Genomic DNA, 72,089 nt, shown 5'->3' on the forward strand with positions numbered 1-72,089 from the left:
AATTTGTTTATCTGGGGAATTAACTGGGCACAGCTCGTATTTTATAGTAAATTAGATGGAAACTTTTTCTTTTGTCACACTTCCACTTTATACATGTATGTAAGTGACACTTATCAACCTATAGATGGAATAATATACAATTAGTCAAATATACAAGTAGTAGATTTTATTTTCTAGTAAGAATAACTTTACTTGTAATAGCTATTTAGGGTGACTCTTGAAAATGAGAAGAGGGGAAATAACGCCGAGAAGTTCCCCCATCACCATTGCGTTGGAACTAACATGAACAAAATTTTGATCTAAGATTTTAAGGTGAATTCCTTCCGATTATTCCAAATACTACTTGGTTTATATATCCACGTACGAGTAGTAGTTAACAATTTCAAGATAATGTAAGGAATCTTAGGTTATACCAATTCATCCAAAAGGGCCAAAACCGATCTCTACGTGATTAATGTAATCATAAAAATTCATATCTTACACCCTACCAGCACAACCACTTAATCTATACTTGTGGTCTTGTGGAGTAGGTTTAACAACATTATCATCTTAATTACACTACTGTAATTAACTAGATTTAATATAATTTTTGTCTAAGGAACTTCCACTAATTTTATAAATTGCTTATTGGTGAAAGAAAAGCCTCGATTGACAGCACAAGCAAGGGGATGATGTGCATATATCAAATAATGGAAAGGTATATGTAACTATAGTGATATTCTTTGAGGATCGAGATGCACAAATTCTTTATTGGTTTATATTTTTTTAGTGAATAGTTGCATATTATTTACTCCATACCTTGCAATTTGTATGATATGAAGTCATTACAATATGCTCTCAAATTTTTATTTTTTATTTTCTTTGAAAAAAAAAAAGAAAGAAAGAAAAAGAAAGTCACTACAATATTTAGTTTATTTAATTTGATTGTTTCCTTACTTTGGTCATCACTTTGTTAGTATTCATTCTTTTCACACTATGAATTTATAAGAATATACCCAAATTCATCCAAATTATTAAAACTAGCTAGTTCTTAGTTGTAAATCCAATTTGGCAACCCTTATCAATAATAATTACTAATTTAAAAAAGACTAATACCATTGATAGTGTTTATAAACCGATTTTGAGTTTTAACCATCAGTTTAAACTTTTGGTTGAATTGATCTATTAATATGCTATCAAGAGTCAACGTGACACAAAGGTCATGGGTTCGAATCTCATCCACCTTTCCTTTCAAAGTGGAATTTAAGCATTAGGTATGAAGAGGGTTAACCCCAAAGGGCTTTCATCTGAGTGAGTGTGATAGAGTACATAAACCGATCTTGGGTTTCAACTATCAGCTTAATAAACAATTGGATGAGTTGATCGAACTATGTATATTAAAAACAATAAAAAATAGAGATAGATGAATGATGAGTCTAAGCTAGGAAACAATGAGTATGATGCAAAGCCAACCATATAATGAAATAAGGAGCTTTACGTTCTAACCACTAGCACACATAGCATGAGGAGCACGACATATTTTTTTGCTTATCAAAGCTACATTATTATTATTATTATGCATTCTAACTTAGAAGCCAACTATTATTCCAACTCTCTCACTCATGCATGGGACCATCAAATAATGCCTTAGCTAGGTTAGTAAAAAGGACTTGTTATACTTTGCGAATCAATAAGCCATCATCATGGACATCTATATATACTTCGTGTTTGATACGTTTATAGGTTAGGGAGGCGAGGTCAGTCTTCTCTCAAGAATAAACTCAGTCTATTATTTGATTCATTTTTATCTGTGTGAAATGGGTTGATTATATAAAGAATTTTATAACTTTTCATTTTTTTTTTGGTTGGCTTTCCAGTGCTTTTTTTTAATGATTTTTGAATAGTCTAAGGGTTAATTTTTTTTCTTTTCTTGGACGGCATCAATTGAGATTTTGGAATATAATGTGACATGAACAAGTATGGTAGCTAGATTTTGATTCTTGAGATGCCTCTATCAACTTATCAAGAGGACCATTGGATGTTAGTAGAAACTAGGCGTGTATTTTTGGTAATTCTTTTTCTGATCTTTTTCCATTAGACTCAATTGAATAAATGTCCTATCAATTGAAACTTAATTTTGCCGTTCAATTCTTATTTCGTGTAAAGAGAGAGGCAGAGGGCATGTCGTAATCTAGCTTCAAGTTCCTTTATTCTAAAAGTTATTTTATTCAGGGGCGTAGCCAGGATTTTTAAGCTAGGGGGGCCGACGGTTGAATCAATATATAAATACTGTATATATAAACCTGCAGGGGCCAGTTTAGAGAATTAAGGGCCGTGGGTTTGGGCTACAGGGGCCGGGCCTCTGCCAGCCCCCCCTGTAGCTCCGCCCCTGATTTTATTCATACATTTTTCCTAAAATAAAAATAGTCATATATACATACATAATCTATGTTCCATGGAGGATATACAACTATACAAATGCAAGTGGTGAGATGATGATATAAACATCTAACAATGGTTGACTTACTAGCAAAAGTTTGGTCTTATGACTTGGTTGAAGGTCACGAAATCAAATCTTTACTAGAAACTTCTGGTGTGGTGATGTCAAAATCTCTTATCGATTTCTCCTCATCCTCAATGAAGCTAACTTCTCCATACCCTACGAAAAAAATGTGCAATGATGCATACAAGATTCAATCTCAACTAAACTAGTTGTCATTTACAAAGTATACCTAACTAATTAACTATAATGTATTTCGGTGAATAAAGTAATGTGATCTTTGTAACTAAATAGTAAGGGCTTGTTCTCATTGACTGATTTGAGCTGAACTGAACTGAATATTTTATGAGAGAAGGAAATTAGGAGCTGAACTGAACTGAACTGAACTTATTAAAGCTGAACTGAAGTGAATTAAATTGAAAATAATCTGATGAGAACAAGGCCTAAGTATTCATGTTCTGAGATATATAAGCTAGAACTTAGCTAGATATTGGACATATGATCGATTGATTGGGCCAGTGTAACGGATAGTACATATGATTATATGTCCAACTATATTCTTTGGCATCATTAGGTGGGCTTGGCACAGTGGCCCGAGAGATTGACAATCACTGATTAAAAAAAAAAATTACTACGTAGTATTTCGCAAATTCCTCCATTTCTTTATGCTGTTTTGGATTGAGATAGATCTATATATTACGAAGTACACTACAAATAACCTTCGTAGTACTTTGCACCCAACTAACTCAAATTTAATTTTGCTTTTTATTTGATGATCAAAATGAAAAACAATTATTATTAAAATGAGAATAAAATGGTTATGGGTGTACTTAACATCCGGGTGCACATAACAATCTCTCGTATGTACTGCTTCTTTGATATGTTGATGTTCCAACCATAAACAAATCTCATTGACTCAACATCATTAATGCCTAATGTTATTGAGAATTAGAATCTGACCTTCATTTTGATGTTCAGGTTAATCAGCCAACCGTATATACGAAATATGTGATTGTTTTATGTAGTATTGTGATAGAGTATATAGATCGATCCTTAGTGTTTTAACATGGTATCGGAGCCAACGTGACACAAAGGTCATATGATTAAATCTCATCAACCCCTACTTTTAAAGTGGAAAATTAAGCGTTGGGTATGATGAGATCCATGTTGCATCCACACTTTAATCCTAATGGGCTCTTATTGTGATATAGTATATAGACCGATCCTATACTTCAAGCATAAAGCTTTGGTTGAGTTGGTCTTCTAACATATTGTGTACTCGTACCATTTTAACAATTTTACAAGATGAATTTGTACTGTCCAAGTTTGCTGAAGTTGAGATATACATATAATAAAATATGCGACATAACTCAATTATTGAGAGCATACATGGCATAATAAGTATTATAACAATAAGATAATAATCTTAACAATTCTAGAAATGAATTTGTAACAACTTTGATGAAAGTTGTAACGCATGAAGTACCATAACTTATGAAGTTATGAGACATAATTTAAGTCGATGATTGAAAGCATGTAGCATAGATTAATGGTGATGAAAATTGAAAGCCACTACTATTTGTTTGTCAAAATTAAATGAAATCATTGTAGTACTATATAGTAGGACATTAATAATATTAGGTCAAGTCACTAGCTCACTAGCATTCATATATATAGCGTGACAACACAAACAAAATGGTTGGTTCAAGTCATTTTCTTGTAAATAAGAGCTCATTCATAGATTTAAAAGGCCAACATTTTGAGCTACTAAAAATAGGTTACCTTTTTTTTTTAGGGCATCTTTATTTAAACAGGAAGGAACAGAAAGGATTGAGTGATAAAATTGTTAAAAAATTTTAGAATTAAAAAATAATAACTAATAAAAAAGTTTATGGTATTTTATTTGGCAAAGTGGAATAAATCCAAGAGTTATAATTTGTTATTTTGGTACCATCTATCTATCCTTATTAAGCATCTATTATTCCCCCCACTAAGGGTTGATATCTTTTTATCGTACTCAATTTTTATCATAGGAATATGGAATATTGTCGTGCTTTACGTTTTTCTTTGTGTTATATGACTTATATCTATAATTTACCAAAAAAAAAAGTAATAAAACAATATTAATGTAAATATTTAGCATTACATCGATTCATTTTGTTAATAATAAAGCGGACATATAATTATTCAATTAACATAAACTTATAAAAAATAAATTAATAAATAATAATAATAATAATAATAATAATAATATTTCTTTTGTGGATTATTGTACACGACGACTATTTTAATGTATGAGTTGTGGATTGTAGTGGGAGAATAAGGTCTAGCCGTCTACTAAAAAGAATTGACAACTTTTTTTTCACCTGCATGGCTGCATTCAATAGTTTATTAAACCAATTCAAACCTTTTTTTTTTTTTTTTTTTTTTTAAGCAATTCGAACCATTTTAATTATACATTCATCTAGTCATGAATTGAAATCATTCAATTTTAAAATCACATTCATTTTAGTCTTATAGACCTTGCAAACACGATTTTTGGTCAATTCATGTATTAACCAAAAATAACTCTCTTCACAACAAAATGAATTACCAACAAATATTTAACCATGCAAAGACCATTCTCAAATCTCAACACAAAATAAGCTTTCCCGCTTAATAACTCCTCCCATTCTCCCAATATATGTATGTATCAATGTATGTATATATATTGTATATGCATGCCTAGACGACATATCCTGAGCGACACAATAAACGTCAATTAATCATGCATGTTGTGATCAATACTAACCTAATTTAGAGCTACCAAAGAGATAACAACAGTTTAAAGCACATTTTTAATTTCATGCATTGATACGTTGTCATAAACTTGTATGTGTTGGTTGTGAGTTAATCAACTAAGGAATTTGTATTAGCTATTTACAACAATTTGATGTTTGATGAAATCAACTCTCGGTTGTTAATTAGGTGTTCATTCGCATGCAACAAACAGCCAACTATTCATTAAATGAAATTACTTTCAACAAACATATATACTTCCTCCGTTCTTTTTTTATTGCACTGTGAGTTATTTCACGCTTAGCTTGTCAGTGCATTACTTTGCCTATTAATATCTTTAATTACACTTTTGTAAAAATTATAAAAATTTGATATTTATTTCAAATGTAGATTTCAAGACGAATCTAACTAGATCCCACATAACTATGTTTTTCCTTACGGATAAATCACAAATGATGGTCAAAGAACATTATGTGAATTGTATAAAAGTATTTATGGTGCAATAAAAGAAAAATGGAGGAATTATATTTTTTTTACAAGTGCTTAGCTACATGAATAAGCTAAAAGTAAGAATTCAATCACAACTTCACAAGTAACACCAGCTAAAAATCATTTACCAATTAAGCAGCGAATTGAAGGAAAGAACTATTAACAATCTACCAAATGTAAGATAATGTCATTAAAGTATATATTTTTGCTTAAAGAGTTTTCTTAAAAAAAGAAAACCCATTGTATTACAATCTCTTGGTAGTTGATCAATTAGAATTCTAGACCATATTAAAATAAATAAATAAATAAATACTGGTAATAAAAATAAATTAAAAAAAAATATTGAGCTTTTAGATGCTGTCGAGTCAGTTGAGAATACAGAAGTGGTCGGTTATCTGTTGCGTTGCAATTCGAAATGTTCCAAACCAAAGCAACAAAATGTAAGATGCAAATAAAGCTAAATAAAGACATATCAATGGCATGCAATATAATGTCAACTAGTGGATCATGACTTATGGAATTTCATTAGTTGCAGTTAAGATTGAAAAAGAGATTACCTAAACTAGACATTAAGTATAACATACCATTATGAGATGAAAAAATTCGCATTTTTTTGGGTTGGTTTGAAAAATAAAATACTTCTATAGTCCTTAATTATTTGTCTGAGAGTCATTTTAACATATATGGGCATTGGCTGCTGTTCTAGCTGAAGTAAGCGCTGCCTTAGTTTTGGAAAGGTTTCTCAAAGAAAAATGAAGCTGGCTCTCGAGCAACTCAATATCTACTAAGAGAAGTTTGTCATCTAGTCTTCTGACCTCCTTTATCAGATTTGAGAGGAGAGACAATGCTTCAGTATACTCCTTGGTCTCCATCAACAGAGCAGCAAGTCTGGCCTCAACCCGCTGATGAAGAAAAGATCATTTCTCAGCATGGGTCCACTGTACCATTTCTCTGCAAAGAGAGATCTGGAGTTCAGTTGTACCAGGTACTTTAGCCACTGCATCAATAATTCCACGTACTATTTTTGCAGTTTCAGCTTTAGGGATCAAAGTGAAGTAGGGCCTCAATTTGTTCAGAAGGGTCCAAAGGTTCTCAGCCTCGTTTTCTTGCGTCAGAAATTCAGCGAGCTTTGTAATTGCCTGTTCCTTTATGCGCAAGTTATCAGACGAAGAAGCAGGATCCTCAAGCACTCTCTGTAGGATTGAAATAGACTCTTTTACACTCTTTGCTTCCAAAGCCAGCACAAGGGAGTCAGCAGTAGCAGGTAGATAAGTGATCATTGTAGCTAAGCACAGCCAAAATAATCCTGTGACTCCAATAAAGAAGCAATTAGTATGACCTTGTTTCACATTCCTTCATACTTTGTATATTATGTCAATAAAAAGCTGCCCCATCCCCCCAAGGAATATAATGGCAGAAGGGTGCTCGAGCTAAAAGCTCAGTATATAGTAGAGCTTCTATTGGGCAAATAAGTTAGACTACTGTCATCCACATACAGATCCATAGCATGAAGCTAAGCAGCACAGCAATGGCTAACCTAATGTACTTTAGCCTGCCTCGATAGATAAATAATAATAACAGCACAGAAATGACAATGTCCCAAAAACTAGGTGGCAGGCAGAACAATGTCTTACAAATAACATAATGCCAATTTATCAACTAAACATTGCTGGACTTGCAGCAAGCATATAACAAAACTAATTTAATAAATACCAAAGTATGAACTGGAAATCAAATCAACCATTAAAAAAAAAAACACAGCGACAGACTATCAGCGCAATTAAAAGTTTGATTTGCAGATATGTCAAAGCAGCGACAAATGATTTATCTGGAGAACTGAGAGTATATTTAGTTATTTTACTATGGCAGTGATGGATCCAAGATTTTATAATTGGCATACCCAAATGCATACCATATTAACATTCAATAAAAATTAAACTAGTAGAGTTTTCATCTTTTTACACATCATCACTAAAAACTAGTAGAAAGAACTACAACACATCATCACCGAAAACTACTAGAAAGAAGTTCTTTTCAATGAAAGTGAGGTCAATTCAATTGATACCCCATACCACTCCTACTTTGCAAGCGCATTTTTGACGTAGCTCGCACTGACAAGTAATAAACCATTTCCACACTTTCACAGCAGATTCTCAATCGAATCACCCCACCACAACATTCATAGCTCCAATGCGCACAACAATCACGATACTAATTCTACAACTAATCCTCAATTGAATCAACCACCCACAATATTCATAACTCCAATGTGCACAACAATCACGATACTAGTTCTACAACTATTGTTGGAATAAAGGAAGAAAATGAAATGTTGACCTTGGCACCGGGCGCCCGATCGGGCAAGATCCGCGACGCGAGAGTAAAGATGATTTTCATCGCCCTGCCGGGTGGGAGCTCGCCCTATCGGGCACGCCACCCGGAGACCGTTGAAATTTCCAAACTCTTTCTCTTTCCTTTCTTTTTGTAACTTTCTCTTAACTCCCAATTAATGGGAGGTTTAAGGGGTTGTTAAAATGCTTTTATTTCTGATTAAGAGCTTTGTCCCTTTGGATTCTTCAACTCTTGATTATCCCCTTCATTATATATTTTATGGTTGAAAAATCATAATACACTTGAACATAACCTTCAAACACAAGCTTAAACACATACTTTATATTGGGTATAAGTTACTTGGCTCCAACCTTCCACCCAAAAGTGTCTTTGTGTGGAAGTGGTGTGTTAACCTTAGGAAACGTATCGGCGAATACAATTGTGCGCCTCGATTGCGCTGCAATTTCGTTTTCAAGTTAGTGAATTTGCTTCACGACACGCCGTACTCTTTCCATTGTCATAAGATCAACTTTTCAATCTTATTGTTTATTTCTTATTGTAGCCTTGAAATACATCTTATTTTACAACAACTATCTGTCAAATTGTCAATTGCTATCACCCCAACACAACATTCACAACTCCAATTCGCCCAACAATCATAATACTAGTTCTACAACTAATTCTCAATTGAATCAACCAGCCACAACATTCATAACTCCAATTTGCACAACAATCATAATACTAGTTCCACAACAAATCATCAATCAACATAACATATGAACAAATAGTTCAAGAAAAAATTCACCAAATTGCCCCCAATACAACCAATCAAGTTACTAACAAAATAATTGAACAATTACACAAATCAAACCAAATTTAAAATACTAGTACTTCATTCAAACAATTACTCCTTAAAATAAAAATTCCATAGATCATCATTAACAAGAAATTACATCGAAATCGCACAGAAATTAAAAACATAACGTTAATAATTGCTTCTTTATTAGATTTTACGAAAATGTGAGGGAGATAGGTTAGCGTATTTACTCAATGGCTGAAGAGAGCGCCGGAAAGCCGCCGTCCGGGAGGAGTAAATGTACCGGCGTGAGTGAGGAGGAGAGAACGGATTTCTGTATGGAAAATGTTTAGGCCTCTGTATAAGAAGCTAAACCCAAACAAAGCTTGTCGTAGCGGGAAACTTTACATCGTACTCCGTACAATTTAGAGGTTGCAGATTAAACTCCAGTGGAGACACTCAGGGGTTTATCTTTTCAATGAAGTAATATTTTGCTCGTGGTGTAACTTTTTATTTTGTGCATCCTAATTAAGTCGGGTTTTACAATTAGCCACCTACGTTATTGTTGCTATGAGGTGAGAGAATTTCTGATAAACCTATAATATCAAGCGATACAACGGTCCTTACTAGGCCTGTTCACGGATCGGATATCCGATCCAAAATCACAATATTCAAATACTCGAATATCAGAAATTGTTATTCAAATCTGATCCAAAAATTTTGGATGTTCGATATTCGGATATCCAAAATTTTCGGATCGGATACTTCGGATATCCATTATCTAATATTAAGTAAAACTAGTTGTGATTACTTTCTAAATTTCACTAATTTTACTGCTTTTTTATCGCTAAGTTTAAATATTGTCATCAAATATATCAAGAATATTATAATAAGTTAATAATACGAGGTCAGTTTTATATGAACATTTTAAAAATTTTATATATATTTCACTATTTCAGTGTTTATATTTCGGATATCGGATATCCAAAAATTTGAAAATCAATATCCAAATCCGCATCCGATATCTGCTTTTTCGGATCGGTTGCGAATCGGATTATCAGATTTTTAAATTCTCGAATAGTTTTGTACAGGCCTAGTCCTTACACAAAAGGGGGAAAATAGAGGGGGTTTTTGAAATTTGTTGTTAAGAAATAAAAAATAATTTGCAGTTTTAATTGGTTGAAAGGGAGGGTATTATACCATATGGCATATACTACGGTTGTAGGTAATTTTTTTTCGTTGTCTCAAGGTAAGGTTCCATTTAAAATACCTAAAATGCTCTTAATCTTTACTTATTTCTTAAAATAATTGGTGCATATATATTTAGAAAATTTAAAACATGCATCACATATTCACGTGTATATAGGTTGTTAAAAAGACATGTCAAATATAATAAAATGAAGTACATTCTATATATGCTATTTTACAAAGTATCTTTTACATTAATACACAATGACTTGTTACATATTCAAGATTTCAAGTCAGGGCATTCTACGATTATGTCAAATTGGATATTCAAGTGGATCATATGATCATATCATCCATTCAGGCTACTCTGCTTTCTATTTGTCTCAAGTGAACAAGAATAGAGAGATAATAGAGAGAGAATTAAGAAAGAAGATGAATTTTGGGGATTCAATTGTACCTATTGATGAAATTACACTGCTGGCTGCTGCCCTCACAAATATGATATACTTTACTACTTTATCCTTAGATAAACATATTGTGTTTATCATACAAGGCTTAGGGACTTAGGGTTTGTCTCAAGTGAACAAAGAATACGGGAGCTCTACATGAATGAACCTTATGACAATAACTACACAATTAATTAGCCAAAACCGTCTCATAGAGCCTTTTTCCGAGGGATTGTTATAACCATATGAATTTAATTATTTAATCAATCATGCATCAAGTCAACAATATGAATTTAACCTAAACATGTGACATGGCATTCTATAAATTCCCATGCCCACACAAACTTATCAAACCGGTTGCAGATATCCCAACTCCTTAGCAAGTTTTACCAGTAAAGCGGAATTATTACAATTTATACTCTGGAAAATTATAACAAGATTACATCAACTGTTAGATAATTCACAACCCTCTAATGAGATAAGGAGAGTTCAAAAATTATAAATCTTCTATTTCTTCTAGGGATGAAAAACGAGAATCCATGCGATTCAAAGCATCTTGATCAATTTCAGTAGTTCTCACCAGCTTTAAAGAAACATCAGATTCTTGTGCTGAAGGCAATTTGTTATGGATGGTCTGGTCCTCCAATACCTCAGAATTCTCGGTTTTCTTTCCCGAGCTTAATTTTTTTTGACCTGTAATTTTGGACTTCAGCTGGATACAGTGCTTCAAATCCTCCTCATTTCGAGCTTTATCTAACTTGAAGTTCAATTCAGTCAAGGGCGAGGTCTTCCCAGACCACCAATTTTTAGCTACTTTTGGGGCTGGATCATCTTCATTGTCTAAGTTGCTAGGAACATCAATTGAATTACACGTCTGTAGCTTTTCTAATCCCTGATCTATTGTCTGCCGAATCCTCTTCCTGAACGCATCAATTCTAACAGGATTGGATCTAAGCATTACCTTGGTCTCTGAAATAATCTCCATTCTCTCACCAGAAGTTGTGGGAGGATTTGACACCATGGAGCCAATCTCATCTGGCCTCTCGGAATTAACATTGAATACCTCTTTTAGTAAACTGATATTCTGCATGTATCTATCAAAAGCTACATTTTCTGCTTCAATGTTTCCCTCTTTATATTCTTTTAACTTGGCAAATCTCCATTCATTTGTAATCAATGCCTCCTGAAATTTCCACATCAAAGCTTAGAATACACACATGTATGATACAATCACATTAACATGGATTAACATAAGACCTGCACCTTTCTAGTTGGTGGTTTCCTTGACCGGACTGGAATATGCACATTGTTGAATTGTGTGAAAGTGCTAGAAAGCTGTCGAAGTGAAGCTGCTTTCGACTGAGGCCTGGGATCAACCAAATTCAGATACGATAAATGCAAAGGAATAGAAGACACAGTCTCCTCCGAATTTAGATATGTTTCTCTTTTAAAAAAACAAAGTTGATGAGATCATGGAAAAAATTGAGAAATAATTGAAGGCAATTCAAAAATCAAGAAAAGTATTTGGGATGGTGCATGTAATTGCATCGTATTTCATAACCAACAACTAGGTCCTAGATCATATGTCAACAATTCCATCTCAAGCTGACACCTGAAATTTTGATCCATTTTGCAAAAATGTTCTATAAGCAAAAAAAAGGCGATACCCGGGAGCTGCTGCTTCATTAGGCTGCTGCTCAGGTACAGTAGAGTTTGGAGAAGCTCCTCCCCTATCTGCTAGTGTGGAATTTGGCTTCAAAACTGCAGAAAGAGCCCAGAATTAATTATAAAATCCACAATTTTCTGTGCATAAAGGTTTAAGAGGAATCTATAATCAATCTACTTGTTCTTCAAACTTATTCGTTACGAATTTAAAAAGCAACAAACTGAGCTCTGATCATGGAGTCCATTGAAATAAATCACTTGAGCAAAATGATTTTCCAGTCTCACAACTTTCTTTTCCAGAACACCTTCACATTGAAATAAGAATTGCAACTAATGAAATTAGAAAAATACCATGTATATGACAAGGATTCTGGGCTTTAGAACAGCAACTTTTACAAGACTGGTAAGGACACCTGTATTAGATAATAATAAATTAATACAACAGAAGACACGAATTCACAAAGCTATCCAAGCACATATCACAATCAAAGACTGGAAAGGACTGAATTTTACTGACAATATGCATCAGAAATTCAGAAAACCCTGTAAACACACACCTGTCTTCTAGCATAAAACAAGATGCATTTGCACAAGTATAATAAGTTTTTAAACTACAAAAAACTATGTAAAGGTCATGCAACTTCAAATTTTCAAAATATGACGGAAACCCTAAGACTGAAAGAACTATACCAGTATAATTCATTTATTGAGTTGCCTTAGCCCGTGATACACACTGAAAAAAGTATTCCTTACCCAAATAAATCAGTAGATTTTAGATGGGGCATTTGGTTCAATGATTTAGATTTCAGAGAAGGATTTGGAGCCTCATCCAAACCCATTTCTCATATATGGTTCAGAATTTAACAAATATCAAACCTGGAGGATTCATCCTCCAAACCCCCAAAGTAGCTCTCCTTTCCTCATCCACCACCATCATCATACTTACCAGCACTGCCCCTTACACCATGCACAATTATGAAACGACCTCAGCCATAACCAAAATCATCATCATGGCATCACCTGCTCCATGTATCCCTTCCCTGACCATTGCCGCTGCTAGAACTGCTGCTAATAGATTCAATCTACCCCTTAGACAGTCATATTTAGTTTACCGCTAAACTTCCAATTTCACAAGATCAGGGAGCAGGAAGGAACAAGAATTAATGTAGATATGTGGTAAAGGGGAGCTAGTTACATTGCAAGAACTTTGCACCAATTACATTCCAGATTTGGTACTTTGAATGCAGGACATGGTGGAGACATGAGACGGTAGGAATGAAGCAACAGATGGAGAGATAAAGTTGAAGTTGAAGAGAGGATGAGGAAGAGAACAAAAGTGGAAGGGAGGGCTTTGGAGAGGAAATCGAGGGTGATTATGCAACGAGAATTGGAATGTAGGGTTATTTCCAACCAAACATTTGGCTTTAAGTAATGTTTTTCAATCATTCAGGTATACTTTAGGTTTAAACCCATAGGCTATATCTATCCTCATAGGACCAGAAAGTTAACCAAATGTCCACTTAGGATGTCGATATCCAATTTTCAAACCCCACCTTATAAATGGAAAGAAAGTAATTAACTCGTAAGAAGATTTCTTATACTCCAGCACAAGTTACATTCTTAGCCTCCTACAGGAGCATTTGGAGTTATCCCCATCACTGATATCACAGTAATCTGGAGTAACTGGTAATTAGTCATTAATATATTCAAATGGGTTATCCTTTTAAGATTGCACACTCAATCCCTATTAAAGCAATAAAAAAAAAAATCAAACATAGTGAAATGGAGAAAGTAAGAAATCTAATCGCCTACAGAAATTTGCAATAGCCATTGGCCTTACCAATCAATCACACCTAAGCCTAGAAGCGATTATCACAGATGAGAATGCAGAGTTGGATGTGCAATCACATCGATAATGAATGGTGTGAATAAGGATTGAGGTTAGAGTAACATTATATTGATGGCTAGATGAAAGAAACAAGATATAAATGTTTATGTTAGAAGGTGGCATCTCGATGCATCATAGAGGATATGAGATGTCGTATTAAGGGCTGGCAGAAAGGATGACATAGACCCGGGGATACCTAGGAAAAAGTTACAAGGCTCTAGATTTCAGGACACTAGTACATAGACCTTCGAAGGAAATAATTTTGTGCCAAGATTTAGGTAGCTAACACCGGGCAAGATCTTCTCGAATATACATCAAACCTCTACCCCCATGCATGCAAGGCTTGTTGGGAAGCTATGATTCTATGATATGCTTGCTAATTTAGCCCAAAGCTAAGTAGCAAGAACACTTACCTTCAAACAATCACACCCCTTTGAGTTGCCCCATTTACACATTGAGAAAAAATCACCCCAATCGGACAAATCGAAAACATGTCCAAGAACCATCTATCCAAACAACAACCAAAGCACTTGCAAACTGAAGTTGTATAATAAAAAATACAACCAATTATCCAACAAACGACAACTACATGTCATGTAAATGATGTAATACATCTAAATGATCAAATGCATCCAACATACAATTCACTTATACAATATCACCGCGGTATTTAATACGAATATAACATCATTACACTATTAAAAGACACTTGTATCATTGTAAAGTTATAGGCCATTTTACATCACCTACTCCGTATACATTATTAGACAAAATTACCACTTTACAATACTTGTGCAAATTTAACCAAATCTAACAAATTTTTAATGTGTAAAATTTGCTAAAAATTGCTTTGATTTATTTATGCTCAATAATTCAGCATCAATCAATAATTCATCAAAAACAAGAGCAATGCTACGAATAAATCACTTAAAAACAAACAAACAAACAAATTCAGCAATTTCAAAGTAAACATCTTAAAGAGAGAGAAACTCACCTAGACCTAGCGACATTACCACACTTAATACACTTAGGTTTATTGAGACCCCGAAGATTCTTGGGCGGGTCGGGTCTTTGCAGCGTAATCGTCGGAAGTCCGGGACTTTTCACGGCGGCCGGCGGCGTCGCTGACGGCGGCGGAGGAGTAGAGATGCCGTTATTACCACTCGTTTCAGAGCCATTATTGCTGAGAACTGGCGATGAAGTAGCTGCCGCCATTGTTGATGCTGAGATTTCCAAAGTAGATGGAATAATTTCAAAAAAAATCGAAAAAATTAAGGGAAAATTGCAGAAAATTGAGAAGAAGAGAGAGAATTAGAAACCCTAGCGAATTGAAGGCATGAAATCTGAAGAAATTGGGGGTGATTGATAGTCGTTGAGTGTTGAAAGTTTGGAGGGAAATTGATTGAAATTTGCTTCTCCCTCTGATTTTTTTTACACAAGTTCAAATTCTCAGCGCCTCTTCTTCCTCTTTCGTCTTCTTTTTTTTTTTTTTTTCTTTTTTTTTCTTTTTTCTGAGTTAGTAATATTTCCATTCACCTGGTACTAGTATTGAGGTGTTAACGTATTGTTATTGTATACAAATTTGAAAAGGACAATAATACCCTCGTGTTGAAATTTTTTTATGGACAATGGTCAAAATTGCACACTTTTTGTTGGTTCGTACTTCGAATTATCACTCGTATAGTCGTATGTGTTTAAGTGAGGAAGCTCTTTGTAAAACTTGTATCTTGCAAGATGGAGATTGGAAGTGTGAAGTCATGTTCGGTAATTAGCGGATTTTTGGTTGTTAAAGTTAGTTTATATAGAAAAGAATTTAGTTGGTTAAGTTAGTTGGTTTGACTATCGGATTGTATCAAATATTTAAGTCACATTTAGAAAATTAATTGATAGTTTGACTTAGTTGACATAAGTTACAATACACACATATCAACGCATAAATTATACTCCGTACAAAGTACCATGAGTATTTGGATGTAGAGTATAAGTCATGTTTGATAATTGGTGGGTTATTGTTCATAGTTGGTTGCGTGGATTGGTTTGACCAACGGATTTCATTAATAGGTTTAACTAATGAATTTTGCGATAGATGTTTTAATGGTCTAGTTATATTATTTGTTAGAATTTTGTTTTATAAAATTAGTTGATAATTTGACATAATTTGACCACACACATGTCAACGCATAAATTAAATCATGAATGTTTAAAAATATACCTTAGTAAAAAGAATTTAAAGTTAATAATAATACAAAGTACTAATTTAGCGATATTTTACTTTATAACAATTGAAAATTTTATATTAGTATAAGAATATAATACAGTCAAAGTTAATAGATAAATAGAGTAAAAAGTTGTAAGTTATTTGACCTTGTATTGTTCTTGTACAATGTCCATTAGTGGGATAGGGTAATCAATTAATCATTATAGTGGTATAAACGTTTAGCTTTATGACACTATTGCGTTGTCATTTGGTTAATTTTTACATCTAGCTAACTTAAAAAGCTCTTTTTTTCAACTTTATAGATTAAAGGATACAGCACAACCAACCCATAGAACACAACCTTTCAAACAATTATAATAATGGATTAATAAAGTCAATTGGTTGAATGACCCTTTTTTTTTTTTTTTTTTTTTTTTTTTTTTTTTTTTTTTTTTTTTGCAAAGCTCTCTTTGTCAAACAAAGACACAACCAAAGTTAATTTTTGTTTTGCTCATGTGCTCACATGGTAAAAAGCATATGGTTAACAAAAAAATACAAAATTAATTGTAGGATTTTTTGTGTACTATTTACAACCTAAAAAAACCCAGTTTTTTATTTAACCACCTAAATTAATTGTTATTTTAAATTACGATCTAATTTTATTTTTTTTTAAAATTTTTTTTTATGATTTCACACGTCTTAAAAAAAAATAATAAAATAAAATAAAATTGGTTTTGTTGATTGATATTGGATTAACATATTGAATCAAATATTAATGATTACAAAAATTCGTGGATCTTCACAGTCTTCCTGTCTGAAATTTTGCCCTCCTCATACCTAGCACTTAATATTTCACACCCGTGACCTTTGTGTCACGCTGGCTCCAATACCATGTTAGAGGACCAACTCAACCAAAAGTTTAAGCTAATGGGTGAGGTCTAGGAATATGTTTTTATACTCTATCATTAACTATGTACAAATTTTTACGTCCTTCCCTCCCAAATTAGTTTGATACTCACATTGACACAAATTTTTGATGTTAAATTCTTGTGTTGGTATGGTGCAAAACTCAAACATGTTACAATGTGTATGTAAATGTATAGAAATAATATTGAAACTTTTCCTAACAAATAAATTGAGCAAGCCCCATACACCAACCCCAATCAACCATTTCCGGCCGCCATTTTTTTCGGCGAAGCCACTAGACACCCTAACAGCAAATTATGTGAATAAGGCCCATACTAACCCGTTAGGGAAAGGTATTTGTTAACCATCGGGTAGTTGGAGCATGTTGTGGGGTTGGAGCGACGGAGCAGCGGTAGTCGTGTAGGGGGGAGTGTTGATGGTGGTGGTCTAGTGGAGTATAATTAGAGGAGATAGAAAGAGGGAGGAGGGAAAAAATCATAAAATTACACTATTATCCCTAATTTATTAGCTGAAAATACAACCTTAACCCCTTCAGAAACATCTAAGGTTTCTCAATTGATTGAGAAACTTATATTTAGCCATTTAAAATTGAGATTGGTGTATACCAAATATTTACTTGTTCCATGTCTAACTTTTAAATAAGTAATGTTGGAGTTTTTTTTTCTTTTTTTTTTTTTCTCAAATGACATATTTCATGAAGCATTCGTATAATATATTGAAATCTCCAACTCTTAGACCCCTCATGGAGCAAAATTTATAATAGTTGTTTTGAATTAAAGACAAATGTGAATTTTTTTGTTTCTTAATTAAAGTGCTATTAGGAAATAAATCATGTTGTAGCATGGATTGGTAAGCAAATAAGGTGGTGGATTGACATTATCATTTTAGGTTAGTTTTTTTTTTTTTTTTTTTTTTTTTTTTTTTTTTTACCAATAAATCACAAATGATGATTAAAATATATTAGTGTGAGCAATATAGAAGTCCAAATGACACAACATAAAATAAAAGTAAAGTTTATTATACAAGTATCAATTACGATTCCATGTAGTAATATTATTGGGAAAATGATGAGGGCATCCCTATTACTAGAAAACTATGAAGGAAATATGAAAAATTATATTAAGTATATATAAATAACACCTGATCAACAAAAAGTTTTGTAATAACTATCAAACTTATACACCTTTCATCTCCAAATTTCAAAATAAACGTGTCAATTTGATTATAATTCTCTTCTCATATACCACTTTGACCATGCTGTGTTTTATGCTTTGTATATAAGAGTAAACATAATAATCTTGCACATAATTGTTGGAAACATCTTACCGTATATGTCCTGAACATCAATCTAATTAATCTCTTATACTCATTGATATTCCGTAATTAAAAGTATACTAATCAAAATGGACATTTATTTTAAAACAGTAACCACATTATCTCATAAAACGTATTTAATGGTGACATACAACTCTCACACATATATCGTATAATAGTAGTTTGTAAGAAATTAACTATTACTCTCTCTTTTTTTTTTGTGCATTAATCCATAAAATAGTAGTTGTAGATCAACATTTAGTAGTATATAATGATATCAAAAGTATATGGTTTGATTATCATTTATCCTCTACATCTTAATGCAAAAAAAGTTATTCTTACAATCAAACCAACTTATAAAACAAATAAAAATAACTTACTTAAGCTATTACAGTGACAAACAAGGCCAAAGTATAGTTTGATTAAACAAATTCATAATGATCCGGGGCATCGCTCGGACCAATAACTAGTTTATTTTAAAACAATCAACATATTATCTTATAAAACATATTTAATAGTGACATACAACTCTCACATATGTATCATATATCATTCATCAACAACATTACTATTACTCCATTACTCGTATGATTTTGTTGGATAAAATTCACGATATGATATGATATGGGATGAAGAAATTAAAAAAAAAAAAAAAAAAAAACATGATAGGTGCAAAGATAGCAAACCCATATAACATTCAAGAAGTAAAAACTCAACAAACATAATTAATTCAATAAATTCAATATAAGAAATTCAACCATTAATATTCAATTAATTAATGGACCGACTTTATACTGCCAAATGGCCCAAATTATTGAGCAAAAATTTCAACAGATAATGCAAAAATTGAGTGCCAATTAATATTATAAAAATAAAAATAATAAAAAAAAATCATGAAAAGGATAGACCGATAAAAAAGGACAAAATACACGAGTTCGGTTGTTTGTTCTTCTTCATCATCTTCTTCTTCTTTCTTTCCCCTAAAACTGGAAACAAATACACATCACACCTCTTCTTCTGATCTCTCTCTCTTTCTCTCTCATCACTTTCTCTCTCTTACTCCATTATTCTGACCTTCGAGAAACCTTTAATGGCGGAACCAGTTGAGTTGCCTACTCGTTTAGGAATCCTCGCTTTCAGAAACAAAGTTTTGTTACCTGGTGCTATTATTCGTATTCGCTGCACTTCTCCTAGCAGGTATTTTTTTTTTAATCAATTTTTGTAAGATTTGAGATTGTTAGTTTGATTTTGTTTGATTGTGTTCTTAATTATGAAGTAATTTGTAGGTTTTTTGTGATTTTTTTTTTGGAAATTCGGGATTCTTGATTTTTTTTTTTTTTTTTTACTGTGTTTAGTTGTTGACTGTTGGAATGAGCTAGAATTCGAGCTGCTCAAAAAATAGTGTGTAGGATACTAGAATTTTTAGTGTAGTTATTGATGATGTTTTGTGTCGGCTATCAATCGATCATTTGATTGGAGGAGAATGCTTGATTTTGGAGGTCTTGTTATATTGATTATGATGATCATGAGTTTAATAGTGAAATATACAGTATTTGGATTTTGGTGACTTTTGAAAGGATTTTTTTTGTTAGTTTGGAGAATGGAATTTGGGTTTATAGGTATAGGCTATGAGGATTTGATTATCAAAATATAGAAAAATCCAATAAAGTGTACAGGTTTGCAGTATGTTGTTGACCTTAATGCTTGTGAAATATGAAAATGGTATGGAGTGATGAAGAGATAAGTATGATCAAAGGTTAATTGAGTGCGCGGGATATGAAGAGATGTTTCGGGGAAAATAAGAGAATGTGAGATGCAGGGAGCATATGAAAGGACATAGAATTTTGATGGTATTGTTAAGGTTTCGGCATATAAGTCAAAATTAGACCGGAGCTTGTTATTGGGAGCGGTTGACTTAGAAAAGACTTTATGGGGCATGAACATACTAATGTGATGCTTATTGTTACAGTGTTAAATTGGTGGAGCAAGAGTTATGGCAAAGGGAAGAGAAAGGGCTAATTGGCATTGTTCCTGTCCGTGATGCAGCGGAATCTGCATCAGTAGGACCTGTGTTGTATCCAGGTACTTATTGTGAAATATGTTTTAAATTCTTTGGTAATTTCTCCATTGTGTAATTATGTATGTTATATGATTTTTTTTTATAAAGGTGGAGGGACAGACTCCGGGGAACGCAATGTAAAAAGTCACTCTGGTTTGTCAGATTCTCGAAAGGCAAATGGGAAAAGTCAACAAGAGGCTGTTCATTGGCACAGCAGGTATCCCTTACATTATGCTTTTATCCCTATATAGCACCATGTTTGAATGATTCTGCTTGCTTCAGACCTTGGTGGCAAATGTGTGAATGTTTAACATTATCAATTATGTGAGTATTTAACATTAGCAAATATGTGATATCTCTAGGGGAGTGGCTGCTCGAGCCTTACACCTTTCAAGAGGGGTGGAGAAACCAAGTGGGAGAGTTACTTACACTGTAGTATTGGAAGGCTTGTGCCGCTTCAGTGTGCTGGAACTAAATAGCAGAGGGAATTATTATACTGCAAGAATTTCTCCACTTGACATCACAAAAGCAGGTAAATCATCTGCATATATATATTTCCTAAAGCAAGTTTATGTATTTGTCATGTCTTGGAAACTTTTTTAGTCTTATTGTAAGTGACCTTTGGAGGGATCTTTAGGAAGTTTAAAGGTTAAAATCCAACCTTTGAGCTCCCTTTGTTTCTCACACTGATATATGACCTTTAAAGCTTTTTTCTCTCTGGAGAAATAGTCTGCATTATGTGGCCTAACTTGTGCTAACTATGATGCAAACATAAACGGGAGGGATGAACATCAAAAGTTCTTTATGTTAATGGACAAGGAATTATACAATTTGTTTTGTATAGCAGCATGCTTAGCAAAGATGATAGCTGTCAAACTGCAGTTTAACTAATATCTGTGTGCGTTGTAGACAGAGTATACACTATTGTATTCTGTAGGCCAACAGGTAGGACTTCATTTAATGATCATTTGAAATAGGGGGATTTCAATCATCTCATTTGGAACCAAAGAAATCACATTGTTGGGCTTTCGATTAAATTATAGGGTTGTAGTTAGGTGCTATGTTACATGGACTCTGGAAAGGCACATGTCCAGGTGTCCAATCTGGCAAGTTCCAAAATTTTAGACACGGGGACTCTGTCTGTTATCTGGACACGGGTACGGAGACACGTCAATACGTCACTAAATTTATATAAATAAATTACATATTACAAAAGCTCTAAATTTTTCTTTATGTCCACCCCTATTTTTTTTATCTTAATTCTTTCGTCGGTAAATTCTCCCAATGAATGGCAGTCTTCTTCTCTCCATCTTCTTTATATCAATGGTGGTCTTCGAACAAGAAGTGTTTTTTTTTTCATGCTTTTCCTCGTTTTTCCTCTCCACTCTTAATGGAAGTGTCCGAGTGCACGGATCCCGTGTCCGTGTTTTAGCTGTGTCCGATTAACACAGATTAGGTGATTAAGGTTTTGCATCATCACTATTAGGGATGTCAATGGGGTGGGTCGGGCGGATGTTGGTCTTCCCATCCCCATCCCCATCCCCGCGACGGGTCCAAATTTAATCCCCATCCCCGCCCCGGCGGGTACAACTTCAAAACCATCCCCGCCCCACCCCCACCTAATCCCCACCAAAGACCCGCCTAATCCCCACCCAAGACCCACCTAATCTTCGCTTAACAAATACACAACTACATACATAATTGATACGGATTACAATTAAAAAAAAAAAAACATTCTTAATATTACACACATTTTTGTTTATAATATAAGTGTAGTAAAAAGTATTATAATTAATATTTTATCTCATGTAATTATTTTATAAAATAGTATAAAAATTTGTTTTTAAAGATATATAAATGTGGGTATGAGGTGGGGATAAGGCGGGTACGAAGTGGGGCGGGTACAACTTAAAATCCACCCCCGCCCCATCACCCATGGCGGGTATAGTTTTTATCCCCATCCCCACCCCACCACCCGCCAAACCGAGACCCATCCCTGCCAGTGGGGCGGGGATGGGGCGGGTCTCTTACTTGACCCGCCCCACTGACATCCCTAATCACTATGACTTGTTTGTTGTTGCTTGTGGGTTTTGGTTAATGGCAGTTTCTTATAATTAATATTTTGGGGGGCTATTCATATATTATGATTGGCCTGTGTTTTTTTCCCTTCCTTCATCCCAACTGCTAGATACAGTTTTATAGTACTCTGTTACAAAGTGTTTGGTAAGGTTTCAATAAGGCAAATTTTTTTAGGTACTGCAATTGTGGTTGAGATTATTTTTTTATTGTTTAGTTTTTCTTTGCTACTTATTTTTTCTCACAGGATAATCTGGATCAAAGAATGTGAAAAAAAGCAGTTGTATCCGTGCTTGAAATATTTATATCAAAACATGTATAGGGAAGATTTAAGAGGATACTTTTTTGTAGGGAGTGTTCTCATATGGAGTAGTACTTCTTTCTTGACTTATATTACAAGATTACTATTTATTTAATAATTTTTTATTAACTTAATTATGTTTTATATGTGTCTCGTCTTCTCTATACTTATCCAGTATTTAGAATTGCATATTGTTTTGGTAGTGTATAAGGATGAATAACTTATATTAATGTAAGACACCAAGAAACAAATAGAAGAACAAAAAACCTAAAGAGTAATTGTGATGTCTCCATATTAGGGGTTGTTACTGACTTCTTAACATGGTATTACACTTGTTTTTTCCCCCCCTACATAACATATGCGTTTGTTTGAGTCTAATACTCTAATTTAATTTTATATGTAAAGGTATAACTTTCAATCTTTTCATATCTTGTCTATGATGGATGTTAAATTATTTGTTTTCAATCTGGTTCAGATATGGACCAAGCAGAGCAGGACCCTGATTTTGTCTCATTAGCTCGACAGTTCAAAGTGACTGCCATGGAGCTCATCTCAGTTCTTGAGCAGGTGAAGTATATGGTTAATTGGCTATGGTATATTTTGGTCGTTCAAATTTAGAATATAAATCATCATAATATTATCTGAAAGTTTAGATAGATTGGTCCTTGGCTCTTCAATATTCAATATATATGGGATAAATGAGATCATGGAGAACTTTGCTGTCTTACTATATATATATATATTTTTTTTTTTTTTTTTTTTTGAAAATTTGAAAAATACCACCATGTATAGTAGTCAATTTTGACATTACCATCTGAACTTTTTTTTTTTTTTAATATTACCACCTAGTTTTTTCCAAAACATTTAAAACTCCCACCACTTTTGCAAGTGACGTCATCATGGGTCCCACTTTTTCATTTTCCCTCCTTTTCCCTCTCTCTTCCTTCGACCTCCCTCGATTTCCTCTGTCTTCCTTCTCCCTTATTTCGATCTCTTCGCTCAAATTTGATTTCAATTACACAAATTTCGCAAATTAGGTATTAATTTTTACAATCTAACCTTCAACGAATTGAATTGATTAGTGTAATTAGGGTTTGGGTAATCAATTTGGGGGTTTTGCTAAATTCGAAAAATTAGGGTTTATGAATTGAAAATTGAATGAATAGCCGGACAATTAAAACAAGTAGTTGGGGCGAAAACACAATTAAATCATGCAATTGGGGCGAAAACACTAACATTTTAGTGGTGATTACTCCTTTAGATGATCATGCATGTTCATATGCAAAAAAAAAACAAAAAATACACCACCACAGCCCAAAATACCAAGTGATAGTGCCCAAAATACCAAAGAAAGGAGAGAGATTGAAAGATGAGTGTTGAATGTTAGGGTTTCACAATGAAAGGAGAAGAGATAGAAAGAAGGAAGAAGCAAGACAGGAGAAATCGAGGGAAGAGAGAGGGAGAGAGAGGGAAAATGCAAAAGTGGGACCCATGATGACGTCACTTGTAAAAGTGGTGGGAGTTTTAAAGGTTTTGGAAAAAACTAGGTGGTAAGATTAAAAAAAAAAAACTTGAGGTGGTAATGTCAAAATTGGCTACTATACATGGTGGTATTTTTCAAATTTTCCTTTTTTTAATCTAAACTTACACTTTCATGATGACAGAAACAAAAGACTGGTGGGAGGACAAAAGTTCTTTTGGAGACTGTCCCTGTACACAAACTGGCTGATATATTTGTTGCAAGCTTTGAAATAAGCTTTGAGGAGCAGCTATGTATGTTGGATTCCATTGATCTTAAAGTTAGGCTATCAAAAGCCACTGAATTGGTTGACAGACATTTGCAGGTATGTCATATGGTGGTTTGTGTAATCAAATCATATATATCTTTTAATATTTCATGTGCTAATCACCTTATTCTTTCAATGGCATTGTCTTACTAGTCAATTCGTGTAGCTGAGAAGATCACACAAAAAGTTGAGGGACAATTGTCAAAATCACAGAGAGAATTCCTTCTGAGGCAACAGGTATATTCCATTCCTCTACTGAAGATTTAGTTGTGAGAATTAGATCTCAGGTGAATGCAATACATTTTTATTATCATTTTATCTATAATGCAAAAAGGGTAAAATCCCGTGCACATTGGATCCCCAAAAGTTGAAATGAAATATTTGCTGTAGCAAGAGCAAACTGCAAACTAAATTTATCTTGGCATTTTGCTCCCCTTTTGTTGTTGGATAAGGATTTTGACAAGAGCATTACACCTTTTTGCTTCAAATAAAAGGGAAAAAGCGTATTGGGACTCAGTTGACCACAGACATGTTTACGTTTATCTTCCCTGTATTTGTGAAAGATAGATTTCTATCCTTTATGTTCCACCTTCTAAATTTAATAGTAAGGTATTTGTGCACCTCTCCCTCTCTAAAGCTTACGTGAGGCAGGATCCATAATAAACTGTGCACCTGTAGCCTTTTGTTTTTCTTTGACCCTAGATTATGAGCTCACTGTTGCTAAACTCAAGTATTTCTGTCTGATTATCATTAATATGGTATCTGAAATTACATCTGGGCACCTGCTACAATTTTTCTGCCAATTTTTATGTGGTGAAATTTATGTATGTTGCTTTCTATGTTCTTGTGTAAATTATACTTAGATGAGAGCTATAAAAGAAGAGCTTGGAGACAATGATGATGATGAGGATGATGTTGCCGTTCTTGAACGGAAAATGCAAAGTGCTGGAATGCCAGCAAATATTTGGAAACATGCACAGAGGGAGTTGAGGTATGATAGATGTGCATTGAGTTGTGTGTAAATCTCTGAATTTTTTTATTTACCCATTTTTTGCTTAATTTTTGCATGCAAGTCCCTAAATCTTGTTCTCTTTTTATCAGCAGTAGTCAATTATCCCTATTGAAATCTTCTATTATCTCCGTTTACCTTAGTTCTACTCCATTACTGTACCAACAGAAACCAAGGATAATGCAAAAGGGAGACCACTCATGTGGTACTTTTGCTTTTAAGAAGAAAAAGAGAATTATTAAATATAATTGGGTCACAAAAAGAGGAATGGGAGATGGTAAAATATGAATAAAAGGTTGACATATGTAACAGTGACTAGAACTTAGTAAAGCGGATGAAAACGGAAAGTGAGTCGAACTTAGGTAAACGGAGGGAGTAGCTCTGTAGCTGTTCTAAGATGTTTATTAAATTTGATCACCTTATATTTCTTAAATCACTTTTTGTTATGAATGATTTTTATTCTTATTACTATGTTGCAGCCTCCTTAAAGTTAAATTTAATTTCTTAATTCAGGAGACTTAAAAAGATGCAGCCTCAGCAGCCTGGATATAATAGTTCTCGTGTCTACTTGGAGCTTCTTGCTGATCTCCCTTGGCAGAAGGCTACTGAAGAGCAGAAAATAGATCTTAGAGCTGCAAAAGAGCGTTTGGATAGTGACCATTATGGATTGGCCAAGATCAAGCAACGTATCATCGAATATTTGGCTGTTCGTAAGGTAGATTATCTTCCTTTTCTTTCTTTCATTGGTGATAATAGCAGTATAATAATAGGATTTGTGTGCATTGCAGCTTAAACCTGATGCAAAAGGTCCTGTTTTGTGCTTTGTTGGCCCACCTGGTGTTGGGAAAACATCCTTGGCTGCATCTATTGCTGCTGCTCTAGGCAGAAAATTCATACGAATATCTCTTGGAGGTGTAAAGGATGAAGCTGATATCAGAGGGCATAGAAGGACATACATTGGGAGTATGCCAGGTCGTCTTATTGATGGAATCAAGGTAGATACGTCTTATTTATTATATTTGTTTATTTGGACTTTGTAGAATACTCACGGCTATATTATTTCATTGGCAACAGCTGTTTTATTATTTCCCCTTACAAGTGTTTCAGGTGTATTCATCCTATTTTGTGTATTTATGTTGATATATGATGGCTTTCTGTACTAACTGGAATCATACCTGACGCTGTTAGACAGTCACCGAGTAAAGTATATCTCTGATAGATTAATTATAAAATGCTTCCTTCGTTTCTCAATCGATGCATCCTTTGTATATGGCACACAAAGTCACAAACTAATAAATGGGGGAGAGTGGAGTCAATCAATCAAAGCCTTAATCCCATAAGTGGGGCCAGCTACATGAACCAAAAATGATTATTCTGTATAGTCTTTCACAAAAATCTTCCTCCTCTATCCCTTATGATCAAGTACCTCATTCTCATGCAAATCCATATGGTTCATATCGTTCCAAACTTCTTCCAACCAAGTCATTTTCGGTCTCCCTCTACCTCGTTTAACCTCTCCATGATCCCACTCTTCCACTCTTCGTTCCTGTGCACCATAGGTGATTTTCCTTTAGTTTGTCTACAATGCCTGCCACACCCCCTTTCTTGTGAATAAGTGGGGGAGAGTGGAGTAATTGACAAAACTGCCCACGTAACCTTTAAGGGCTTTAAGTACAATATGTGGAGTTTTTTGCCCTCCTAAAGTTGAGGGTAAGTTAGTAATTTTGCACATAATTGGTTGAGATTTGGAGGAAATACTTTTTTGCTATATGGAGAGGGTGTTCCTTTGCTGCGTTTCTTATGCATTATTATGCTTGTTTTCTTATCTCGTCTAGAATATAACTACTTGTATAATTGTATCATCAAACAATTTGTATTAATACAAAATCAAATGCTTTCTGTTCCCTTGATGTTACTTCCATTTAGAATAGTGGTTGCTTCTTCTCTAGGAATCACATTTTCCATCTTTGAAAGTCACATCTGCATGCTGATTTCAATTGTTTATTGTTTTTGCTTGCTATTTAATGTCGTTATCACGTTCTTTTGTGGGTTTCTAGAGAGTGGGTGTCTCCAATCCTGTTATGCTGTTGGATGAGATTGACAAAACTGGTTCTGATGTCCGTGGGGATCCTGCTTCAGCATTGCTAGAAGTCCTTGATCCTGAACAGAACAAGAGTTTCAATGACCAGTATCCTTTATGACTTATTATATCCCCAGAAGTTTGTCTCTTGAAACAGTAACTTCTTGTGGTCGTTCCCAATCTTCTAATGTGGTAGATTTATATGGTTTATCTCATTGTATTGCCCATTGTTCATTCCTCGCAACCTCTTTGAAAGAAGGGAAACAAGAGGGGTTTAATGCTCCTTTTTAGTTTTTTTTTTTCCTTGCATAATTTTACTGTTTGGGGGTTGGGGGCTTTGGTTTCTCAGTGTCTCCAAATGTCATTGTTTAATTATTATTTTTTTGGGAAAATGTTTGATCCAATTAAATTTTATTATAAGTTTTGTTAGGGACCTAGGGGGTTGATGAAGAGTGGATGGGTCAATGATGGAGGGGGTACAGTGACAGATTGACTTTTATTATTATTATTATTATTATTATTATTATTGTTGTTGTTGTTGTTGTTGTTGTTGTTGTTGTTGTTGTTGTTGTTGTTGTTGTTGTTGTTGTTCACCCTTGCTCTTCTCTTTTCCATTCTATTGAACAGGAGCAAGACTTTATTCTTTCTTTCAAACTACAAGTCTTATCCCAGTAAATTTTTCAATCAAAAGTGACAAAGTGGAGGTACAAGCTTTGATTAGGGTTGGGAAGCCTTTGACCACAGGCTACTGCATCCTCTTGGATTACAAATGCTATGATATCATGAAGCAGCATTTGAAGTTGGATTTTTTGTATACATTAGCAAGTCACTCTAATCTCATGACTATAGATTTGAATTTGATGTCATCCCTAACCAAAGTTATACAGCTATTTGAATGTTCCATATGATCTATCCAAAGTTATTTTTGTGGCAACTGCGAATAAGTTGCAGCCTATCCCTCCTCCACTTTTGGATAGGATGGAAGTCATTGAGCTGCCTGGGTATACACCTGAAGAGAAGGCCAAAATTGCTATGCAGTATCTTATACCCAGAGTCATGGACCAACATGGATTGAGTTCTGAGTTCCTTCAGATTCCGGAGGTAGTTAGTTAACCTTACTGTTCTGATACTTCATTCTATATGTAGGCGCATGCATGCATGAAAGAATTTTAACTAATCATTTAACTGCTAAAATGAATCAGTAGCTGACAATTAAGTTTAAGGTGTATTTTGATACATCATATCTTAACTACCAACTGCCTATGAACATATGGGGTTTGGAGTGACCAAGGCTCTGTTCCACCATATATAGGCATGCTTGGATGGAAGATAATTCAAGAGGGCAATGGAATGAAAAATAAAGAAAATGGAGGTGGATGAAGGTGGTTGTAGAAGAAATGAGGTAGTGATTGTATGAGGAGAGAGGAATGAGGAAATTATTACCATCATTTTGAAGGCAATAGTTACCCGTCACCACACAAGGGTAATGGTTAATCAATATTTTTCCTCCCTTCTCATTCGGTTAACTACATAATTACTTATATCACCACCTAATCTACTCATCTCTTTTTATATATTACCCCTAATCCAAGCGTCCCCTAAAAAATAAGTTTCAGTTCAGTTCTGGGTTTGTAAAAATAAAATAATTTCTTTTCTGCTTCTGTGTTATGGTCATGTTTACCTGGGACTTAAGTCGATCATATTATGAATTTTACATACATGAGCTTTTATGATACGAGGGGTCTTAATTCTGGCAGGGTATGGTGAAACTCATCATCCAAAGATATACTAGAGAAGCTGGTGTACGAAGTTTGGAAAGGAACTTGTCTGCCTTAGCTCGTGCAGCAGCTGTAAAAGTTGCTGAGCAAGATAATTTTTCAGCTGTTAGTAAAGATTTCCATCAGTTTTCTTCGCCAGTAGAGGAAAGCAGACTTGCTGAAGGTGCTGAAGTTGAAATGGAGGTTATTCCAATGGGCGTTAACAATCGAGAAATTTCAAATGCGTTGCAGGTTATATCGCCTCTGATTGTTGATGAAACTATGCTTGAAAATGTTCTGGGAGTAAGTATCTAGGGTGCCTTTTGTCTTTCATTGCTACCTTTGATATGACAATGTTGATGAGCTTCTTCTGATGTACAGTCTCTTAGCTTCTGCTTAGTCAATTGGTTTCATCATGTGTTCACAGCAATGTATTTCTGTGATTTTTTTAAACAACTACTTTGTATTAGATTTTTAGAGGAAAATGGCAGTATTTTTTAAAATTGATTTCTCTTGCCAGGACTAGATTAAGAGAATTAAAAGGTTGGGTTAAAAAAATCAGGAATTTTCAGATTAGGTGGAACTGGGCATAATTTCTTGGTTGATTTTGTCACGGCAGCATGTCATCCTAGTGGGAAAGGGATTGTGGTTTTTTTTTTATTTTTTATTTTTTATTTCTATTTTTTTTTTTTTAAATCAGTTTTGGTTTTGGCTGAAGTTAAAAAGCATGAACGTCATTTCTATTTTCAAGAGTGTTGTGTTTTACATCAAGAATTAGTTTTAGATACTAAAAGCATCTTGCTTTGGTAACACATGATTTTCTTCGAATCACACTTATCTTTCGAAGGTTTCTCAGAAAGGTTTCCTTGTGATTGCAGCCACCAAAGTATGATGATAGAGAAACTGCAGAACGGGTTTCAAATCCCGGGGTCTCTGTTGGTCTGGTGTGGACAGCTTTTGGTGGTGAGGTTCAGTTTGTTGAGGCTACTACAATGGCGGGAAAAGGTGAACTGCGTTTGACAGGACAGCTTGGTGATGTTATTAAGGAGTCTGCACAAATAGCTCTTACCTGGGTAAATTTTCTCATTGTATAGCTAGCTGCTACTGTTAGATATGCGTAATACTATAGATTATAGAATGTTGAGAGTACTATATTACATTTCGTTGACTTCCAGGTTTTGTAAATCTATAGGTAAGAATGTTTTTTCTCTTTGAGTTCAAGATCCTTGAATCAATAATGGCACTTGACATAATTTTTACAATCTAAATGTAAAATAGGTGAGAGCGAGGGCCATGGAGCTGAGCTTAGTTGATACTGGTGAAGTCAGCTTAATGGAGGGAAGGGACATTCATATACACTTTCCTGCTGGGGCTGTTCCCAAGGATGGTCCGTCAGCTGGCGTAACATTGGTGACAGCACTAGTCTCCCTGTTAAGTCAAAAGAGAATGAGAGCAGATACGGCTATGACTGGGGAGATGACTTTGAGGGGCCTTGTGTTGCCTGTTGGTGGTATTAAGGATAAGGTTGGCTTGCAATGTTTTTTTTTCCCCCAATTTTCATGCTACTTCTTTTCAGCAGTTTTTTTTATTGGTCCATATATATGAATCATTGGGACTTGTTTGATCATTACAATCTTCTTCACGTGTCTTGGTTACTGGGTGCCTAAACTGCCAACTGTCAATATGTGAGAATTTGAGAGACCAATCCACATATGTGCCCTTGCTTTTGTATCACATGTGCTGGATTCTTCAATTTTTAACTTTGATATGTGCTCCCTTTGTTTGTATCAGCTCTTTACTTTGTTTTATGGGAGCTGCATTAGTCTAAAAAATTTGTGAAACTCTAATCATGAACAGTAGAATAACCAGAGTACTGCTACTCCACCAGTGCATATGTTCTAATGGTGATAATTAGATTGTATTAGTGGAATTTGAGTCTATGATTTAATTTCTGCTCAAATACCAAACTTCTATCTGTATGTCAAGTGAACTTGTTACATAACTATATCTAAGTGACACTCATTAAAAATCTTAGCATATTGTTTGGCATAAGGTCTTTGGTGTAGGAGTTGGGTTATCTAAATTGTTAGTTTTCTTTGTTTGCTATGTAACAGGTATTGGCGGCACATCGATATGGTATAAAGAGAATCATATTGCCTCAGAGGAATTCAAAAGATTTGGTTGAAGTGCCTTCAGCAGTTCTTTCTAATCTTGAAGTAATGTCTTTTTTTTTTTGAAGTTTTAAACTTATTGCCTAACACAAAATGTTTGAATTTTAAAAAAAAAAAAAAAAAAAAAAAAAAAAAAAAAAAAAAAAAAAAAACCACCTTGAAGTAAAATGTGGATGTCTGGTATAAAGGAGCCCATTAATTTTGTTCCCTAATGATTTCACTTCTCTCAACCAACAGATAATTTATGCCAAGCGAATGGAAGACGTATTAGAACAGGCTTTTGAAGGTGGATGCCCATGGAGACAACGCTCAAGGTTATGACAGAACCAAAAGATCTATTTATCTTGCAAACTGTGACCGGTCAGGCATTCGAGTTTAGCAGACGGTTGCAAGGCTTAAGTGTATTCATCTGTGGTTTTTGTGTATGAAGACGAGAACTTCGTGACAAATACCAGTGATTGCTAAATGTAGTAGAGATGATGAGTTAGATAATTCCTTTTGCTCTATATGACCTTTGAAAGCTATAATTATTAGTCTTGTAAATTGTACAGAAGCCCTGTACCATCTAATAATTACAGCTCTAAAGCTTTACCTTGTAAATTTTAGTATAAGCTATACTTGGCGGCTTTTGATAAATGAAGTTCATTCCACTATACGAAATATGTCTTTGATTTATGTTTAATTCGCACAAGTGACAAGTTCGCTACTGAAAATCACTTGTGTCTTTTTCCTTTTTTTTTTTTTTTTTTTTTTTTTGGTGCTTAGAGAACCACAAGGACAGGTGATGAGAATTGATCCCAATATAACCTCTCATATGTTGAGAACCTTTAAAGAAGCCTCAAAATTTTCAAAGTGTCTTTTGAAGTTGATATCGAGAACCTTTAAAGAAGCCTCAAAATTTTCAAAGTGTCTTTTGAAGTTGATAGGAGATTACTGTATAAGTTTTGAAAAAAAAGGAAAAATTCTTGGAACAAAAAAATGAATTGAACAAAAACATTCTTGGCGTTTGACAGGACAGCTTGGTGATGTACTGATGTTATTTGTTACAATAGAAAGATACTTTAGCATTCAAAGCTAATAACTCAACAATTTAGGATACATGTCAAATGATGCAACTTTTCTATTGACCTAAGATTGGCCATACAAACAAAAAAAATAGTCGGAGCATCAAAAACAACGTTTCTGTGAGTTTGCAACAAGTAAGGCAGGGGGCTCTTGTTTCACATAAAATTTATTAAGCTTTCCAGGCCAACACAGCGATATCCATAGAGAGCTGCACAGTATAATGATCCTAAACATTCAACATGCCTTTATAAGAGTTAATCAAAATGGAAGAAAAATCACATTCAGCTTAAATATCAGCCGGTGAGGGCAGCATTAAGAGCACTGTGGACATCCACTCCAACTTGGGCTTCAGCCTTTTCCAAATCAGTGGATGCAGAATTGAGCTTTTGAGTGAATTCTGCAAGGCCCTTCTGAACAGCAGCAGGGTCAATTTGTTCAACAGGTACAGCCTCAACAGCAATAATATCAGCATACGAATTTGCATGGACGAATGCAAACCCACTGCTTATGAAGTATTTTGACACATCATTCCCTTCATGAACTGACATGACCCCGGGCTTCAACTCAGCGATTGTCGCAACATGACCAGGAAGCACACCCATTTGACCAGTGGTTGCAGGTACTATGATCATATCAACCTGAAAGAAGACCAAATACAAAATGAAAGAGTGAGGAAACTAATTCAAGTGCAGGAAGAAAGAGGGGGGGGGGGGGGGGTAATAAATAGAAGTGTTGAGCAGCATGATTTGTGTTACTTGTCTTCCTACTTTCGCAATTTTTAGGAGAAACTTCTCCAATACAGGGAAAAGACAGATCAATTTTCCCACCTCAACCCCAAAGGAGAAAAATACATGTCAAAAGTGCAAAACACACTCCCACACAGTCACACTGGAGCCTCAACATAAATTAATTAAGTGATAATGTCAGGGCATAAACTACCAAGAAGGGAAAATGGGATAATGTCCAGCAGATTTCAGATGTAGTTGTCTATATATGTATAAGGCTAATGAAACCAAACACAAAATTTGATAATTTCTAACATGAAGGTTTGAAAGATCTAAGAGACTTAATCAGCTACCCATAATTTTTGCACTTTTGAATTCTATTTGAACTCAAAAATTATATGATTCACATCATCTGTATCTCAGAAAGTAATCACTAACTGTAAAGAATTTCACAAGGGTGCTTCTATGATATGTGATGTCCATTCAAAAGGAAAATTCACCACTATCAACATTACTTCCAATTTCTTAAAAGAAGATTCCACCCTGGGTAGGGTTAAGGAGCCTACAGCCACACTCCTGTTATAACACTAAGGTTGTTTCCAATTGAGCCTTCATCCAATATGCAACAACCGTCAATTACTTCATCACAATTAGTTAGAAGTACAGACACTTTAATGGGCCATTTCCATTTAGTTCATCATGAATAAATAAACCAAAGGTTCAAGTACAGTGAAGCTTCGGACACGATTACAATATTAGGTGAGTTCCTTTTGACAGCATTCAACAACATGCAAACGCTCACGCACGCATGCCCGCCGAACGCACGCACGCACATCGATTTTGTATGGATCTTTTTATAGGTAGTATTATAGATGTTGAATCATGAAATAGGCACAATCCAAAGTATATACTTTGTATAACCCTAAAATCCAAAATCAAACCAAAACTATAATTTCCATCATATTTGCATTCAATCAAACAAACAATAGAGACTTCAAGGAGACATTACAACCCTCGAGATCAAATATCAAAGTTACTACACACAACTTTGTATAAAAGATGATGGTTTAAGCACCAGAAAACATACACATGTGCATGCCAGAGACCACATACACATACAAGGAATCAAGAAAAGTCATACAAATAATGAGAAGTGGCAGAAGTTATGACATAAACCTCATAAAACAAGCATATGCAGCTTATAATGGTGCTCAATGAAACATATACCCTTTCCTGGCAGAAAATGCTAAAGAAAAAAGCTAAGAGACCCAATAGAGCCTAAAGTCTCTAGAACAAGGGATATCAACCAACAATGTTATCCTAATTTGGTGCTTCTCACTGGTGAAAGGCTAAGAGCACAATCATGACCAGCAAAGTAAGGCCTTCAGAAGCATATTGTTCATACAAAATAAGCGAGGACACAAGAAAGACAAACATTTTGGCCACTAAGACATGAAAGAAAAAATTAAGCTAAAATATATACATGATTAATCTCAAACATAATTGTAACAGATTCATTTACCATCTCATAAATATGCACATTTGTACAAAACTAACCAAATTCCACAAAGCCCCTTTTTCTATCTCCCCATCATGACTTACCTTTCATAAGCATTTAGGTCTCAATCTGATCTAAATATCATCAGTTCATCTATAGTGTACATTAGCACGAACTCACACACTGCATAGATGCAACCCGCTAAGAAAAAAGCAGTTTAATATTTTTCAACAGCGGCAACCATCTCTCATTTGTGACCCTCCTCAAGAGTCTATCACACTCTATGTACTTCTACCAGGAAAATTACTGCTACAAGATCACCACACACCAACCCTCTCGAACGACCTATTTCCTCCAAACAATCAAGAATCCCCTATAAATTACCATTAAAGAGAAGGCAGGAAAGCTGACCAATAACTGATAGGCACAGGGAACAAGTTCTTGCAGCAATAAGCGAGCTAAAGGTTATGGAAATTCATGTAAACTACTCAATGTACGCAAAAATAAAGGAAAATTATACAATTAGCCTTAATAATATTAAACCAGTTACCCATATCCTAATTAGAAGAATCCAATCAAATTGAATGTCAACTATCTCCTTCCACACAAAGCCAAGTTTGATACAGTTCACAATCCATTCCATATTAATTCATCAAAAATACAAATGCAACTTCCATCTACCAACAATTAGCAATCAAATCAACACAAACCCTAATTACATTGACCATATAAAAAAACCCAAATCCACCCAAAAAAAATCACCCCACAAAAATTACCATCCAATCCAAAAAAAAAAACCCAGATCGCAATAATCCCAATTTCATCAAAACACCATCAAACTAAAAAACAATCAAATCCAAAAACAGAGAAAACCAAAAAAAGCGAACCTCTTTAGTAGAAAGCGAGGTGGAGTAAGGAAGAGCGAGATTAATAGTGAGCTTAGAAGGGATAGTAGAAGGAGTAGGAGGACGAAGCTTCATGTAAGAAGAAGGGGTATTGGGAGGATCCATGTTTGGAACATTTTTCTTCCATTTTTCCAGAAATGTTGTCACACCTGCTGGTGTTTCCGCCGGAACTTCCGCCGACGTTGAAAAACCCTTTGATTTGGCGGATCGGAGGAGGCGGGCGGTGGCTTGACGGTACATTTTTTTTCTTGAAAAAGGTTGAAATTTGGAAATGGCGACTATATCAGAAATTTGTGTTTTCTGAGTGATGTAATTTTCTCTCTCTTCAAGGAGGAGGTGAGATGAGAAAGAGTAGTGTATTAGAAAGTGGGCTTTTTGTGTTTCAACACATTTGAGTGTGGGCAATCAAAATTAGGTTTTTAATTTCTTTTTATGTTAATGTTTTACAATAGGCCCAATTATAAATTGTAACATAGGGGTTAAAAAAAACATTTGAGGACAATTTTTTTAAAGGGAAGATGAAAGACCCTATTAAATCGATACTTTTTACAGGTTTATCCAGCCTAGTTGCGTAGGTCAAATTTGAGAGTAGAAGGGGAGGTAAGGGAATCCCCCTACTCTAAGCAAATTCTTACCAAGTGGCGGTTTGAATTCTTTGTAGACGACTTAAATACGCGACGGGGTATTATAAGTGGCAGAGTGACCTTGCTGACACGATCCACTGAGATTCAGCCCTATGTCACTTCGATTCGTCCCTCCCCCATCCTATTCCCTAAAAACACCTATATTTTGGAAAACGAGGTTAGCGATTCATCTTATATGCTAAAAAATGCTAAGTACGGGAATAAGACAAGTCACAAAGCCTAAGTGTTGGGATATTGTATGGTGCAAGGGGGCGTGTGACATGTGCACCCAAGGACAAGGCATAGTTGGATATTTTTTGCATTTGAGGGTATGTCGACTTTGCCTTAAGACATGATGATTAGAGATGAATGAGATGGTTCCGGGTACTATGTATGACTCCCAAGGCCCTTTTGAGAATCCATGGAAGTACTTGGATGCATAATCTCGCCGGGTGAAAAAATGATATACGGAAGCCAAATATGAAGACTAATACACAATACCGGAGCAATTCAAGAGACGTCAGGACCCGGTTTCGGAAATTCACGGAACACTACAGGATGCATCACAGGGTCATATAATATTGTTTCGACTCATATATGACCATTATTCGGCTACGTAAAGGCCTCGTGAAAGCTTAGCCAATACAAGAGGCGTGTACGAAAACGGGTAAATTGGATGCTTAAAGGCAAATTGAACGGTTCCACCCACCCAATTGGACTTTCAAAGGGTATTAGGGACCATGATAAACATGTTGGCAATTTTTATTTCCTGGCCAAAAAAAAGTAAAAAAATTTCAAAATCGAAGGTTATTTATCCACGCTTTTGAGCAATTTTGGTGGTTTCGAGACTCGGTGTCGAAAAGTCTTAAAGTAATAGGGGATACATCTTGGGATCATATAATGCCGTTTGGAATCATATATGATCATTATATATGTTATCATAAATGTCCGTGGTAGGCTTGAGTTTATGAAATCGGTGCAAGTTGTAAACGGGTAAATTGGATGCTTAAAGGCAAATTGGATGGTTCCACCCACCCAATTGGACTCCCGGAGGATATTAGGGTTCATGGTAAACATCTCGGCAATTTTTATTTCCAAGCCAAAAAAATCAAAAATTTCCAAAATTGAAGGCTGTAATCCAAGCTTTTTGAGCAATTTTGGAGGTTTCGAGACTCGGTGTCAAAATTTTTTGAGATAATAGGGGATACATCTTGGGGTCATATAATGCCGTTTGGAATCATATGTGACCATCATGTGTTGTCACAAATGTCAGTGGTAGGCTTGATTTTATGAAATCGGTACAAGTTGTAAACGGGTAAATTGACTGTTTAAAGGTATATTGGATGATTTTACCCACCCAAATGGACTCGCGGGGTGTGTTAGGGTCCATGGTAAGCATCTCGGCAATTTTTATTTCCGGGTAACAAAAAGTGGAATATTGTCCAAAATTGAAAGCAATACACGATTTCGGATCAATTTTTGACAATTTTTCAAAAAATGAATTGAAAGCGCGAGGTAACTACTGGGATCATTTAAGGTGTTTTGAAACCATAAGACACCGATGAAAATGTCTATAAAGTATCAAAAATGAGTTTTGACTCTATTTTGAAATTCATGAAATTTTGAAATATAATTATGTGTAACGGGTGTATCGTATATGGGTATATGTTCGAACGTGAAAATAACATTTTTTTTTGGTGATAGGTTTGCTATTAGGCTATTTTAATTGGCATAAATATCTGAAAAGGAGATGTAAATATGTGATAAGTTAACTGAAATTAATAATGAGTGTACTAGTAGAGTAGTAGTACCAGAATGATAAAGTGTTGAAACTTGAAATTATTAATATAATTAATTACATTAGTCCCCGAAGTTTCTTAAATAGTATTCCCTCCGTCTCTTTTGTTTGCTCCATTTACCATAAATGGATGTCCCTTATTGATGCCCCATTTCATTTTGGGCCATGGTTAATTGGTTATTACTCACAAATATTGACTTGGGACCATCCCACTATTTTCTCTTGCCGTTATAACTTAATAAAATTAATTTGTGGGCTGGAGTAAACAAAAGGGGACGGAGATAGTAAAGGATATTTGAGATATTTAATGGTTTAACCACCTTATATGACTTATTATTACTAATACGAAGTACTTGTATTTAGTTATTTACTAGGAAAAAAGAGTACGAACAATAATGGAGTGACTTTGGTTCAAAATTATACTTGTATGAAGTATGAGAAGTGTTTTCAAGTGCAATTTTCATGCCTTAGTAAAAGTGCTAAGTTATCAAATACTTAGAAGCATGCACAAATATAAATTATGAACATAGAAGGTATACTATATAAATAGTTCATTCAATCTTACCATCTTTCATCCATTATCCAAATTCAATCCAATCTCATCAAATATTTCGTATATATCAACTACTTTATATATAATTCCCAAGAACAAAAAAATCATCTAAAATGGTTTTTGGCTCCACAAATGACTTCGACTTCCCTCATTTCTCACCGCCACCACCCTTTCATCCACACCCTAATCCACCCCCGCCGCCCACCCCAATCATCCCACCACCACCCTCTCCGGACCCCCACCATCCAACAGTCATCATATTCGTCGTGATCATCTCATGCAGTTGTATCTTCTTACAAGGAGCCCTATTCGTAAGCATTTGGTGCTTCATCAAAAAGCAAAGGAATAGAAGGAAATGTGTTGATGAGAGGAAGGATATTGAAGTGGATGAGCATTTGAAAGTGCAGGAAATTATCGTGCCTGGCTGTTGCGGGCCGAAGAAGGTGTAGGTATCAGTGGAGGACGATGTACGTGTGCATGAAGATGTTCACATCAAGAGTGAGGTTAATATGGCGGGTAAAGGTGGTGGTGTGGTGTGGGGAGTAGTGGGCATCAACATCAAGAGTGTACTTGTTGTGGATTATTGCATGTGCGTTATACTTAAATGCAAAATACCGCAAAATATCTAATGCAACCGTTGTAAATTTAATTAATGTGGTCTTACTAAATCAATTCAATATCGACCAATAATAAAATGTTACATGTATTTTGAACTTTTTTCCAGGTTTCAACACCATATATATATATATATATATATATATATATATATATATATATATATATATATATATATATATATATATATATATATATATATATATATATATATATATATATATATATATATTCCGGTGAGAAGTGGTGTTATGGTGAGAAATGTGAGAAGATCAAATACTCCAAAAACACATTGTAGGTACATTGACTAAAAATTATAAATACATTAGGAATTCATTGCGGATACATTGACTATTTATTGAGAAAATTTGATAATTACCACCTACTATATTTCACGTTTTAGTAAATAGATTAAATACAAGTTATACAACTTATAACTATTTTTATTTAAATTTACCACCAACAATTTTCTAAAAAATAAAAAATTAGGCAAAGCCTCTTGTATGACATCACTTGAACCCCACCACTTACTTTTCCCTCTTCTTTTTCCTTCTCCTTACGATTTCCCTTCTTTATTCATCAAATTTGGGCAAAAATCTAAAATTGAAATATGAAACATAAAATTAGGGTTTCAAGGTCATTCTTCTTGCTTCAATACTCAAATGCTATCAAGGAAAAAAGTATGTTTTGTTGTTTTATATTTGCTTTCGAAAACTTAAATTAGGGGTTTTGAAATGAAATTAGGGTTTTGAAATCAAATTGGGGATTTGATTTAAGTGAGGCAATTGGAGAAATTAACTCAAATTTCGTGAATTTCACGTTATGATTAACAAAATTATGTTTGTCATTGATGTTAAATTTACCAAAAGCATTAAAAAAAAAAAAACCCAATTTACCTAATTTTTTGTCCAATATGCATGAGTTTGAAAGCAATAGATTTCCTAAGCTTGGTACCCCTCTATTTTTGTCTTTGTTGTTCATTTTTGGTCCCTTTGTGTTCTTTAATAGTGAAATTACAAATTGAATGATAATTTTGGAAAAAAAAAAATTACCCAAAAAAATTGGAGAGAGAGAGAGAGAGAGCGCAATGTGTACAGGGGCGTAGCCAGGAATATAAAGTTAAAGAGGCCAAGATTATTATTTTCGAGGGCCAAATATATCTTTCGTGTTAGTATTGACGGTTAAAATTTTCCTATACAAATTCAATGTTCATCATTTAACCTTAACATTATTAAAAATTACAAGATAAATACGAAATACTTCATGGTAAAAGTTACAAAACTACTCTAAATTACATCATTAATAATTAACAAAAATAAGGAGAAACACAAAATAGCAATATGCAACAATTTAATTGAGAAAGTTATGATATTTTTTGAATGTATGTCATAGCATCGTATTAAATAAAACTCTACTCTAGTTCATTAACAATTTACAATTTTAGAATATTATGTGTTTTTTTGAATATATGTCACGACATCATATAAAGAAAAACTCATGATGTTCATCAATAAATCAAATTGAATATAAGAGGGAAAAAATAAAAATAAAGAAGTGGGGTTATTAAAGGAAAAAATAAAGAGTTAGAGGAATCGAACTAGTGGCCATATGATGGAGTTGTAATAGCAAGACTATTTATGTGATACTAATTTCACAATAAAAATACCAATAAGCTGCAGGGGCCAAATTAAGAAAATATTGGGCCAAGGAATGTGCTACAAAGGCTGAGCCCCTGTCAGCCCCCCCTTGTAGCTCTGTCCATGAGTGTGTATCTAACTTATGAGGGGAAAATGGTGGGTTAGCATCATCAAAAGGGAATTAAAAAATAAAGAAGATGGAATTGTAATAATTGAGAAGGGGAAATTTAGAGGAAAAGAGAAAAAAGGAGAAAAATTGTAGGGTATAACATCATGCATGAACACTTGGGAAAACTGGTGCGTGGTAAAATTTAAGATTTTAAATAATTGTGGTTGGTAATTACTAAAACGTGAAGTATAATAGGTGGCATTTATCAAATTTTCCTATTTTTTTTTTTATAGATATATAGAAAAATAGTTTTTTTTTTTTTTTTTTGAAACAATATAAAAAAAAAAAAAATAGTTTAGATACAATAAAAACACATTATGGATACATTAACTATTCGTTATAGATACATCAAAAAATCTGTTCAGGTACATTAACATAAATAAATACTCGTAGTTTAAATTAGACCTGGCAAATGGGTCATTCGGGTCGGGTATGGGTCGGGTTAAGTTCGGGTCAAAAAGTTATCGGGTCAAGTTCGGATCGGGTAATTTCGGGTTTTGGGTAGATTTCGAGTCAACTGATAATCGGGTCGGGTCGAGTTTCGGGTCAAGTTCGGTTCGGGTCAAGTTTGGGTCGGATCAGTTCGGGTTGGGTCAATCTTCGGGTCCAATTTTCGGGTCAACTTCGGGTCGATGTATTGAGTTAAATTCAACTCTGTATATATATTTATATATTTTTTGACGAGAAACTCACTATATTTATTAAGGCTACTTTTTTTAATGGAATACAGTAATTGTTTGACTTTAAATTATTTTGTAATTTCATCTGGTATTGAACATTATGTTATGTACACATTATTATTGTACTATTTTTTTTTTCTAGACTTGTGAGAATTGTGACTTTTATTTCGAGGTTTAGTTAATTTTTTTAATCTTATGGACAAACTCCGTAGAATAGTCATTAAATTTCAATCTTTTTACGATTTTTTAATAACTTATAGAGATAAAAGGCCGAAGAAATCGAGAAAAGTAATGCTCAAAATCTGTAAATTACTTACACTGTTACACATTACAAATTAATAAAAAAAAAAATTAATTAAGTCAATTTGATTGTGGTTTTTTTTCTATTTTGGTTTGCTCAGGTCAAGTCTTTAGCTTAAATAAGTTCTGGTCATTTAAGATATAAGATAATTTTGATTCGGGTCACTTTGGGTTTCGAGTCTATTTGAGTCAATTAATTCAAGTTAAAGGTTGGGTCACTTTGGGTATTGGGTCAACTTCGGGTCTCGGGTCATTTCGGGTCGGGTTATTTCGGGTCTCGTGTCAACTTCGGGTCGGGTCATTTCGGGTTTCGGGTCAAGGTGGGGTCAATTCCACTTCGGGTTGGGTTGATTCGGGTTTTGGGTCAATTTCGGGTCGATTTCGGGTCATGGGTTGGGTCATTTGGGTCAGGTTATCGGGTCTGGGTCAGGATTGTCGGGTTTAGTTTACATACAATAAAAACACATTATGGATACATTAACTTTCATTATAGATACATCAAAAAATCTGTTCAGGTTCATTAAAATAAATAAACCCTCTGCAGGTATACTAAAAGACCATTATGGTGAATATCACCTGCACTATGAAAACTTGCTTAATTAAAAACAAATTTAATGAAGGTAAACCTCTTCAGTCTTCATGATTCAATTTGAATTGAGAATTATGTTTTAATTAGCTAGCGTATTACAGTAATTTGTTTGTTAAAAAATATTGGACATTTTCAAATAAATTAAATTCAATTAGTTGTTGGTCATCTTCTTCATTCAAACACCATTTAGTGCATAATTCAATTGACCAAAAAACAGAACTAGAGCTCTAAAACCATTGTAGCTTCCATAATAAAGCTTCAATTTCTGGAAATCTGCGACGAAGTCAGCGATGAGATGAGAATCGACAATAATGGAGGAATTGCAAACAGGGTACGACCAAGCCGACTGAAAACAACATGGGTCGTTTCGGGCTCGTAGCAGCACTTGAAGTTGATAGGAATTGTACGAGAGAAAGAAAGTGTAATCGTGGCCGTTCAGCATCTCATGATCGAACAGTCCTTATTGGATCTCACCCTTTTCACCTATTGCTACAACTCAACTTACGTCATTATTCATCACGCTTGTTTGGCCACATATTATGATTATACATAAAGTAAAATATAGTCACTTGGGGGTCTTGTTAGATTCGTCTCGTAAAATACTTTCACAATATCAATTTTTTATAGTATTTTTTACTCTTATATAATTATAGATATTTAACATATAAAATGTGCTTTAAAATACGTAACTTTATCATTGTTGTAATATTTGTGAAACATAGAAAGTATATAGTAAGCAGACACCAGTTGCATCACTAGACACTTGTTGATTTGAATATAACATTAAATAAAAACTTAAAATGTAAATTGATACATCAATCCATTAATTAATTGTACCATATTTAAGTAAAGCACACTTTATTACGGAGTACAAGATTTAAAACATGATCGAATTTATTTTAAAGAAAAAAACATAGTGGTCTTTTAATCAAGCTTTAAGTAGGAAAGTCTTCAAGGTTTGGTCAGCGCTTAATTTAAATGTACGTCCTCGATTGTGAGCTGCAAGTAGCTCGTGATAGTGAAGATCCCTGTATATTGGTGGGTTCTCATCATCAGTAAGATCTTTAGCTGGTCCAAATATGTGATCATCTGCCGGACACAGGAAAACAGCTGCACTTTCTCGAGCTGCTTTCTCGTTTGTCACTACCTGATGTTCACCGGGTTTAAGCTTTCCGTTGCTAACAATCTTAGAACAATAAAAAAAGGAACACATGAAAATGAAAGTGAGTAAAACAAAAATTAACTGAAATGAAATCATACATGTTATATGTATACTACTACTAAATTTGTACAATATATATATGAAATACATACTTCCTCCGTTTTTTTAATTGACATTATTTGACTTTTACACTATTCACAAACTACACTTTGATTAGCTTTTGTGATTTATAGCTATGATAAAACATAATCAAGTAGGATCTTGTTTGTATAGTCTTAATATATAATTTTTTTTTTTTTTAAGAACATCAATTTATTTTAGTAATTTCACTTTTAATAATTTAGTGTATTGACAAGCGTGATAAAAGAAAGGTGTCAATTAAATAAAAACAGTATATACATACCTGCATGACATTGCCCAGGTTAACAACAAAAACATCAGGAATAGGATCAGCTGGGATCCATTCTCCATCCTTGACAAATTGAAGGCCTGAAATATCCCCTTGCATAACAATGGTTATGAGACTACGGTCCCTGTGCCTTCCGGCGGCTAGAGTAAGCTTAGGGTCCGGGCATGATGGGTAATGATTCACATTCATGTCAACCACATCCCCAACTTTTGCCTTTTCGAAGTAATCAGCTTCAAGCCCTAGTCCCTCCGCAATCAGCTTTAGCAGTTCCTTTCCCACTTCATTTACTTTAGTGGTAAATTCTCCAATAACCTCCCTAAAATTATATATATTCAGTTCATACATACGTATAATTATATTATTGCGGTTGCATACTTGCATGGACGTATAATACTTTGATCCAGCCGATCATTAAAAATCAGTCATACGACATGAATCTATATAATATACTTGGTATGTCATATATATGACATGAACTGTAATACGGAGTAGTATATTAAAATTAGTCATACGACATGAATCTATATAATATACTTGGTATGTCATATATATGACATGAACTGTAATACGGAGTAGTATATTAAAATTAGTCATACGACAAGAATCTATAATACCAAGTACTTGTACATAAATTTTTTCGAGCAATGATGTATACAAGATCTTACCTGTAATTAGCAGGCTTGTCGGGCCAGTAAGGGGCGCATTTCTCAACAGGTAAGCATCGTTGTGTTATACCATCCCTCCAAAAGTGAAGGTCTTCTGCAAAATAATTATAATTGCTTGTATACAAAGTGAATATATCCTTATGATCGTAAGAAATATATTTCTCTTTATACTCCGCTGGAAGCTCGAAGAATTCCTTGATCACACTTCTTGCCTCATTAAGTAATTTGCTTGACACCCCATGATTTTTAATCTGCCACCCAATTCATTCACAAATTAATTAGTGTTGCACAAAAATTAATTCAAGAGATAAAAAAAAAAAAAAAAAAAAAAAAAAAAACAGTTATTATTAATATAAATGTATTTTAGGGAAAATTGTAGTTAAAAAAAAAAAAAAGGAAAGATTTAATATCAATCATCAATATATAATACTAAAACAGACACACATGGATAAATTTTTTCCTGCTCATTTTATTTATTTATTTATTTTGTTTGACATATTCTTCGAGGAAAATATTTTATAATAATTCAAAATATCTTGACATTGGTTCATAATTCAAGGAAATACTTCATAGATCCTTTTTTTTTAAAAAAAAAAATCAAGTCTAAAGTGTCCATAATCTTGACATTGATGTAAGTATAAAATACAAGTTATATTTATTTTTAAATAAGTATTATGAGTGTATTTTTTTTTTTTTTTAAAATTCAATAACAACTCTTTATAAAATTTAATAACAATGGTGCATTTCATGGGACTTAAACTAATGGGACTATATTTTTGAAACGCCTAAAATAGTATATGAGACTTAAAAAAGTGACGGAGGGAGTAGTTATCATTCCCGTTCCTTAATTAGCCAAACATAATTGATTGTGTTCCAATGTTTAATTAAACCAAACATATTAGCAAAATGTTTTTTTTTTAAGGAAACATAAGATATAGATAAAGCAAAGAAAGAAACCTGAAAGGCTCCAAGTTCTTTAGAAGCCTTGATGATCTGGCGGATGACATCAGCACGAGCAGGATGATGAGCATCAGCAAATGCATTGGTGAGGTCGATGAGAGGAACACTCTGGTTGGTTTTGGGAGCAATTCCATTTTCTCCCGGTCTTTTTTCAGGTGGAAATATGTAGCTTTTAGGCAACTTCTTGCCATCACTCCAACTTTGAACAAATAAATTCATTTTTAAACTTTTTTTTGATTGATTTTCACTTTAGCTTCAAGGGTGGAGAGGAAACCTATTACATACTATCATATTTATACAGAAAAATTAGAATATAACACCATAAAAATTACTTAAATTTGATTATGAAATTCGTTAGTAGGACACACTATCAGTGCCGGATGCACCTTATGGCAAGTGGGGTCAGGTGACCCCACTAGAACATGTAAAAAAATATATCCTTTAAATTTTTTTTTTCTTCTATAATATCGAGGTTTTTTTTCCTATTAAAATTATCCACTTGGCCCTATTAAAATTTATCAAAGGTATTTTGACCCCGTTAAAAATTTTTTATGAATCCGCCACTGCCCACTATAGACACGTGTCAATTAGGTATTGATTTAAATAAATAAAAAGAAAAAAAAAGGAAAAAAAAACCTTAAAACCCTAACCCAGCCACTAGCCCACCATCAGCCACCCTAACCCCTACCACCTGCAGCACAACCCTAGCTATCGGCACCACTTGCCCCACCTAAAACCAGCCTTACCACGACCGTCAAAATTGCGCGACTCCATCCCTTCCCCCTCCTCGAAACCACCCAGTCCATTCAACCGTCGCAAAAACCACCCTAACCTTCGCCCAAAAATCGAAATCCACTGCCAATAATATAACCCCCCCTCTCCACCGCCCAAAACCCCCTCCTCTAACATTGAAAATGACCGAAACCCCTCCCCTAACACCGCATACCCCCGAAACCTCCCTCCAACACTGTTGGACGGGGTTTGAATTCGCGATCTAGCGTCTTCTTCATCGTTGGTACGTGCATGAGGTGCTTGCAGAGGCTAGGGTAGTTTTCGGAGATGAGGGAGGGAGGAAGTGGTGGAGTTGGCAGTTTTGGTGGGGTCAGGGGGTTCCGGCGGTTGGGTTTGGGCTGTCGGCGGCAAGGGTAGGTGGTTCCAGTGGTGGGGCTGGGTTGGGTTAGGGTTTACGTTTTTTTATTTATATTTATATTTTTTTAAACAAATTGCTGAGTGACACGTGTTCACAATGAGCCTCACTAATGGCTTCCATCTAAGAATCCGTTAGATGGTGGTGAAATCATTTTATTTTATTTTTGTGGTGTTGTAATAAAAGTTTGAGATTTTGTGGTGTTATAATCCATTTTTTGTGAAATTTGTGGTGTTATTTTCTAATTTTTCCTATTTATAAATTACTCCCTCTGTCCCTTAATTCAGAGCATATTTGGGTTTTTTCACAGGAATTAAGAAAGTTTGTGGAAGTACATAAGTGCATGTAGGATTAGAGCGAGATAAAGAGAAAATAAATGGTTGAGAATAATTGAAGAGAGTGAGAGAGAAAGAGTTGGAAATTAATACAAAAAGTAATCATTGGTACAAAAAAGTGATGACAACCATAAAAAAGGGAGAATATTCTCAAATAATAAAACTTTTTAACCTTACTCTTAATTTTGAATTCTCCAAAAAGAAATACAGACTCTTAATATAGAAATTATATTATGTCTTCCAAAAAAAAAATATATTATTAGAGGAGATATCTTTACAGATTTATGTCTGAGAGAAATTTTGATTTTCTTGTTAGGTTTACTCATTTGTAGTTATTTTCTTTAAGTTTTTGTTGTAAAAAAAATATAAAAAAATAAATAAATCATGGTTTGTGTTGAAAGGCATTTGTATCGTATTATCTTTTGACAAATATCTTCAATGTCCTTTTGTGGTTTGTGTTGAAAGGCATTTGTATCGTATTGTCTTTGACAAAATATCTTCAATGTCCTTTTCATTTGTGTTTTACTTGAGGTTAATGTGTGGGGCGGGTTGGTATAATTGCGTAGACAGTGATGGCCGATTGCCTGATTCACGAGGCCGTCTCAACGACTTTGAAGTCCCATTCTTAATTAAAAACGGGCCCAACAAAATTAATGTTTATACATTATGTAAAAACGCAAATTTTAATATGCATCGTGGCGCACCTTGCACCACGCCTATATTTTTGAACATTTAGTAAAAAAAATCTGAACAATTGCAAATTTTGAACATACAGTAAAAACATCTGAACATCGCAAATTTTGAATATTTAGTTAAAAAATCTGAACAATCACGAATTTTGAAACATTTAGTAAAAAAATCTGAACATTGCAAATTTTGAACATTTAATAAAAAAAATCTGAACAATCGCAATGCAACACGCCAATACTTTTGAACATTTAATAAAAAAATATGAACAATAACAAATTTTGAACATTTAGTAAAAAAATCTAAACAATCGCAAATTTTGAATTATTACAAGTCAGACAAATTTTGAAAGAAGTTTGTCTGACTCGTAATAATTCAATAGTTTTGTAATATAAACTGAACATTTACTGTATAAAAAATGAACATTTCTTTATAAAATATGAACATAAAAATTGCATGTTTATGTTTAGTTTTTGTGACGTGTTCATATTTTTTTACTAAATGTTCATTTTTTTTTTAAAATGTTTAATTTTTTAATAAATGTTCAAAAGTATAGATGTGGTGCACATATTTTTAGGTGCACCATAATGCACATAATAATATAATACTAATTGATGTAAAAATATCATACTTTATACTTCCTCCGTTCTTTATTACTTGACCCGCTTTAACTTTTACACTATTCACCATCCCTCCTTTAACCGTCTTTTGTGAATAATATGTAAGGAAAAATATATTCATGTATGATCTTTTTGGATTCGTCTCAATAAGTACTATAATAATATATAACTTTTATAATTTTTACTTATTGAGAATTTAAGTTATTGATCGTTAAAATTTTGCATTGACAAGCGTGATAAAATAAACAGGTCAAGTAAAAAAGAACAAAGGAAGTATTACATTAATCGGGCAATCACCCGTCTCAACGACTTTGAAGGCCTATTAAAAACGGGCCCAACAAAATTAATGTTTATACATTTATGTAGTCGTTGAAGGCCTATTCTTAATTAAAAACGGGCCCAACAAAATTAATGTTTATACCTTATGTAGTCGTTGAAGGCCTATTCTTAATTACAAACGGGCCCAACAAAATTAATGTTTATATCATGTGTCGTTGAAGGCCTATTCTTAATTAAAAACTGGCCCAACAAAATTAATGTTTATACATTATGTAAAAATATCATACTTCATATTCTTAATCAATACTCCGTATATTCTTGTAAAATGATGCACCAAATAAAAATACAAACAGTTGTACCTTTTATGATTGTTTTAAATACGGAACTACGGGTATTGTACAGTTTCTGATCTAATTCACTATTATAGTATGCTACTATCTTTGTTTTTTTTAATTGACACGTTTTGAATTTAGCGCTATTCACACACTCTTGTTTTATGCTTTATGTGTAATGAAAAATATAGTTGTATGGATTCTTGTTAGATTCGTCATGATATGTATATTCAAAATATCAACTTTATATACTCGGTAATTAAGATATCAATGGTTGAATTAGTACATTGATAAACGTCACTAAAAAACGTGTCAACTAAAAAGAAGCGGAGGAAGTATTATTTATAGTATTATACTCCTTTCGTTCCACAATGATGTTCCTGTTTACGTAAATTGATGTAAGTTTTTATCATCTTTGACTGCAAATATATTTAATCTCACACTAGCAAAAATTATAAAATTAGATATTAATAATGTACTCATCAAGACTAATCAAACTAGATCCCACATGACTATATTTGTTCTTATAAATTGAGAAAAATTTAGAAAATTCTCTCTTATTTTTTAAAAGTCAAAAATTCCAAATAAAAACATCATTGTGGAACGTAGGGAGTATATGCAAGTGCATGGTTAATTTGCAAGGTATATGTTAATTAGTAAACACACTATGGCCTAATCCACTATTATAAAGCAAGAATTCTATTCTTGGCCCTAGTCGTTAGAAGACGGAAATAATTAAAGATAGTTTACAAACATTGAAACATGTAAATAAAGTACTCCCTCCGTCTCTTAATAATAGTTTCTTATGGATAATTTTCACGAGAATTAATAAAATAAATAAGTAGTAAAAGTATATTAAAAAGGTAAATTTACATTGGGTATATAAAAAAGTAGAGAGAGCAAGTAATAAAAGTACATGGGAAAACAAAATTTACATGGGAAAGTTAAATTTGTACAAATATTGTTGTAAATTGGAGAGGATTTTGATTAAAATTTGATATTAATGGTACTTGAAAATAGCAAATGAAACTATTACTTTGGGACTTAAAATTGCTCAAAAGGGACTATCAATAAGGGATGGAGGAAGTAGCTCTTTTTATCCATGATTTCTTACAAGGAATAACTTAAATGAAAAATACACTTTAATAATATTTTGATGTGCTTAATGAACATGTTGTGATGCTATGTTGATATGTTCACATGATAATCTTTCAAGTTGGTATTTTGTTTTTTAAACAATAAATTGGTTGGTAATACCAAATAGGCAAATTTGTCAAAAAAAAACCTTTTAAATGCACCATTTTGCGAGAAAAAACCTTTTAAAAGCTTTTTGGCAAAAGAAAACCCAAAGTTTAATTTTTTTTGTTGAAGACAACCTGTGCCTCTAATTCACGTGATTAAGCTCTAATTTTTTCCTAATTATTCACTAACTCTCACTTAGCCCTTTATTAACTAAATTAATTTATGAACAAATATAATAATAAAAACCACCATCCCTACCACCAGGCAGCCACCATCCCTACCACCAGCCAGCCTTTCCTCCTCCTCCGGCAGAGTGGTAGTAGCCCCCCTCCCCCAACCGAGCTGCCGCCCTGAACCGCCGGCGGGCGCTCTCCCTTTCCCCCTTACCCCCGCTACAACCCTCCCCCTTCCTTAAACCACCCTAACCTCGACAAATCACCTAACATTGATGATTTCTTCTTTAACTGAGACATCGATGATAGCATCAACATCGAGTGGCGGAAGATCCTCGGCGATGACGGCGAGAAAGAGGGGGAGAGAGAGTGAGTCAAGGAGAGAAAATGAAGAGGGAGAAGAAGCGTGAGGCACCTGCTCGGTGTTAGGGTTTAGGGAGGGGGGAGGGTTGCAGCGACCAACGGGGGGAAACGGGAAAGCTAGGAGGGTTGCCGGAGGTCGAGCTGAGGTGGGTCGCCGGGAGTAAGGGGTTCAAGGCGGCGGCTCGGTTGAGGGGAGGGGGCAGCTGCCATGGGAGGGGGAAAAGGAGGGAGTGGCTGACTGGTATGGTGGTGGGGGTGGTGGTTTTTGGATTTTTGTTTTTTTGTTTTTGTTTTTTTGTTTGTTTGTTTGTTTGTTTGTTTGTTTTTTTTTTTTTTTTTAATTTAGAAATTAAGTTAATTAATAAATGGCTAAGTGAGTGTTAGAGAATAATTAGAAAGAAATTAGAACTTAATTAAGTGAATTAGAGGGATTAGGTTGTCTTCAGCAAAAAAAAATTCACAATCGGGTTTCCTTTTGCTAAAATGTTAAAAATCGGGTTTTCTTTTGTCAAAAAGCTTTTAAAAGAGCTTTTTTTTTCGCAAAATGGTACATCTAAAAGGTTTTTTTTTTGACAAATTTGCCTACCAAATAATTTGTATTTTGTTTTTGGGTTTTTCTATATAGTAACCCTGTTAATTTCACTTTTCTACGTGGTACCCCAAGATATATCACTTTCCACACTATAATCCAAATATACATTTTGTTTCCATACGGTAAGCTTGTCGTTAAAAATTCCGTTAGTGGGGCCCACTCTCCATTTATTAATATTTTTTTTATCAATTTGCGCGTTGAAAAATATTCCGTTTAAGGTTTAGGGGATATTTCAGTTCTTAAGGGTCCAAATTGAGCTCAGATTTGGCAAAAAAATAATTTAAATGTCTCGTTTTGCTTATTAAGAAATATCTCGATTTACGTGTTCACGTTTTAATACTCAAAACGAGGCATTTACGTTATTTTTTTTTGTGAAATATGAGTTTAATTTATACCCTTGTGAACCAAATTAGCCCCAAAACCTTAAAACGAACATTTTTCAACGCATAAATCGATAAAAAAATATCAATAAATTGATAATGGGCCCCACTAACGGAATTTTTGATGGTGAGATTACGGCAAGATTACCATATGAAAACTAAATGTATCTTAAGATTACAGTGTAGAAAGTGATATATGTTGAGGCACAACGTAGAAAAGCCAAATTAACAGGGTTACAGTAACTTTTTTTTTGGTGGTATGTACACATAATACTTTTCAATATCTAATGCTTAGTCAAATTAAGTCATACTTGCTGAAGTTTTATACTACGGAGCATTAATCAATCTATAACCAAGGAAAAAAAAAAGTTCAAACAAATATTCAAGACAATGTGCATAGCCATAAAAGCTTAGATTGTACACAAAAGTTTTCTTCTATAAAGCACCTACTTACATGTTACATGCACAAGAGCAAAAGACGAGTACCGATGAATAATAATCTTCTAGCACTAGCTAGTTTACTACAAAAAATTCATTGAAGTCTTTGTGCTTTGCAGCACTTAAATGGATCAAATTTAGCTACAAAATTTCTACCTATCAAAAAATCAGGATAGGGTGCAGTGCTAGCAGCCACTCTCTTCCACATTAACATTTTACTCAGAAAGCAAGGCAAGACGGCAATCCTGTGTACTGGAGGAGAAATAAGAAGCTTAATGCGCTAATTTCCCTTGAAAAATAATTGTCAATCCATCAATCATGTATCACTTCCACTCTAGCTGCAGATGAAAAACTGCACAACTCTGAAGCTCTACTGTACAGCTTGGGCATATGTACAAGTCAAAAGGTTTTGGATAAATTTTGCATGCAAGTCTCGGTCTAAATTGGGGTCTATAAAAAACTATGATTCATGGGACCAAAAGCTGTCTGGGTCTGGGGTAAATAAAGAAGAATCGGGAATTTCCAAGTTTGCCAAGTGCCAATCTACAAAACGAGCCTGAATACTCTTTAAAAGCAGCAGAATTGAAGGCAAAAGCCACCATGCAACATCGTCCCTGTTAGCATGTAGAAAGAAATTTAGAATGCAAATTTAAGGTACTAACTACTAAAAGTGGGAAAATGAGGAAATAGAATGAAGAAGAAAAAAAATTACTAAATTAACTGGTTAAAATGTTACAAGGACAGAGAAGAGTAGGAAAAGTTGGCTAACTCGACCTTTTAGCAATCCCAGCATTTTTCTCTTTCGATGCCTTGACAGAAAGAAAAGTGTAGTAAGATATGCCCGATAGAAAAGCCACAACCTGCAAATAGTGAAGATAGTTAAAGTGTCAAACAAGGGTAGTCAAACCCATGGAATCTAGATCCAAGAATTGGTAGGCTTATTATCGACCAGATTTAACTCACTTATGGATTACCATGCTGACACAGATTTCATTTCTAGTTACAGAGACCAACATGGGTAGGTCAAGATAAACAGCAACTTGAAAGGAAAAAAAAAAAAAAAAACAAATTCTCAACAGTTTCATTATAAGGTAGGCTTAAGCCCTAACTTACAATGCTTGACAGAGATGTGGCGTTCCACAATGCATACATTCGTGCTAGTGAAGCCCTCCTATGCCCTTTGCTGAATAGTGCATTAAGGCCCGCAGGAAAGGGGGACAGCAGAGATAAAGGAAGAATAAGCAAGATAGCAAGAAAACTCCCAAGAGAAATCCAGTAAAAGTGTACAAGCGTAAGGCAGGTGACAGAAAGGTCAGCCAAAATGATGATCAAGATGAGCAGCTGCAAAGTATCCTGAACAGCATAAACATAAAGAACATATCAGAATCACATTATTACAAAAAAAGTTCTACAGAATTGTTTGAAAAATTTACCAATACACAACACAATTAAACATACTGAACAAACCTGGCAACCAACTGGCCTAGTGTTGCGCAGGAACAGAGAAAATAGAAAGAAAATGTCCCTTTTGAATTCCAGAGATCCCAGTGTGGCATCATTTATAAGAAATCCATTGACTAGGCCACCAGTCCTCTTTGGAGCTAACACCTGGCTCATGTGACTTTGCGTCTGTTGTAGCTGCCTGTACCTCTTGTCCTCCGTTCTTCCATTTATGCTGAAGAAAAATGAAAGGGAGACCAGGAGAAATTTGGTAAATGCAAGAAAATTACAAATGACCACTTTTAATAGAGGGAAGGATAGTTCAGATAAAGGCTGACATTTGCTTAGCTAAAATCTATTAGTAGTTCAGTAAAGGTATAATATCCTCAGATAGTAGCAGTAGCAATGTAGCAACTAGCATGACAGATAAGGGCGATGGTAACAATTGTTGAAATAGTAATAAATGAGAGAATGATTCACAGAATTACACAAGCATAATATTGAGACAAATCAGAATAGTAAAAACAGAGATTCGTTTAGTAGGATGAATATGTATATAATACATGGATAGAAAGGCATAAAAAGCAGAAAGCAGATGACACAGAAGGTGAGGGTACGTTAAGGAACCACCGATTCGGAGTCGACAGCACAAGTCAACGGTAATATCTTCAGTGAGATCTAGGTATCATCATGCTGATTACTATTGGTGGTTTGTAGAAAAAGGTTTTATAGGCTAACAAAATCGTACTGCACCCTTTTCTTATCATAGCCATTAACCACAATAGCAAGGATGACAATTGACATTATAACAAGGTAATATATCAATCAGCATGAGAATTTACTAGTGTCTGAAGAACATCAATCATAAACCTAATTCAATAAATAGGAATAAGCAACTTACTTTAGAGACTCGTCAACATTGATGTTAGGCAAAACAGGATAAGGCATGTTGTGCATTGTACAATCATCAACCACTACCCAAATTCCCAGTTGATTATAACCAGAAGCAGTGGCATGAAACCAACCAAGATCAATCCTCACTCGATGAAACTCTAATTGCGAATTTGCATGGCTATTAATCCAACAAATGACAGGAGCAAGTGTTGAGCGCATGAATCCATGCCGGACTGTCCTCAACTGAGCATTTAGACCAGCCACCAAATGACTCCAGACAGAAGTTGGGACATGCTGAACCAAATATGGGTCAAGGTTATACAATGCATCACATGGTCACTAATGCATTGGGGAAGGGGAAGGTGACACACCTGAGCCATCAGATTGGTCAACAGTGCATCACTATGAAGACTATACGGAGACATATAACAGCCATCGCCCCCAAAAATTATGCACAAGGGAAACCTCTTTTGTATGATTGACACAATATCTACACGCTTTTCGTCACCACCAAGAAAGAAATCAATATATGCAACCATTAAATCAGGTGTTCCTCCAACCTACAATGATACCATTATAATCGCATCATAGATAACCTTGAGGAGAAGAGAGCAGAGAGAGAGCCATTTCAAATTTTGTTAATCAAAGCCTTTCCCTGTTTACCTTCTCATACACATTTACTGAAATGCATGTAATTAGAAACTTCAAGGTGAAGAAAAAGTTGACATAGGAGTTCGAGTAATTGCTAAAGAGTGAAGTTTTTTTTCCTTTTTTGAAAACTACACGAAATGATTACCTTCATCCCTTTGTACAATGCCCTTGCTCGGCAAGAGCGTAGACACGAGTGGTCATATTCAGACTTGACATAATCCTGGAGACGTTGGATTTTAATTCTACGACGCCATTGTTTCCATGACCAAGCACAAGGATAAGCAAGCACTAAAAGAATACTGTGAACAGAGCCTTCCCACCAATCATATGCAGCAATAGAATTGATCTCATCAATGAATCTATTAAAGGCATCTTCATACCTGGACGAAAAGTAGTAAAAGCTCATCAGGTAATGTAAATGCTGAGACATGGACCATATGATTATATGAATTAGGTTGAGCAACATAAAACTATCAAATTCCTATTCCATCAATTTTCAGCAAATAGAAGGATTATCAAGTCATACATCAACATTCCTACTCTTCTAAGTTTTAAGGCTACGTTCTCTTCAACTTATTTAAGGTGCTCTGGATTGAATTTTTAAAGATCTGGCTGGTCTGGTCTAAATTTTTCTGGTATGAAACTGTCTGGTCTGGTCCAGTCAAAAGTTATTGTCTTGTTTGAATGGTTATCTTTATACTTTTGTCTGCTCTGGTCTTCATTTCTCTGGTCTGCTCTGGTCTTCATTTCTCTGGTCTGCTCTGGTCTAATTTAAGAAGAATAAATAATAAAGTGAATAATACAAAGCCAAAGTCTCCCCTTATAGTGCCTCCAATCTCCAATAAAACCAATCTTCCTGTTAAGTCACTATTTATAGACACTGCAAGTCCCAAACAACTTGAAGATAAGCATAAAAGAGCTATGATCAACTTTACTACAAATATCTGATCTACATAGTTAGTATTCCTTGTTTATATTCTGGTTCCATCTATTTTTTTTACCTTCTCTACGTATTCAAACTATACAAAATGTCAAGAAGGTTGGGCCATCTTCAATTTATTTATTTATTTTTACTGTAATAAGTTTATTAACAACCAGATAAGATCTAGGGATGACATGATATTAGCACCCTAGCTTTTCCCACAGCAAAGTTCTTTCTGAAATCCCTCAACACACCTTTTTCATATATACAAGCAAATATAAACCCTGCCACGAACAAAGACTGGTGCATATAGGATAATTACATTCACAGAAAACAAGGAATCAATACATGTCAAAAGAAGTGATGAGGGATAGTAGATAAACATGATTTGGCAGTGGAATCAGTTAACCATTTAGCGTAATTCTAGAATAAGCGATGAGGGTTAGTAGATAAACATTTGGTAGTGGAATCAGTTAACCATTTAGTGTAATCAATACAGTATATTTGGCAAGAATTAGTACAACTAACTCAGGATGAAGGGCAGAAGGACAAGGGCCCAAAAGCGGAAATGAATTTGCTAGATGAGCATGCAAACAATTTTTTTTCATTGATCCTTGCGATCTACCCACCCCCCCCCCCCTCCCTCTGTTTTTATGGCCATGGCACTTCTATCTAAACATTAAAATGTTGTAAAATGTGGATCTGGATCACATTGCTCCCTAATTAAGCACTCATATATACAGGCTTCGTCTGGTTAAAAACACACCACACAGATAATGTTGTCAACTGCCTATTCTGGAATCTTTTCCACCTAGCTCCAGGACATTCAGTTTTGGTTCAGTGTCAATACTCTGTTTGAGACTACAATGACGAGAGCAGCCTTTAATGAAGAGAAGTCCATTTAAACTGTCAGCAGCAATCACAGCAATAATAATTTCACAAAAAGGGAGAATGAATAAATATCTTACACAATCTCCACGATTTCATCAGGAGGAGAATATGAAAGGTGCCAGGGCTCCCTGAAGGTGTTTGGACCCGCAAAGTACATCCTGTAGACATGGCTTTGAGTTTCCTCAGCTCTATTGGGTCCCTTAACCTGGGATAAAGAGAGTATTATATGCACATACTAATACAAGCAATCCATCCTCTGGTAAAGAAAACTAGTTTGACATCAAGACCATACCTCTGATAGAGAGAGAAGATGGGGATACTGGCAATCCAAACTGCGCTGCTCAAATGAGTACGTACTGTGACACACGGAGCTTGATCCAACCAATTTGATACGCAGAAAATTTAACAATAGACCTAGGATTACCAAACAACATAGGAGGAGAAGGGAAAATGTCCAAGGCCCGCCAAATGGATACATCAGCTCCTCGAGGGGTGTAAAGCAGTGGGGCATTCTGTATTTGTCAGAACTACATTTGTATGGACATGATGGTTGACTCGCCCCACCTGCATTATTGCTTCAACATAAGTCAAAAGCCAAAAAGGAAAAAATAACAGAGAGATATAATATGGATTTATATATCTGTAAAAAAATTGCACTGTATTTATCTACCTCGTACATAAATAAATTCTGCACGGTGGGGAAGTGATTCTTGAGGGCAAGGAGTACAAAGCTGTTCATCAGATCCATCAATATCCTTAAAAGTTCCGATAGGGCACTCCTATTATATCAGGGAAATAAAAGCTATTCAACACAATGTCTCTAGCATAATTCAACCACATGTCAATTTATAGCCCATCATGAAAAATCACATCAGTGCAACCCTCATGATCTAAAACTTGTCCTACTTCCGTAGCTATAAGTTAGTTAAACTTATTGTAGACATACAAATTTAGGAGGGAAGGAGAAAGAGTGTGGCAATTGGGGTATATGTAAGAAAAATTAGGATAGAGAGTGTATGGGGATTAATGTATAGAACATAGTGTTGTATGTGGGGGCTTGTGTTGTACAAAAATGTAGGAAATGAAGTATTATATCAGAAAAGTTGGTAAACAAAAGGTTCCAAAATAGAAAAGGAAAAAAAGGTGTAAGCAACAGAAAGGATTGGATGAAAAATGAAAAGTCAAGCTAACAATTAGGAGCAGGGGAATAAATTTAAGGGAATTGTCAAGAATTCTCCCTTCATTGACTGCTAACTGCTAAGAATTGTGAAAATGTTCTGGATTCTCAGCTTGAACCACATCCCTTAACTAAGAATATGAAAGTGCTGCAATGAATTTAGAAATTGCTACTATCCAAATCAGCTAGGAAAGAGCCTTCATACTTGTCAAATAGTGGTTTCTCTGGCATGACCCTACAAAATTGAACCCTGTCAAGGGATAAGACGGATGACTTCACAAACTGTAGCTGCATCAATGAAGGGTGAAATCATCCCCGTAAGAAAAACAAAAGTTTTAAGGTTCACTGTGACATCATCCAGCAACCACTTTCACTAAGGCTTTGAAGGAAACCCAAGAAACATGCACTAACTGGCAAGACACACTAAATAATAAAGAATCTTCCTTTCATTGCAAAACAAGCATTGTCATAACAGTTAAAATCTAAGTAGTAAGTTTTAAAGGCAGCAAACTCTTACATTGCAAAATGTACCATAAAGTCCCTTAGGGCACTCTTTCCCGGTGATTGTGCCCTCTTCTCCATAGAAACCTAAGCTATCCCCTGCTCCTCCTCTGTTAACAATAAGTAAAGTTGTTATACCACCAACCTGAGGCATCCAATTTAAACTAGCATAAAGCTTGTAAATATTTTATAACAAAAGTATGGTAGTAAGATTGCAATTTAACGAAACAAAACAAACAAAATCCTTCTGGAGGATCCATAGAGAAATGTTCTTTCACCTAAACGGAAAAACTTATGCTGCCATTCTAAATAAATACAACATATTTTGTGTTTTGTGGGCCTTATGGCTCCAGGAAAAAAGAGTGATTCACAGTTGCAGTTTAAGATTTATTCATGGAAACAAACTCCACATGGCATCTCTACAATAACTAAAAGATAATCATAACCAGAATTTTTCAGAAAGTCGGACACCCACACTTGATAATGACCCATATTCTCCTATATGTCTCACAGATCAACCATTAATGATTCAGAGACAGGGGAGTGAATTTTACAAGGTGCTAAAGTTTAATTGGTGAAAATTAAAATATCACATGTACAATCTGTAAGCTTCATGCTGATTAGAAATACAAAAAACACTGCATGAGAGGTGTTGAGCACAAATCTTAAGACTATCCGATTTTTTTTTATGATGACTGATTATCAAACTAAGCTGAAAAATACTTTTCCAAATGCATGATGATACATGTACAAACGGCCAAAATGATTGCTATTAAGTGTTTTGAGAAATCTAGTTGTTTTCCCAGTATTGTCAGACTAGCTAATTCTAATACATTCTTTCAATGTGAAATCTGATCAATTTACAGTCAACAATATCAAAGACTAAAAGAGAGGTTTTCAATGGATTCTTCTTGGAAAAACAACAATCCATTTGTCACTTGACAAAAAGTAAGACTGTAAGAGGCAGGTAAATTTAATGAGTCAACATGATTTAGTCCATTTTAATGAGTTACACTAACTTTTTGAGGAATAGCTAGTAGTACCATTAATCAAGAGTTGGACAAATTTTCAATTAAAATGTAGGAAGCAATAGCAGAAGGACAATGATTTTCCCACACTTGCTCGAATCCAAAAGGTACTATCCTAGCTAGGTGATGGGCGACAAAGTTCCCATCCCTACGAACATGAGACCAAGAAACAAAATTAAAGTCTTTGCATACAAACATTACATCATCAAGATCCGAGAAAAAGATCACAGCTTTCGATAGAAGATTTATAACAATTTGGCTATCTGATTCCACCACCAAGTTCTTCACCTCATATCTTCGAGCTCCAAAACAATTTTAAAGCTTTCTTTTGACTAAAATTTTGGGTCAGTATCTTCACAAAAACTAAAATTCAGTTCATCAATACAATGAAGTTCCAGCACTGACTATCCTAAATCCTACCGGCTTTAGATTTTTCTTTAAAAAAAAAAAAATAAAAAAAAAAAAAAGACTGGTTTAGCATCCTAAGATTAAAATGTGAGACAAAATATTAAATAAATAAATAAAAATCCAACAACACCACCACCACCACCACCAATATCACAGCATGCCTGGGAGACCCATGACCCTCAAATTCATTGTCAAAAAGAATCACTTTTAAATAGTATCAAGAGATGCTCCAGAATCCAGATGTTAGGAGTGGTTCCCTTTGAGTAAGAGGTTGGCAGATCAATTATTCATGTATCCTGTTCTTTGTTCTTCCCTTCAAAATAGATAAATAATTTTCTAAGAACAATTTTAGTAGTATCGATAATGAAACTTATACATACCCACTGTAGATGGTGCCATTTACTACGGCAATGGGAATATATTCATCTCCAGTAATAATGTCAGACCAATGAAAATGAATTCTTCCACCGCCGCCGCCGCCGCCGCCAAGAGGACCGCCTTTTCCACCAGCAGCTGATAAGCTAGATTTTTCAGCAAGTACGAGTTCTTGTAGAAAAAGAAGAATTGTACCACCAGAGCCCCCACCAAGACCACCAATTATAGCTCCATCGCTATTATTAATCTCTTGATTATAACTTTGACCATCAGTTCTTAATGATCCATACATATCAAGTCTGAGTAATGGCCATTGTATTGCCCCAATCACTGAATGTTTAGAAATTTAAAGGGAAACACAGAAATGAGCTTTATACTTGTAGATATATTTATAGGACAATCACTGGTAAGCTCTCAATGAGTAATAGGAAATTAGGAACTATGCTTACCTATCATTCCACCCCCAGCCACATGTCCATACGACTCGTTTGGACCCTCAGATCCACTTCCTAGCTCACAAGGAAGATTAGCATTGCCATATATACTCCCACCTTCACTTATTGTTCCATTGAACATCCCTGAACCTCCCTTGCCTCCATGCCCAGCACCACTGCCAGCACCATATAAGAATCTTCCCTTACCATTACCTTTTCGGCAACCTGGAAAACAATAATATAATCATGAGGCCAGGAAATTAATGTTGAAAGCTTTTACAAGATGTTAAAAGGAAACTCCTTTAATGTGAAGTAATTCGCAATGTATTCAGAAACACGATCAATTGTTTCGCAAGAGTTCCTAAAAGCAATAATCTTCAGATTTTACCACCTCATAAAAACAGGCATGTATAAGAGTATAAAGAAACAAAACAAGTAAACATCACATGACAACAAAAAGATATATGAAATTACCAATTTAGTGCATGCTCCATCCAAGAGCATTAAAGCATATAAGATAAAGTAGTATCAACATATATAAGGCCCAATTTATACAGCAGTTCATGCAATAACACTAATTTATAGCTGTATCACCATATAAAAGCCCCCAATTTATACAAGAGTTCATGCAATAATACAGATTAATCAGTTATTAGATATGTTAAAAATGTTTATAAGCAATTTCATGTAGAAAGTTTAAGAAATTGCCGCAGTAAGGCCCTGTTCACTTCACCTTGAAAAAATAATATTCAGTTCAGTAAAAATAAGTTCAATTCAGCAAAAATAATTTCACTTCAGTAAAAATCAGTAAATTTGATGAAGAAATATAATAGAAAATCAGTAAAAAAGAATTTCACTTCAGCAAAAAGAATTTCAATTCAGTAAAATTAATTTCAGTTCTGTAAAAGTTCAGTAAAAATAATTTTAGTTCGGTAAAAATAAGGTGAAGTGAACGGGGCCTAACAAGTTTGAAAAGAAAAAAAACTAAAAATTATGGAAGTACTTTATTACCCAGTTCCGATGCAGTTATCATCCCATCAGCACTCACAACAATTGTCCTCGCCCTATGAAAGTGGATTATACTTCCTTTTACAAGACCATCAACAAGAATGTCTTCAACACGGCATATCTGCCACATAGAAATATGCAGTAGATAAATGTTGCCTGCCCATATCACCAGCTCCAAGAGACTGTAGAAGTCAATTGTACTGAATTATTATGTAACATATTAAGATATGATTCTGTCGAGAAGGACCACCGTAGTAGTGGTAATGATCTAAGTGGTATAGCAGTAGCACAAATCTAGGGTAGCTAGAAATCCTCTAAATTACTTACTTACACTACTCATACTCAGAATCCTAGTATTTCTACTTGGCATGTGTGATAGAAGAGGATAACAAGGTAAAACCAGAAATAGCTTCAAAGAAAAAAGAAACATTCTCAGCAGCGAAAAATAAAAATTGAGAGAATCTAAGGAGAGGATAATCGGATAAGTGAGGTTATAACATTTCAGAGGAGAGATCAGAGAGCTTGGGGCAATATTTTGACCATCAAATTGTTAAATGTCACTTGTTATATGATAATATGATATTAATATAAAATGCTGAACCCTGTTAAGAGTAAAACTTACAAGGTGGTTTACAGAAATATCCATAGTTACTTGCAATTGGAAAAACAGGTGTAAAAAAACAAATATGTGGGAGAACATGGTAAAAGTAAACTTTACTACTTTCTGTACAATATTAGACAGAGGATAAAGCAGTCAGTAGGAAGCATTTCCTAGTGACAAAAACTGAAAAAGGAATCACATTGATTTTCTCATACAACTACGATACAGATGTACAATTCCTCTTACTTGTAGTGAGAAGGATGTGGTACTGTTAATATGACAATCATCTGGTGGATTTATTAAATCCATTGGGCATATCTGATTCTCACAAAGAGATTTTGTTACCCTGCAATAGATATTCAAAATTGGCAGTAAGAACTATATCATGAAGCAAGGTCAACTGCCAGTCTGTAGTCAATTATCAGAAACAAGTAAAGAATAAGGCAATCACATGGTTTTACTAGCATCATCGTCCAATGGTGCCTGAACTAATGAACCACGTCCAAGCTGCAAATGCCCACAAGAAATCAGTGAGAATGCAAGTAAACAAATCTCACAGCTAGTAACAAGTACAAGGTGATGTTGGTGAAGTGATGCAGCCACACAAAGACCAGACTAGAAAATGCAGTAATGATACTAAAATCTCCAAGTAGCAGTAGCAATCAGCATAAACATTCACCAGCATTAGAATACTGAAACTTTAGCAATAGGTACAAACATATTCTCTTATTGGATGGAAGAAGCTAAAATTGATATGAGAAAATCGGGTTTACAAGAGCATATAGCACTTGATAGAAGGAGAGGGTTTTGTTCATGACCACTGAAGATAAATTTTATTTCTTGGTTCATGCAACAATCCCCATCAGATTCTCTTCAATTGAATAAGATTGACACTTTTGAACTGCACTAGACCAAAATGATATACAAACAATAGCACCATATTGTGACGAGGCTGGAAGGAAGACAGCTCATGCTTAAAATAATGTTAACAGAGGCTGCTCGCTTTAAAATTCTGGCACTTCCTCAGACCAAATACTTCAATATTGCTATAATGGTACAATGCCAGAGAGGCATACACACTCTAATTAGATAAAGAGAAACCCTTGTTCTTTTAGACATGGAGACTAAACAATATGTTCCTTTAAGATTCAATAGTGAGCACATAAAACAAAGGACATGTTACACTCCAACAAATTTAAAATCAATAGAAAGTGAGAAGTTTTTGCAATGTCTGTGCTACAAAGCTGAACTTTATAGAAGAATCAATGGCCTCATTAGCCACATAAAAAAAATCTGTTAAAGCTAAGTCTCATTTCAAGTTAATGTCCAACTTAAAATTCCTCCTCAGTCCTAACTATGTTGCCAAAACCATGCATAGTAAAACAGAGTCATTCTTATCACTCTGCTAAAATAGTAAATGTACAAAAATCTTGACAACAGAGTAATTCTTATCGCAAACATCTTGATACCATGTATATGTGTATGTGACTATGTGCATATATAAGCATACATATATATATGGATGAAAGTTTCCTTCAACAAGGCCAAATCAGACTTGTGCATACAGTAAACGTATTTCATCAATTCACCATGGAGGCAATCATAGCAACAATCAAATACGCTGAAGGGACATTCCAGAGGACATTAAATGATATTTGATAAGAAGTTGTTGACTAGCTGTTACATATATTAAATTATCAACTACTACTTTTAATTTTCAAAAGCTTATAATATTAGCTTTTGATAAAAGCTACCTCTACCACTAAAAGCTACACCAACCACTACATTGCCAAACGCTCAAATTTTCAACTCAGTTAATGCCGAACACGCCCTAAGTTGCAAAATCTACAGCACAGTTGTTGAAGGAGTTATTCTATTTTCATTTGCAAATTGCTCTGCCACATGTTGAATCACTTTTGATACTTATCATTCTATAAGATAGAACAACAACAACAACAACCACATAGCCTTAGTCCCAAAATGATTCGGGGTTGGCTAACAGAATAGAGAGTGAAATTCTGAAATTATTTGCAAAAAAGGCAGTTCCAAAAGCATCCCATTTGGCCGTCACATGTGTCGTATAAGAATACTAGAAGAGCTTGAGGCAACAGAGTAAAAGAATTAATTAAGCACCTGAAAAAATAAATAGAATGATGGGGGAAAAAAGAAATTGGAGATGAAGGGCTCAATTATCCTTTTAGTCCAACTTTGACTACGTGTACTGAAATCAGGAAGACAAACGTGGAGTAGAGGAAAACAGAATGATTGAATTTAACAGAGGAAGGTTCCTAAAATTTCTGTAATCAAAGCTTTTGCTAAGGAGTAAAGACATCCACAAACAATAAACTAAGCAAGCCATGAAAAACATGTTAACATGTCCATATAAGATAAATCATCAGCGTGAGGTGAGTAAAGGAGAAAAGCCACAAATACTACAATGAATAAGTTGCTCACTGAAACACAAAAGAAACCTTGTGGGAACCTATGCTGAAAAAATAACTCCTTACAGTGATGTTATAAAACTGTGACAGCAACAGCCGCTGACTTTTGATTAAGTCACCATGACCAGTCAGCTTCAACAGCCCTTGACCAAATAGTGCCAAATTTGTGTTTGAACTTATAACAGAATGTTCCTGCATGGAACAATGGGTAATTAGCCTGACTAGTGATGAAAAACAAAAGTCATAGGATAAGAGAATAGAAAGATTGATACCCTTAAGACAGCAAGATTTCTAACTTCAAGGACAGAGGTTGTGACAACAGCTTTGCCGCCATCAATTTGGATCTCAGAGTTCCACATAAGTAACATTTTGACAATCACTCGCAAAGAACCATGGACCTTCACTCACATGACAGAAAACAACAAATCAGCCAAAATGAAGATGGCAATACAAGTCTTGATTCTTAGCACAAGAAAGTCATGAATAATAATTATTTAAAGTCTGATTTGATTGTGCAAAAAACATAATGGAAGGAGAAACAATTTACCACACAACTAAGCACTAGATTTATTAGACTATTATTGATGTCCATCGTGAGTCATTACGACATTACATATTGAAGTTTTAATGGAAGACATTGATGGGATATAATAAAATATAAAGGAACTATACTTTGGAAAATGTAGCACATGTAAACAACTGTAAGCAACAACCCAAGAATGCAGACACGTTGACTTAAATGAAGTAACATGTGATATCCATACACTACAAGTCTCCAGTATCCAATTAGAATGATTATGTTACCTCTTATACTTTAAATCCTTCATCGTAGGTATAATAAAATAATAACAAAAGCAAACCAAGGGGGTGCATAACTGGAGTCAAGTTTTAGGTTCTACACAATACTTGAAACCTTTATGTTGCAGATACATTACTACATGATAAAGCGAGGGCTTGAGTTTATTTATCCGGGTGAGCGGGCGACACCCTTTTGATATCTTTTTATTATACTCATATACCTCATTTTTACTTTACAACAACAGCAGCAACAAAAACAAGGGAACATTGACTTCACAAAAAGGAAGGCTAGGATTAATATAATTATGCCCCCCAAATCACTTGTAAAATAGTTGAAGTTTCCAAAACCTATAAGAAAATTTTCACACACAAAAATTGGACCCAAATAGTTGGATATTTAGATGGCTTATTAAAAGAAAGCCTAATACTTATTCCTAATAAATAGCAAACCCTTGTTGTAAAGGCAACAACATTAACAACCAAAATTTGTGGTTGATGAAAATTAGAATGTGGACTGTGTGAGCCGATGAGGTGCAGCTAATGATATGAATATGAATTAGCCACCTCACAATCAATCGAAATATGAAATAGATTTTTTATAAACAGTGTATGCACCACAAACCCCAAATAATCAAGAAGAAAAACAAAGTACTATCAGTACTACTAAGAGTAAAAAGACAGTAATATTGCAACCAGCGCATATAAAAAGTACTCAGAAAATTTTGTTGAGCAAACCTTCAGGGAACAATACAATTAGACTACAAGAATTATCTAAAATAACAAGGTGAAAATAAATGTGGATTCTATTCTCCATACCTGTATTTGGGAGTCACTCATGAGAAGTTCTTCAGCAACAATCTCAAACTCTGAGACAGGACGATCCATCAACCCAAAGTTGATACTACTCTTGCTAAGCACACTTAATTGTCCGCTCAGCTAAACAATGAAGAACAAATAGCCTTCAGTAATTACACAAGTAGACAGCAGTATATTGGAACTTACTAATGATCAATGCTTTGGAGATATAAGGTCCAATGAAATATTTTTTTTTCTCAATTACAACCAGCAAAAACACCTTGTTGTAAAAACAACAAGACCAAACTCAAGTTATTTACGAAGTTATTGCCCACCTTTCTCTCATAGGAGAAAAGATGAAGCCAGGTAGTTACATGGGAATTTTGAGGGACATGCATAAAAATATCATAGGCAATTTAGTCAAGTAGAAATGTAAATTTAGCAAACAGCAATCTCAATATGGAGCTCAATCTTGAAGAGGCTTAGAGAGCTGTAATGGCTACATCAGTAACCCTAAGTAATCTACACTAATAAAGATGATATATTGAAAGAGCGAATAAAAAATGAAAAAAGGGTGAGGTAATAAGGAATTTAGAATTGAGATTGGAAATACTTAGATATCTTCTACAAGATATTAGAAAGGTTTTTTTTTTTTTTAAATGAAAAGGAACAAGTGATACCCCCTTCGTTTTTTAGAACGTTACACTAAGGGGGACGAGTTTTTTTTTGGAATGTTCCCTCCCGTGAAAATACTGAACACAGTATAGGAATTTGTAATGGTTACTAAAGGAGAGTGAGAAAACTTATGATAGAAGAATTTGATGGGCTGCTAAAAGCGCATTGAGCATTGAGCAATGTCAATTATGATGACAAAGGGAAACTAAAAGGACTCGATTTCTGCTGACAAATAAATTATCTTACTGCAGAGACATCCATCTAATATATGCATCGTAATATTAGTTTGTTTTAAGAGGACAAATTTCCACAAGCAAATGTCAAATTTAATAAGCCAGACTTCTCTTCCTGGCCCTTCATAAGCAAGGAAACAAACTATAATTGACCAAAAGCCACTAGTGCAGTTTCAATTGCATGCTTAGTGAAAATACCTAAACTCTGGTTCACAAGAGTGAGACCATAATTAATAATTGGATATATGATAGAAAAAAGGTAATACCTGAACTCTGGTCCACAAGAGTGGGACCAAAACTTTTGCGCTGTTTTCTATAAAGACTTTGGACCATAATGGAGTGAGAGAAAAATCCAGAAGAGGAGTTTCAGTTTCTGTGCTCATATTGTCATTGCTAACTCTTAAACTGAGAAGAGTAGCATCAAAATAAGTTCCTGCTGCTCCAGCATTATCAGGACACCCAATACTTAAACCACCTGCCATAGCAGAGGTCAAAAAACTTTATCTTCCAGCTCCTCCACCAACATATCTATTACAAAAATCCATATTGCATATATGATAAAGAGTACATAATAATAATAAACATATAAATCTAATAGACATTAGGAATGATCTATTTGTCTTAAGATGATTGGTAATAAACTAATAATTCATAATAAGGATTTCTCAACATCTTAGCTACTTTTTGAGTTGAGATAGTCCACAAAATGAACTTGATTAATTAAGTCTTAGATGTAAGAAAATTGAAAATTAGTGGAAAGCAAGCCAATACATATATGTAATGAATGCCAGCTAGAATAATTTATAAACAGAATTGAACCAAGAAAACATTTTGCACTTAATCAAGTATTTTGCAGTTTCTTCAAGTAAGAAGGATAAGTGACCAACACTAACCATGCACAGTAACTTTAACATCTTGTACACTGTAGCAACGAAGTGAAATTCTTCCGCCGCCGCCGCCTCCCCATCCTCTTCCACCAGCTGCACTGATAGTACCAAGACCATTCCTAAACGCAAGCAGTTAAATTGATTAAAAAATACCACCACAGAACTGGAAGGGGCAAGGGGGTGAGGGTATTATTGAAAAGTTCTATACGGGCAATATAGGAACTCATCAAGAAAATAATGCAGAGTACAATTTTCTCCTCAGGAGAAAAAAATACAAGTGTATATGCATACAAACCTAAAACCAAGTTTGGCCACAAGCATATGCTAAACTTCCTACAGAAATACATCTGGCAGCATGTCCAGAGTTGTTCACATTGGAATATATACAGGTATTATATAGAAGCTCTGAAAGCTATGGTTGTGAGAGGTAAACTTGGGGCAAGCTTGACTTCATTAGACTCCACTAGCAGCGAGATGCACATTGATCGATTCTATGTCATTGATCATTGATGCAACAGTTATAAATATAACCCAGAGAAATCTTTTGCATATAACTATGAACCGAGGGAGTAGTCTAGGACTAGTAAGCGCACTTGCAGAGTTGCAGATGAAACTGACCCCCCCCCCCCCCCCCTCCTTCCCACACAAGATTTATGATTGGCCTTTTGAGGCATGGGATATACAGATAGGTGATTCAAAGCCTTCCATTGTGCAGTCAATTGCCTATGAGCTTCCAATTAAAAGGGGTGGTCAAACACTAGGAATTTTTTTTTTCAATTTTTTTGTGGTTTCTATCCTCTATATGAATCATTCAACAGAAGAACATATCCATAGCATGAACCTCGGTTGGAGAAGTAGCATCTACATTTCAAGTATACATAAATTGCATGGCTATGAACACATTGGGCACTAGGTTCAGTATTCAACTATCAAGATAAAAATGTAGTATGGCCCTAAAAATAAAACACAGAACATCATATGAGCAATAGAGTCCCTTCAGAATGTACTCACAGCTTATAAGCAATTATGTAGATGCTCCCACCAGAACCTCCACCCCCACTTGCTCCTCCATCACCACCTTCAGCAAGTACAGACCCATTTAAGTACAACTCGTCTTCTACTACTAGTTTTACACGTCCTCCACCATTCCCTCGAAAGGGATTTTGGGCAGATCTACCACTTCCTTTGCTCCCATAGCTCCATGGATCGGATACATCAGACCATGAATATACATCTCCACCCCAAGCACCTAGATACTCACAAGAAGCACCCCGGCCTCCATGCCCTCCCCCAGCTCCTGCATATCCAACAGGGGTGCCACTAGTTTGTGAGGGTGGTCCTCCACTGAGTGATGTAGTATTTACAGTAGAATTCTGGCCAATGCTCAAGCTACGGGCAGATATAACAACTGAACCAGCAATAATAGCAGCATTAGGTCCAACTTTCACCTTCCCCGATACATTGAAGCTTATGGAACATCCTTCTATGGGGCATACAATTAAAACATGAGGTAGTATCTCCAAGTTTCCAATACCAACAGCATATATACTTGAATTCAAATGTACATTTGAGTTAAGCAAGCAAGTAGTATTGAAGGACCCAACACCTTCAAGGTCCTCACAAGATACCAAATCAACTGAAGTTTTGTCAACATATTCATGAACTCTATTTTCCAAACGGTCACTTAGAATCGGCATAGAGCTGTTAACAAACGAAACTTCAAAATCATTTTCCCCGCCTATATACCAGCCACAAACACCACTAAATGTAAAAAATAAAAGCTGTGCCAAGAAAAGACTGGAATACAGATACCAATGAGAAAACAGAGGAGGCATCCGCATCCACTACGCAGAGTACCACCGGAATTTCCTGCATACAAGCAGAAAATGTGTTTAAGATATCACCGAAAAAATCAAAATTGACCTAAGGCAAAAATGTTAGGTTATTTGCAAGGTTAATTTGGCCATACTCAATTTCCTGCATTTACCCATCAAACTGGTAATAACACACCTAAACATTATTCATAGGTGATTGTCTGATGGATATTTAATGGGATTTAATTTAAACTATTTCACACCCAAATTTACAGAATCCTTGAATGCATATTGCATAATCTCAAGTCATTCCTAGGCTCCAAATACCATCTATAGACAAGAACACTATAATACCATCATAATTTCACTCAAGCATTAGATTTAATAAAAATACAAACCCTAAATTTTCGAAATTTATCAAACAGAAAAATCTCCCAATAAATGCATGCAAGTGATTCAGCATAATTCCAGCATTCAAAATGGATTCAACATCTCATTACCAAAATAACACTCAATTCATGTCAGAAATAAACCAAAATTCATCAAAAAAAAATAATTAAACCCTTTTCACGAAATTATAAACCCTTAAGAAATTCTCATTACAAAACTCAAAAAACGCTCAAAATTCTAACAATCAACCAAAAAAAAAACGACAAATACTTGCAAAATTCTCCTTAAAATAATTAAATAAAAATTAAAAAAGCAGAATTGAGAAAGCAACATACCAGAGTTAAAAGAGAGAAAGACAAAAATTCTGGAAAATGGGATGATCGGAAGAGACGAATAATTCAGGTGAAATTATGAAGAAGGTGGCTTTTTCATTATGAAAATATAATTATATTTAAAAAAAAAAAAGGGGAAAATGCCAAAATGAGTATTGAACTGAACACTGAGTATTGAGTAGTAAGATAGATTGTAACGCTATTCGAGTCTAACTCCAACCTACTACTACGTCAGATTTAAACGTTCTCCTTATTTTGAGTTTTTGGTGATATTGACTGCTGTTGTTATCATTGTTTGATACATTATTGTTGACCTTGTTGTCATTTTCGATCTATTATCCGAGAGTAATTTAAATCATCCGACATACGAGTATTGAATTTTGATTAATTAAAATTGGGTTTTACTTGTTGGTCACTTTTTATGTTGTTTTAGTTCGGTTAACATATCTTAAACACTTATTAATAACTTCAGTCCGTCTTGTATGTGGTCAACCATATCGTGTGATCCCTTATATAAACAAAGTAACCCCTATAATATTGACAGAGTGACCCTTGTAACACTGACCGAATAACCCCTATGATACTGATTAATTAATTCTATAAGCTATAACACTGACAAAGTAACCCTTTTAACACTCACCAAGTAACCCCTATTAGGCTATTACACTAAAGAAGTAACCCCTATGATGAATGGCCACACCATATATAAAAATTT

General features: G+C 34.6%; 5 protein-coding genes and 1 pseudogene across 6 annotated transcripts; 1 reads left to right on the forward strand and 5 right to left on the reverse strand.

Moving 5' to 3' along the window:
* Nucleotides 1-6,268: 6,268 nt before the first annotated feature.
* On the reverse strand, nt 6,269-9,413 carry LOC145569359 (26S proteasome non-ATPase regulatory subunit 11 homolog pseudogene; annotated as a pseudogene). The gene is made up of 2 exons (XR_014096103.1): nt 9,125-9,413; nt 6,269-7,052 (listed from the first exon to the last, which is right to left on the reverse strand). The product of XR_014096103.1 is annotated as a 26S proteasome non-ATPase regulatory subunit 11 homolog pseudogene (transcript).
* A 1,384-nt stretch (nt 9,414-10,797) lies between these two features.
* On the reverse strand, nt 10,798-15,585 carry LOC145569360 (uncharacterized). Its single transcript, XM_081628705.1, has 6 exons — nt 15,380-15,585; nt 15,055-15,283; nt 12,524-12,585; nt 12,175-12,268; nt 11,771-11,873; nt 10,798-11,690 (listed from the first exon to the last, which is right to left on the reverse strand). The coding sequence occupies exons 2-6, from the start codon at nt 15,273-15,275 to the stop codon at nt 11,004-11,006; spliced, it is 1,167 nt and encodes a 388-aa protein (XP_081484831.1). The 5' UTR covers nt 15,276-15,283; nt 15,380-15,585; the 3' UTR covers nt 10,798-11,003.
* A 3,875-nt stretch (nt 15,586-19,460) lies between these two features.
* Nucleotides 19,461-32,400, forward strand: LOC145567868 (lon protease homolog 2, peroxisomal-like). Its single transcript, XM_081627280.1, has 17 exons — nt 19,461-19,695; nt 20,468-20,580; nt 20,666-20,774; nt 20,920-21,089; nt 23,410-23,501; nt 24,599-24,778; nt 24,875-24,958; nt 25,585-25,712; nt 26,244-26,445; nt 26,519-26,725; nt 27,788-27,918; nt 28,698-28,911; nt 29,568-29,870; nt 30,446-30,640; nt 30,846-31,091; nt 31,682-31,783; nt 31,976-32,400. Exons 1-17 carry the CDS (start codon nt 19,589-19,591, stop codon nt 32,057-32,059), a joined length of 2,667 nt encoding a protein of 888 aa, XP_081483406.1. The 5' UTR covers nt 19,461-19,588; the 3' UTR covers nt 32,060-32,400.
* A 366-nt stretch (nt 32,401-32,766) lies between these two features.
* On the reverse strand, nt 32,767-36,302 carry LOC145569361 (ATP synthase subunit delta', mitochondrial-like). The gene is made up of 2 exons (XM_081628706.1): nt 35,914-36,302; nt 32,767-33,441 (listed from the first exon to the last, which is right to left on the reverse strand). The coding sequence occupies exons 1-2, from the start codon at nt 36,169-36,171 to the stop codon at nt 33,097-33,099; spliced, it is 603 nt and encodes a 200-aa protein (XP_081484832.1). The 5' UTR covers nt 36,172-36,302; the 3' UTR covers nt 32,767-33,096.
* A 7,356-nt stretch (nt 36,303-43,658) lies between these two features.
* On the reverse strand, nt 43,659-46,387 carry LOC145569362 (2'-deoxymugineic-acid 2'-dioxygenase-like). The gene is made up of 4 exons (XM_081628707.1): nt 46,089-46,387; nt 45,132-45,382; nt 44,461-44,782; nt 43,659-44,081 (listed from the first exon to the last, which is right to left on the reverse strand). The coding sequence occupies exons 1-4, from the start codon at nt 46,308-46,310 to the stop codon at nt 43,824-43,826; spliced, it is 1,053 nt and encodes a 350-aa protein (XP_081484833.1). The 5' UTR covers nt 46,311-46,387; the 3' UTR covers nt 43,659-43,823.
* A 6,259-nt stretch (nt 46,388-52,646) lies between these two features.
* On the reverse strand, nt 52,647-71,688 carry LOC145569363 (uncharacterized). Its single transcript, XM_081628708.1, has 23 exons — nt 71,378-71,688; nt 69,850-70,707; nt 68,845-68,957; nt 68,218-68,426; nt 67,065-67,184; nt 65,723-65,848; nt 65,517-65,642; nt 63,461-63,516; nt 63,256-63,355; nt 62,412-62,529; nt 61,416-61,625; nt 60,972-61,296; nt 59,172-59,265; nt 58,148-58,256; nt 57,770-58,041; nt 57,555-57,682; nt 55,810-56,044; nt 55,385-55,573; nt 55,021-55,307; nt 54,147-54,354; nt 53,793-54,032; nt 53,454-53,539; nt 52,647-53,293 (listed from the first exon to the last, which is right to left on the reverse strand). Exons 2-23 carry the CDS (start codon nt 70,677-70,679, stop codon nt 53,140-53,142), a joined length of 4,335 nt encoding a protein of 1,444 aa, XP_081484834.1. The 5' UTR covers nt 70,680-70,707; nt 71,378-71,688; the 3' UTR covers nt 52,647-53,139.
* Nucleotides 71,689-72,089: the final 401 nt, after the last annotated feature.

Source organism: Chenopodium album, chromosome 11, assembly GCF_948465745.1.
Source record: "Chenopodium album chromosome 11, dcCheAlbu1.1, whole genome shotgun sequence".
Lineage (NCBI taxonomy): Eukaryota > Viridiplantae > Streptophyta > Magnoliopsida > Caryophyllales > Amaranthaceae > Chenopodium > Chenopodium album.

Excerpts from the sequence above, each read along its gene's own strand:
- LOC145569360 (XM_081628705.1), bottom strand. The coding sequence starts at position 15,275 with ATGGCGGCAGCTACTTCATCGCCAGTTCTCAGCAATAATGGCTCTGAA. Across the intron at positions 12,269-12,523 it reads GAATCCTTGTCATATACATG|TTTTGAAGCCAAATTCCACA; the intron begins GTATTTTTCTAA and ends CTCTTTCTGCAG. Across the intron at positions 11,874-12,174 it reads AATGAAGCAGCAGCTCCCGG|GCCTCAGTCGAAAGCAGCTT; the intron begins GTATCGCCTTTT and ends GGTTGATCCCAG.
- LOC145567868 (XM_081627280.1), top strand. The coding sequence starts at position 19,589 with ATGGCGGAACCAGTTGAGTTGCCTACTCGTTTAGGAATCCTCGCTTTC. Across the intron at positions 20,775-20,919 it reads GCTGTTCATTGGCACAGCAG|GGGAGTGGCTGCTCGAGCCT; the intron begins GTATCCCTTACA and ends TGATATCTCTAG. Across the intron at positions 29,871-30,445 it reads TGCTTGAAAATGTTCTGGGA|CCACCAAAGTATGATGATAG; the intron begins GTAAGTATCTAG and ends TTGTGATTGCAG.
- LOC145569361 (XM_081628706.1), bottom strand. The coding sequence starts at position 36,171 with ATGTACCGTCAAGCCACCGCCCGCCTCCTCCGATCCGCCAAATCAAAG. Across the intron at positions 33,442-35,913 it reads CCTCGCTTTCTACTAAAGAG|GTTGATATGATCATAGTACC; the intron begins GTTCGCTTTTTT and ends GTCTTCTTTCAG.
- LOC145569362 (XM_081628707.1), bottom strand. The coding sequence starts at position 46,310 with ATGAATTTATTTGTTCAAAGTTGGAGTGATGGCAAGAAGTTGCCTAAA. Across the intron at positions 44,783-45,131 it reads GACAAGCCTGCTAATTACAG|GGAGGTTATTGGAGAATTTA; the intron begins GTAAGATCTTGT and ends ATATAATTTTAG. Across the intron at positions 44,082-44,460 it reads ACCTGGGCAATGTCATGCAG|ATTGTTAGCAACGGAAAGCT; the intron begins GTATGTATATAC and ends TATTGTTCTAAG.
- LOC145569363 (XM_081628708.1), bottom strand. The coding sequence starts at position 70,679 with ATGCGGATGCCTCCTCTGTTTTCTCATTGGTATCTGTATTCCAGTCTT. Across the intron at positions 59,266-60,971 it reads AATGGCACCATCTACAGTGG|AGGAGGAGCAGGGGATAGCT; the intron begins GTATGTATAAGT and ends TATTGTTAACAG. Across the intron at positions 53,294-53,453 it reads AATGCTGGGATTGCTAAAAG|GGACGATGTTGCATGGTGGC; the intron begins GTCGAGTTAGCC and ends ACATGCTAACAG.